Genomic DNA, 70,372 nt, shown 5'->3' on the forward strand with positions numbered 1-70,372 from the left:
GAAAATACACAAGTTATAAACAGATATATAGATTTGCAAAATCAGCAAATTAGTGGCGAATGATATGTTATTATTACGAGATATTAGTGGTGGTTGCATGATTAAATTACTGCACCGACATATATCTGGCTGTTACTAGGTAGATTATAACCCTGCTAACTAGCTACTGTCGTTGTATTCTAGTTGTCAAAATGATACAGCCATTTCTAGCTAGTGCTACTAATGTGCGTACCAGTTTAGCTACGTGCTAACGCTAGCTATAGCTATCCACAGTTAGCATATGTCGATAAATAACCAGACTACCCAAGGTCACTAACAAGATAGTTGGACTTTAATATCTGTTTTTGCTGCTGCGTGGCTTAAGAGGGCTGCAAGACAGCTCGCGACCCATGACAGGAACCAAATATAGCGCACAGCACCAACACGGAGTCGTAAAGGGAAGTTATATACAGGAGAGCCGCAGTGCACTAGCGTTAGCTTAGCTTGCAGCGCTAGCTAAGCGTCATCTGGACCGAAATGCACGAGGCGGTTTGAAGTAATACGAAGCCTGCACGTGACATTTTATTCCGTATTTAAGTGGTAAATTATGGACGTGACACAAATATATGCAAGGCGTCAATCAGTCGAACATGCCTTACCTGGAAATCACGCTCTTCGTTAAACCTAGAAAATCTGTCGGCCATTTTCTGAACAGAGCAGCAGCTTCTCTATCGCTCCGTCTGCGTCCGACTGAGGAGCTGAGCTGCTGCTGCTGATGAGGAGGATGATGAAGAGGAGGAGGATGAGGATGATGATGATGATAATGATGTGCACTTCCAAAACCGATGCGGTCACTTTGAATTGTCCTTTTCCCCAAACAATTTCCACCAAGATGTCACAATTTTACATATGGGAATTATGTAATATTTAATACTGTAACGTCTGTAATTAATGTATATGTCTAAAGATAATTTTTACTTCAGTATATTCCACTTGTTTACAATCTTGGTCTGCTGACAGAGCTGGATTTTTTTTTTTTTTTTTATAGAAATAAATAATTGGCAAGAATGGATAAAGGAAGCATACGTCCCGGAGCTCCAGACCCATAGCACTTATTTGATTAATTTCATATTTGTTTAGAAAATTGCACCAGTAAAGCACAATAGCAACTACTGCAGCTCCTGCATTATTATGCAATCTATTTTAATTGTCTGCCCCCCTGAAGTGTTTAAAAATCTAGTTTTAAGATCTAATTATTATTCTACTTTATATTGTGCTCACGTGTTGTACATTTCAAAATAAAGATATGCTTATTCAAATTACGACACACTAACTGCCAGACCTTAAGTAGCCTGTTACTCTAAACCTTCTGGCGTTTCATTTATTTATTTAATATTATTTGTTATCGGGCCCATGTCCAGTTAACGTCATTGTTGTTTTTGATGAGTGGTGTAAACTGGTTGGTCTCTGGTCCCCTTACGAAGCTTCCATGTGTTGTCTTCTGTGTGACAGGAAGACATCCAGGGATTTTACTTGCTATCGATAAGTGGAAGTTCCACATCATCAATATCTGCTTTGCCCACATTCACAAGTGATGCAGACTCAGCACATTCCTGGATGAAGCCGCTTAAAAGACTCACAGTAAATCTATATTGATGTAAGAAACATTGATGTATTTTAGTGTTAATTCCACTGTCCGGTTAATACTTGTGGACTAATTATTGCCTTTATTAAAAGGTTCACTAGTGTGAATGGGGTTCCCATTTACATTTTATTTTCCTATACTTTAACATGTTGGTCATATTCTTCTTCAAATCACAGGATAACAACATCAGTGCTAACGTCAACAATTACCGTGTATGTGAAAAAGCCTTATGAATTTATTCCCATTACAGTATGATTATTACCATTAACATCAGCTACAATCAGACAATGATACCGCAATATGCCTTTTGTCAGTAGTTTATGACTCCATCTTGTGGTGAATATGTGTCAGTACAGATAATCATATTTAGAGGAAGTAAAATATATGTGTTGAATTCAAAGTTAGATCTATAAAGCCATGTAAAACGTTTTTTTGACACTTTAACTTTATTGAAAGCAAATACTCGTTATCATCGTAGGAACAAACAGCAAGTAACACTAGAAAAAGAGAAGCATTGGACAGAAAAAACATTTAAAAAGTAGTAAGACACACATTATAATCACCCATTTAGCAGGGGATTAAAATGGGTAATTTGTATAATTTATTACAGCACTGGGGCTTTAAAAGTGTTTAAAAGTCACTTCACTTTTCACACCTCCTCTGGCGAGGAGCTTACCGGAAGTTTAGCTTCAAATTAAAAGCATAACTGTCATTTACAAACAAATTCAAACATGTTACTATTACTCAAGAATATTAAAGTAAACAATAAAAAATACAAATACTAATAATAGGGACAAATTGTTTGGATTTGGAGACCTTTATTGTAAAATTGAGGGAATATAAGACTTAGTTTGAAAAGATAACCGGAAGTCATAATTCTCGTTAAACACTGATCTGATCGCCATCGGCCGACGCCTACTAATTGGAGGATCGGTAAGTGTAAAGTCTACTGTACTTTTATCGTTAAATGAAATAGTTTCACCGGTTTTATGAGCCTCGGTCTTTTGTAATCTTCTATAAGACGACGACTTGTCGTTTGTAAAGTCTCGACTTCTTCACGAATGAACAAACGTTGACGCTAGTTTTATGTGAAATGGCGGTGAACCTAAAAGGAAGTTAGAGAGAAACGCTCGCAGAACAACACAGCTAACTGGAGGATATAGGATATAGTTTTTACGATCATATTTGGTTTGTGACAATAGCTAAACGGAAGAAAGGTCGGCACAGTAAACGCTAGCTGCTGTTACTGTACGTTTAACTCTAATGTTAACGTGTCACAACACTTTTTCATAATGGTTGAATCCAGATGTCTGCGATTAAAACTGCTGTAACGCGTCTCCAGCTTCTACTTTTTCCAGTGCTACTGACTGCTATGTCTAAAACAGGACTTCCAGAAAAATCATAATAATCTGAAAATAAACGTAGCATGTTACAACTAGTGCGTGCACAGTTATACACATGTAATAAGTAAGAAAACAAAATAAATGTGTTATAACTAATTGTACCTAGAAGTTACCATAAGAATAGCTATTACACTCATTTAATGTTGCCTATTATTTCATATATATATATATCATACCATTGTCTGCCTAGTTGACATATTAAACATTACGTCATTATGGGCTCATATCTAGCCGATTGAGTTGTTTTACATGTATCACCCTTGACACACTGCACTAATACATGCCAGTCCCTTCCTGGTCCTGGTCTAGTGTCTGACTCCTGGTCTAGTTTCAGACTCCTGGTCTCGTGTCTGACTAGTGTCAGACTCCTGGACTAGTGTCAGACTCCTGGACTAGTTTAAGACTTCTGGACTAGTGTCAGACTCCTGGTCTAGTGTTAGACTCCTGGACTAGGTTCAGACTCCTGGACTAGTGTCAGACTCCTGGACTAGGTTCAGACTCCTGGACTAGTGTCAGACTTCTGGACTAGGATCAGACTTCTTGACTAGGTTCAGACCCCTGGACTAATGTCAGACTTCTGGACTAGGTTCAGACTCCTGGACTAGTATTAGACTCCTGGACTAAGTTCAGACTCCTGGACTAGTGTCAGACTCCTGGACTAGGTTCAGACTCCTGGACTAGTGTCAGACTTCTGGACTAGGATCAGACTTCTTGACTAGGTTCAGACTCCTGGACTAATGTCAGACTTCTGGACTAGGTTCAGACTCCTGGACTAGTATTAGACTCCTGGACTAAGTTCAGACTCCTGGACTAGTGTCAGACTCCTGGACTAGTGTCAGACTCCTGGACTAAGTTCAGACTCCTGGACTAATGTCAGACTCCTGGACTAGGTTCAGACTCCTGGACTAATGTCAGACTCCTGGTCTAGTGTTAGACTCCTGGACTAGGTTCAGACCCCTGGTCTAGTGTTAGACTCCTGGACTAGGTTCAGACTCCTGGACTAGTGTTAGACTCCTGGACTAGGTTCAGACTCCTGGACTAAGTTCAGACTTCTGGACTAGTGTTAGACTCCTGGACTAGGTTCAGACTCCTGGACTAGGTTCAGACTCCTGGACTAAGTTCAGACTCCTGGACTAGTGTCAGACTCCTGGACTAGGTTCAGACTCCTGGACTAAGTTCAGACTCCTGGACTAGGTTCAGACTCCTGGACTAATGTCAGACTCCTGGTCTAGTGTTAGACTCCTGGACTAAGTTCAGACTCCTGGACCAGAAAACATAGTGTGAAATGTACATGATCGTTTCTCAAAGTTCAAGTTGACGCCTTCGGATTCCTTGTTTTGTCAGATCAACAGTTCAAAACCAGAAGAAGTTCCCTTCGCACTGCTATAAAACAGAGCGGATCACATTGCAGCCTACGTCTTCTTCTCTAAATCAGGATTGTCACATAACGTCCAAAACATGATGAGTCGAAGAAAAGGTTAGGAAGAGAGGACTCAGGTTACTGTAACGACACCTACGTCTTCATTGTAGTTCATAATTTGAAGAAACAAGAAAAAGGGGAAGTAAGAAGAGACATAGGTGTGTCTGATTAGTGGAGTCACTGCATGCTTATGTTCTCTTAAATGCTGTGGGAGCGTGTTCTCCAGGTCTGGGACCTTTTTCCATGAGAAGCCTCCTATGTTTCCCTTCAGGAATGCTCGGCCGTGTGTTTTCTGAGGCCGGCTCCAGGTTGAGACCCTGTTCCCCGTCCTTACTAAAGGCTCAGGAATGTCATTAATCTGCGTGGGTGTGCAGCAGCAGTCGGCTCGATATAGCCGCTGACTGGATGTGCAGTTTAGCTCAGGATTTCTCTGCACAGCTAGATTAATATTGACCGTAATATGTGTTAAGATTCATGATTGTGTACTTACCGTACACGTGTACAATCTCATGTGATCCAATGATTATTAACTCCTGTATCTGTAACGTTTAGACCATTCAGGTCCTGTTAAACATTCATTGGTTCAAGTTTTTCAATTGTCACTTTTCTTTGTTTTATACACTTTTTGAATTGAATATTTTCGGACAAAACAAGCAATTTGTAGACATTACTGTATTAGTAAACAAGACATCTGTATGCTTTTTACTACTAATTGGGAAAAAATTGGAAGATTAATCACTAATGGACTAATTTTCCAATTTGTTCCCGATTAATTGTTTGGTCTTGACTTTAGAATGCCAGCAAATGGCAAAAAAAATAACATATCTTATCTTAAAAAGGTAAAATATGTTTTATTGTCTCCATAGGGACATAGGGATTTAGCTCATGCAGTGGTGCTGCATACAGCTGCAATCAACAAGGCAGTACAGTAGAACACCAAAGACTAAAAAAGATATGTTATATCTTATAGTGCACATGCCGTGAGATAAAATAAATAAATACAGAAGAATTATAAATGTTAGGAAAGAAATCATAAAGGTCATAAAAAGCATACAGATGTGTTGTTTAGTCAGTCCAAGATGTTCAGTTTACTGTTGTAGGAGACTGAAAAAAACAACAATATTCACATCTGAGGAGCGTAGAGTCATGATTTTCATGATGAGTTTGCTTTTAAAAGGACGTGAATGATTAATCGATTATCAAAATATTTTGAGATTAGTTTAGTCGATCGACTCAAAGCATCCATTGTTGTATCTGCGTCATCTGGGTTTTATCGGCCGTCTCTTCTGATGAAGTTTTGGAACTTGAGACCTTTCCTCTCTCCTCTGTTCGGCCATGTTGAGTCTCTGCTGATGAAGTTTAGAACTTGAGACCTTTCCTCTCTCCTCTGTTCGGCCATGTTGAGTCTCTGCTGATGAAGTTTTGGAACTTGAGACCTTTCCTCTCTCCTCTGTTCGGCCATGTTGAGTCTCTTCTGATGAAGTTTTAGAACTTGAGACCTTTCCTCTCTCCTCTGTTCGGCCATGTTGAGTCTCTGCTCATACGACTTGCGTTCAGCTCCGTGTTCTTGGCTTCGTGGCGTCGCCTCTCTCAAGTGGTTTTCTTAATTTCCTGTGTGCTGTGGCGGTTGTTATATGACTAAGTTGTTGTTGTGCTTGTGTGAGAGAAGCGAGAGATTGTTTCAGATAGACGGCAGCAGAGCAGTGACAGCTCACACGCTTTCTCCTAAATCACTAAAGAGTCCCACAAGATCCTCAAAATATCAGAAATCAAGATGTTTGCTCTGTTGTTTTGTGTTAGTTTTTATGACACGTTGTATATAGTAGAGTGTGTGTGGGGGGGGGGGGGTGACCGGACATGTGACACACTCATATATATATATATATATATATATATATATATATATATATATATATATATATATATATATATTAGCCACAGGGCCAGCATGCTCATTAGGGTATCAGAGCACATGAAAGGTCACACAACTCTCTCACTGCTTTTAGACCCAATTAGAAAACATCTTCTTTGTCCTTATTCTGCTTCTTATTGATTCTTCGTAGAGTAAAAGCTGAGTTCATCGTGACAGGCGCAGAAACATAGTGCTGTCCATAGTCCATCATCAGAAGCATAACCGAACACGTTATCCTTTAATCTAGTCAGAGGGAAGAGCGAGCCCTGTTGGAGTGAGGGAGGGAGGGAGAGAGAGGGAGGGAGGGAGGGAGGTGGAGGAGGATTTGGGGAAGTGGAGATACATTTCCCATAAGTCCTTGTCAGTAAGCTCCTCCCCCCCCCCCCCCCCCCCCCCCCCCCTCCCCAGCATTGAGCAGAGCAGGAGAGACGTGAAGGACGAGGGGCGGACAATCACAGCAGCTAGTTTTACTGATGTAGAGGACCGGTTTATTATACACAGGAAAGAGAGAGAGAGAACAGCTCGGACTGGCTTCTGTCGGTACGTCTACACGCCCCTCTGCCTCACACACACACACACACACACACACACACACACACACACACACACACACAGAGAGTTGTTTTTGTGGTTGTGTTTATCTCAGTGGGTTTTTTTTTTTTTTCTCTACTTCCTTTCCACGTAAAGTCCTCTGGGTGTGGCGTTACACCGGGCTTTTTGAGCACCGGCAGCACCTTAAGAAGGAAGTGACAGTTGAACTGCTTCATCACCGTAATATATCTTGCAGTGCATGAAGTCGACACACACCAGGTAACGGCACCGCCGAACGGCTTTCGTGTTTGAAATGTGACCACGGGTTTTGATGTCAGATCCTCTTTGCGTGTCGTGAGTATTGTCGAGAGCGAGGATGTGCAGAATTTACCGGGCAGATGCTTTTTTTTTTTTCCGGCAGCTCTGCCATTTGGTTTAGTCGAGATCCTGGGTCTATTCCGGTAGAACGTCTGTGAAGAATATCTACAGCGGCGTGTTTATGAGCAGAAAGAGTCATGGGTGACAAGGAGACGTGTGATGAAACTGTAGCCCCAGTTTGTGCCTTTCAAACTGCATTTAATGCACCATATAACCAGCGCCGAGTGTGTCTGAGTGCTGATTTTACACTCCTACATGTTTTCCACGACTGCAACCTCCTGCAGTCAGTCGTTTCAAAATCTGCTTTGGTGAATTTAGCCTCGGCCGTGTGCGTCTAACGTGCCGCAGTCGACTTCCTCTAGAGTGAACTGGAGCGCTCGCATTCAGAGACACGGTTGCAACTGTCAAAACAAGTCCGGGGTTTGAGTTTCCTGTCTTCGTCTGCCCACCGCAAGGTTTCAGTTTGAGCGATCGCCGCCATCCAGAACGCACTCGACACAGTCAAACCTGCCTGTTAATATGTACTCAACGCCGTATGAAGCCTGCTATTGCTTCATCGCAGTGTGTTCCCTGTTGACTAGAGTAAACATCTTATCTTAAAGTGTTTGAGCTCCTTTGGAATAACTAAATGAACTTTTCAGGCCCCTTAAAACTGAACAAACGATCAAATGAAACACAAGTAAATAAAATAAAAAGTCAGAACTTCTAACGTGGAACTAAGACTTCTCTTTGGTTGTCACTGTGCCGCTTTTCCTCTTTTTGAGCACCGTCACTCACACATTATCAGAGAGTAAAAAGTCCTCTGTTGCATTATGGGGAAGTAGTTTTTTCGGAAGCACAAACTTCACCATATATAAAGGTCACTCAGATGATGGGCAGCGGACCATGTGATCTATGGACACGCTGCAGCAGCGTAGTGTTGGATAACATGGAACTGACTGTTGTTTGCCATCCATTGCTCCGGTAGAATATTAAATATTATGAACCAGAGCTGCCGTGATGAGTCGATAAGATGATTGATAGAAAATGAAGCAAAATATGCCGAAACTTTGCTGGGTCCAGCTTCCTGAATGTAAAGATGAATTTGATGGTTTTCTTCGTGACGGTGAACTGAATATCTTTGTGTTTTGGACCGGTGGCCATTGAGGGTTTGAGGAAAGAGCTGGTTCTGGCATATAAGATCAGTTATGATTACAAATCTGACTTATTTGACATGAATAATTAATGCCAGAGCACCTGACTGATCAGTTTGCTGTGATCTTCTCTCTCTCCCTCTCTTCAGATCCAGCAGATGAAATGGCGGTGAGGCAAAGGATCTTCAACTCGACAGCGCCGTTCTCCGGGTCGTCCCAGGCCGAGCTGAAGGGGTCTTACCCGTCCTGCTCGGCGGCGGAGCAGGAGGCGGAGGAGGCGGAGGAGGAGGAGGAGGAGGAGGAGGAGGGCAAGGGCAAGGACAGCAAGGTGGGCTACATCGCCTGCTTCAGTCCGTTGATCAATAAACTCCTCACACATGGGACCGCAGAGCAAGTGGGAGAAATGCCCCTGAAGACCTCAACCTTCATTGCCCAAGCTGAATGTAAGTATGCCTTTTTTTGATTTTTTTTTGTTTAGTTTTCATAATAAATGAAAGAACTATGTGGACAGAGAGTTTAACCCTCTTGTGCTCTCCTCAGGTGAAACCCAGGACTCCCAAGAGTTCAGTCCCTCCTGCTCCGAGCGCTCCTTTCTTCCGTCCCCGAACTGCTTCACCAGCAGGTTTGACGTTATTCCGTCTGCATTTCGCACACCGTGTGTCGGTTCTTTAATGCCGTTTTTTTTTTTTTTACACCGTTGCCGCTCTTCAGTCTCCCCGCAGAGCACAACAATGTGGCGTGCCCCACCATTGCCTGCGCCCAGGAGCCGAGCAGCCCGCCGGCACAGCTCAGCCCGAGGAAGAAGACCAGGAAGAGGCAGAGGCGCAAGGGCAAGAAAAAAGTGGAGAAGAAGAAGGAGAGGCAGCGACACAGACACCGAATGCGCTCCGGAGTCCCCGAGCAGGAGAGTGGAAGTTCTCTGGTCCGGGTCCTGGTAAGAACTCTCGCCGAGTCTCACATAATAAGGACATATTGAAACTTGTACTCTCAAAACTACCGTGAGAGCTTGCAGTATTTTTTTCTGTGAATCATCTTCAGGGGAAAATTGCCACATTCTTTGGCCGTCGGAGGATCGATCTGCAAACATATGTTATTACAGTGAATCAGCGAATTCCGACAAAAGCTGCGCCTTGAGCGTCAGAGCCCTTGAGCAAACTCATCATGTGTCTGTTTTTTTCTCCGCTTGCTTTGTAGGACGAGTCGTCTCTCGGAGGGAGAAGCGACCTCAGCGCGTCCTGCTGCAGCAGCATTGAAAGCTCAGAGGAGCAGGACAGAGGGCCGTCCATCTACGGCCGACAGGTCTACAACACAGGCTCCAGCTGCTCGCCCCTCAACTGGGGGCACCCGGTCCGCGGAGCCCTCTCCGGCCTCCGCTCCTACAGGCAGGACAGCGACTCCTCGGACTCCCTCGGCAGTCTGCAGGGCGACTGCTCGCTGGCTCTCGCCGGCCTCAGGGGCAGCGTCAGTCAGGGGGACCCGTGCTACGTGGGGCCCTTTTTCAAAGATGTGGAGCGGGACGTCAGGGAAGAGGAAGGGGAGCGCTCGGCGGCCGACTCCGTCAGCAGCACTGAGGGAATCATCTTCTACAACGAGGTACGTTCTGCTTTTACGTCCCGTCTGCTTAAAAAAAAATGTTCCTCAGCCGGAACTAACGTGTTTCTCTCTTATTCTGTCAGAAAATCCAGCCTGTGGACTCTGAATACAAGGAAGGGAGGGAGTACGTCCTGACACAGTTCATCAAGGAGGGCTCCTACGGTGAAGTACACGGCGCTCAAGATGTCAACACAGGCTTCAAATTTGCCGTCAAAAAGGTGAACACAGAGCCTCTTTGTTCATTGTTTTGTCTCCGCTGCCTCGTTTTTTTTTTTTCTGTGTTTTGTTTAAAGTGCGCTCACGCTCTTGTTGCGTCCGTTCCTCACAGATCGCCCTGAAGAGGTTCAGCAGCGAGGAGGTGGGTGCGTGGAGCGCCCTCAGATCTCCTCGCGTGGTGGAACTCTTCGGAGTGGTCCGAGAGGGGCCGAACGTCGTCCTCATCATGGACCACAAATCTGGTAAACGAGCCTCTTTTCTGCCTTTCCTACGCACTTAATGATTAAGTGGTTTCTGTGCGATGCCATGAATTTAAGTGCGAACACATGAGAATGATGAAGATTAGAGACAAACAGATGCTCGTCGAGATGTGGAAGTGGGCGGTTCCGTGAGGCCAGAAATGACTGGTGGGAGATGCCTGCTGGATAAACACGGCGACATACGTCACGCTTTTCCTTCGTCAGCAAATTCCAGGCAACAATAAAAAAAAGGAACAGTTGAATCGGGCAATGTGTAGGAGTAAATATTAACAAGATATCTCTTATCTGTTATTCCAGGCTCGCTGGGCCAGCTGATAGCGGAGCGCGGCCGGCTGCCAGAGGACCTGAGTCTCCACTACCACTCGCAGGTCCTGACAGCTCTGGAGTTCCTACGGAGGAAAAAAGTGGTGCATTTAGACATTAAAGGTACGTTACAATGTAATAAATAATAGGAATAATATCATAAAAAGCCATCCCTCTAACAGACGGGCGTAAAAAGACGTATAATGTAGCACTTTTATCATCATCTTTAGGCTGCGTTCACAACAAACCAGGTGAAAAACAAAAGTCCTCCCATTCATTTGAATGCGGGTAGTTTAACCTGCGGCGGTGGCGACGCAAGGGCTGCTGGGAAATAAAACCAGAGGCCTTCAGGCGAAAAGTTGAAAATGAAGTAACATTTGGAGAGAAGCCAGCCGACGTCACGCTATAAGTCCAAAACTGCACAGCCCAGTCATGAGGGTAGGGCTTGGCCATATTGCCGAAAATCCTCAAACATAGAGGTCATTTAACGCATTTCATATTAAATATTTTTGTTCTGCGTTTCTGAAATGCAACAAAAGCGAAGCGAGAAGCAGATGTTGGTTCTTTAAAGAACACAGTAAACAGTAGAGCTGAATGTGTCAGCCTTTCGTTGTTGGGGTAACTAGTGGAAAACAAAAATCACATTTCTAATTAGTTCTCATCAGAGGATTTCATGTCTTTGTGTTGCAGCTGTTGTGTGGAACACAAGTGTCATAGATACAGTAGATCTTGATCCTCAGCACCTGTGTTGTGAAACCAGACTGCCACAGTGAAGACGACGGGCTGGGAATTTCCCACAGTGTGACTCACCGCTGATCTTTAGAGGCGGCGCATGTGCACAGAATCAGGAGAGCGAGAAAGAAAAGGGAGAACGAAACAGAGCGGGGGGATGGGACGAGGAGCAGGAAGTAGTTAGAGAGACGAGAGAACAAAAGAGCGGCGGCAGAAAAGAAAGCAGAAGATGAAAACAGTGGAAAGAAGCAGAAAAGAAGAAGAAAAAAAGAAGGAAAGAGAAAAACTAAAATGAGAACTGAGTTAGAGGAAGAGAAAGAAAACAGACTGAAACAGGAAGACAAACATGATAGTGCTGTTGCAGCTCAGGCGCCACCTGCTGTCTGTTTGCCTCCAGTTCACTCCCTATGAAAGTGTCTCCTGCAGCAGCTGTCCCTCGATGACGTCACAGCTCCCCTCTTCTCGTTGCTCCTTTATCTGTAGACTGCTTTGTGTCTGTGCAGCTGCCCTGTTTCTAATTATGTCTTCCCATAAACTACACAGCACAAGTCATGGAAATCAGTGGTAACGCGGCGGATTATTGACTCTTGCTTGTTTGTGTGTCCCCCCCCCCCCCTCCCGCAGCTGACAATGTTTTGTTGTCGGAGGACGGCAGAGACACCTTCCTGTGCGACTTTGGACACGCGGAGAGACTGGACAACCAGGGACAGAGCCTCAGCGGGTCCACCGGTAAACACCGCGTCACTCTAGCGCTTCACTTAGGAACGTGGAATGCATCCACTCGTGTGTCTTATTGTTTCCCCCCCCCCCCCCCGGTGTAATTCGACACAGATATGAAGGGCACAGAGACCCACATGGCCCCTGAGATCGTGAAAGCGGAACCCCGCGGAGCCAAAGCAGATGTGTGGAGCAGCTGCTGTATGTTACTGCACATGCTCAACGCGTGTCAACCGTGGACCAGATACTACACCTGCAGACTTTACCTGAAGGTACGCCTCACAGCGACACGCACAGACACACCACACCCGGCTGTTTGGTCTCTTGGCGGGCCATGTCCTCGCCGGCCTTTGACCCGAGTCCGTGTTTGCGATGGTAACAGATTGCTAACGAGCCGCCGCCGCTGAGGGAGATCCCACCCAGCTGCAGCGCTCTCACGGCGGAGGTTATCAAGGCGGGACTTCAGAAGGATCCGGCCAAGAGGGCGTCGGCGTCTGAGCTCAAAGGAAAAGCTGCCAGAGCTCTGAAAGAAGGTAACCACACACACACACACACACATATCCATAAACACACTCAAATCTATGTAAATAGCACATTATGGTGAATTTGGTTAACCCCCCTTTTTGAATGCATCATCTTCGGTTTGTGAAGGCTTGTTGTGATTGTGTGATTGCAGTGGGAGGACTCACCAGTCCAGTGAGGGGACCCTACACGGAGCCCCTTTACATTTCCAGCAAACCTCCCGACTCCCTGCAACGCATCGGCAGCAGCGTGAACGACGAGGATGAGCATCAGGTTTCCGTTCAGGAAGTGATCACAACAGGGAGCCGGGCGGGGGAGCTGGAGGATGACGACGACGACGACGACGAAGAAGAGGCCGACCGCAACTGGTCAAAGCGAGGCTCGCTTTTCTGTCCGCAAACGCTGATCCCTGAGCCCAGCTACAAGAGGGGCCACAAGGTCACCACTGTGCCTGAACTGGAGCTGCGTAAACTGGAGCGAGGTGAGGTTTCTCCCCCCCCCCCTCACAGCTCTGCTTTCTTTGTTCTGTTTGATCTCCGCTCATCGTTTTCGTCTCCGCTCGCTCCTCAGATTTCTACCTGAGCAGTCTGTCCCAGCTCCACTCGGCTGAGATGCAGGAGCAGCTCTTGTCGTGTCTCAGCAGCGACCCTATCTCCACCTGGGAGCCGTGGGACAAAAAGGTGAGTCCACATTCACAGCTGTTAGTTTGGGGCAAAAGTTGGCGCTTTAATTGCCATCATCTTCTTGCAACACGTAGATCCCCAAATAGTGGAATTTGTTCAAAATTGTTTTCCTGTTATACATCCTAGTTTTAAAGCTACGTACCGGTGAGATCATTGACAACTTGAACACTTATTTTTTTAACTTATCATTTTATCTGAGCTGTGCTCTGTTGTCACAGAATAAGACATTTCCAAATCTTTATGAAATGTATTAATTTGACCTGTCCAAATACTCAAGATATTGCAAAATTGGTTCCATTTTAAACAAACAGCTTCTTTGGTGTTCCTCCATTTTGGCTGAAGTATTATCTGAAATATTAACTGTTTGGCTTCCTCTTTTTTTAGGACTCTGGCCGCTGGTCTATGAGTCCAGGAGACGACTTCAGCTCCGGTGTCTTCTCCTACAACAGTCAGCCGGACCTGCAGGTCTCCAGTATGGACTTGCAGCTACCACCGCCCTGCTGTTTTGAAGGTGAGATAAAACATTAACAATCTCTCTCTTTTATAAAAACGATTTAGTGCCAAACTGTTAACACGTGCAGCTCCCTGCTCTGTGATCAGGGGTGGACGTCTGCATCAGAGACTTCAACAGGAGGAGCATCCGCATCAGGGAGACCCGCCGGGTGAAGGTGGGCCACATCGCCACTGGAATCAGTGATCAGGTGAGGAACAGCAGCCCCACACACACACACACACACACACGCTCACGTGTCTTCTTCTGAGGTGTTTAAAAGCATCTGTCCACATCTGTTTAATGCTTACGTGTGCTCCTTCAGATCACCGAGAGGGTTTTCACCCTGGAAACCCAGCAGGGCCAGCAGGTAGCTCACGATGAGGAGGTGCAGGAGTCCGGGCTGGAGCTCAGCTGCGTTCCTGCTCCGGACTTCAGCTCCGCCTGGAGGTGGAGGATCAGAGACGGGGTGCTGGAGACCAGATAAGAGACCACGGCTCCCTCCGTCCATCGGCCGCAGTGGCTCCGTAACCGTCCCGCACATGGCCTTCTGGAGAATTGTTACAAACATTTGCCTTACATTTGTCTCAATGTGGGAGGACTGTGCTTTGATATCGGACCAAAAAATAAATCCACCAGTACGTCCTCGGTGTTAAGCACACGTGTCCCGTGTTTTGATGAAGCCTTTCTTATTGCATGTGTGCATTGAGTCAATAAACAGCATTGGAAACTATGCAGTGTGTTTTATTTAATTAACTCTCAGTGACTGTGATCATTCCTGCTGTTTTCTAACTACTTCATCTTTATCTTCCAATAACCTTGTATGACGTTAAACTTAATTGCAAGTCTGTAGATGTCAGCTACCGGTCACATTTGATGTATTACATCACTATTTGAACTATGTGATGACCTTCTGACCTTTCCTCTTTACCCGCTGTGAGAACAGAAATCCCCCTGAACCACAATTTAGAAGATGAAAGTTGCCGTCTTTTACCGAAAGTGACTTTGAAAGTGCGGCAATGACTGGACTTCCGTGACATTTGACGCGGACATTCTTGAGCCCTTGAGATTGAGTCTCAGGAGTTTTTGGCGACCCCTTGACCTTTTAGGGTTAGGGTCAAGCACTGTCCTCAAGCACAAGCAGTATCAGAATCTAACCACTACATTTACTAAGCATAGCAATACTCTTATCATGAAGCCTGTCCACTTTAGAGTCTTAAAAAACTCCCAACAGGCTATAATATCTTTGCTAACTGCTGATTGTCATTTAATTTGTTCAGCAGAAAATTCCCAAATTTACATATTTTATCAAATCATTCAATACCTCCCTCAATACATATTTTATATGTAATGCTCCAGTACTGTTAATGCAGTTAAACTACTCTAAGAATATACTGCTATGCTAGCAGCTGTGTAGCTGCACTCAGGCACAGCACTTTTTCAAGCTAAATGCTAACATTAGCATGCCGACATGTTGATTAGTTTATGATCAGGTTCATTTTTCATAGCGATGCCACCGATTCCTCCACTAACTACACACAGGTCAGCGTTAAAAGATTTATTTGTCATATTACAACAGACAAGAGCACAGCAGAAAGATTTCCCGGGGGACTGGAAACTCATTTCAGCTTTACAAATGTGATAGAAAAAAAGTGAAAATTTGAGAATTATCAAAGTGATTTCATAGTAAAAAAAAAAAAAAAAAAAAACACCAAGGCACTGACAAACAAGAACAATGTATAAAAAGCCAGCTGTAGATAAGATTGCAGTTTGAATACCGCCAGTAGACGTACAGTACTGTGAAACTGTGAGGTAAGCGTCTGTGAGCGACCCGGTGCCGTCTGTGTCTGCAGCTCATCGTCCATAAACAACAGGAAACACCATGAGATGGAGCTTCACTCACCACAGACAACAACAGGCAGGGCTTGACTTCTTGTTTTTAAAGTGGGAGCCGCATTACGGTCACAATGCTGGTCGAAACGCCCAATAAGGAGCGTAATGATTAAATGTTGCACGGCTGAGATCATGAGACGGATGATGCATGTCGAATGTAAACATAACTTTGTACATAAATCCCTGTTGTGGCGCTTAAGTCGTCCACTGAAGATAAGGTTGAGCCGTGCATTCAAGAGGGGAGAAATGATTCGGGGATGTTTTGAGCCCAAAATATTATCGTAGATGAGATCCGTCTACATCGTCTTCCTGCGTCCGTGAGACCGCCCTCCAACACGGGCAGCAGATGGTTACAGATTTACACCAGTTAACACTCACAAATACATATGAAAGTGGACTCTGTAGCACCTGGTGAGGTGGATGGAGAGAGAGGAGATCAGAAAAGCAATCCGAGTGGAACAAAAATAAACTAAAAATTAACTTCAGTCCATATAATCTTTCAGGGCAGATAACAGAAATGCTATGTATGTTGTTTTTGTGTCTATACCGAGTAAAAAATAAATTACTTAAAATGCATTCCCTGTTAAAGTCATACAACTCTCCCCCTCAACACCCCCCTCCACACACACACATACACACACACACTCTGTGCATGTAATCATTCTCTGCCATCTTCCTCAGTGGCGTAGGGATTATGGGTGTGACAATGCGTTCAGTCTCCCAGTCCTTGGAAATGAAAGGGAGGCAGAAACGAAGGGTGGCTCTTCGTGTCCAAATACAAGCTCTTCCTGTACAACTTGTTCACTCTGCCGTTAGCTTCTTTCTGCTCACGCTCAGATGTTCTTTCACGTTCTCGTTCCGGTCCCCATGAACCTCAGGCGTACTTCTTTCCCCCCATCTCTCACATGTCTGCTCATCACAGACTCCTCACATCTTGCGAATGACTAAAACAGTGGTGAGAACACCGGCCAAGAAAACTCCCAACGTCTGCCATGTGGGCGTGCCCAAGTGGGACCGAATACCCTCCTGAAAAACAACAACAACAGACACAAGTATTAGCATGTTCCATGCAAGGAATCAGGAGCAGAAGCTTATTTACTTAAAAATTGTGATTTTGAGCTGCATTTGGTAGCTTGCTTCTTACCCAGCCACCTTGCTCCCTGATCCAGTTGATCACATTTTCCCGGAGGTAGTCCATGGTCCAGCTGATTATTGTTCTGATGATATCAGGAACTTGGGTCACGAGAGCCTGAGAAGGTGTGAAAGGGAGATGCTTCAGACTTTCAGACAGTCATAACTCTAACTTTGTTTTCAATTATGAGGTGAGCTATAACAGAGCTGCTGAACTCACTTTGATGACGAGTCGACAGGCAAAGTAGAACAGGGCAACCACCCGTCCCCAGTTGAACTTTCCATCTGAAAAGATCTCAATGGCGACTTTCAGAAACATGTCTTTTGTGGGACTGAGCGAAGAGTTGTTTATCATTCTGGGGAAAACAACATTTAGTGATTACAGAACGGCCAAACCGGTAAAACACGCTCATTAATGACTCTTCAGGCATGACACAAAGGCAGGCAGCTCACCTTTGGAGCTCCACATTTCCATCCAACTCATCTCCAATCTGCTGCAGACACATGGCCAGCTTCTTGTGGTTGGGGTCACTCAGCTCCACTCCGCCCAGCTGTGTCCTGGTCAGTGCAGTGTTGCTGTCTCCATGCCGCTGAACTCGCTCGTAGATGAAGCTACGCAGGGAGACACAAACAGATGGTAATAAAGTATGATCTGACTTCGTTCAATAATGAGAAGCCCAACCGTATAAGTATATGAATACTCACTCTTTTAACAAAACAGCTCCTAGTTCCAGTATCTGGTCTTTGCCATTGCCTGAAAGACAAAGGTCGGTGTTAAATCACCCAAATACTGATACCGTTAGACAACCAGTTATCTCAAATCAGGAAACACACGAGTGAAGAATTTAAAAACGCCTGCTGCTGGTATAACTAGTTTTACCGTCACTTCAATCTGAATGATGCCACACTTTACAGTGACGTCACCTACATTAGTCACACTTTAAATAACCAGATACAAAAAAACAAACTTATTTTGTTGATAATTAGTGGCTAACTTTATATTTATATTTACCCCTGTGCTTTACTCTTCATTTCCGCTGTGTCTGTGTGTAAAAGAACCGTTTGAGGGACATCTGCAGTAGCGTTTATACATTAGTTGATATCTAAGTTAATTGGTGCTAACATTAAGTCAATACAAAGTTAGTTAATGTTGTGGCTTCGACATATTTGACGTCTAAAGAGCCCGAGACTTTGACGTTGTCGGAGTGAAAAGCCATAACGGTAGTCTTTTGATACGTGTTTCGGTTTTACTCACACGTATTTGCTAACTCACTCTTGTACAGCTATCAGCTAACCAAGCTAGCCACCTAAAGCTATATACAAACGCCGAGTAACGGCTAACGTTTAGGTTAGCTCTTGTGCTAACCTCAGTTCAGCTAATGTTGCTGCTAGCAAAGCAAACGAGCCACAGGCGCAAAACAAGAGCTAATTATTCAAGTGTGAGATTATGTATGTCTACCACGCTGTTGGTGACACTGTCACAGTCAATTTAATTAAAAAACATTGCCGATGCTAGCTGGTACCTTGATCGCCTCCTCCCGGGTGCGATGCCATCTTGTTGTCTGTTTAGATCGCTCGCGAGGCGCTTCCTAATAATCACGTGACAAAATTGTTTTTGTGGTAACTGGTTTTCAGACGCGCTAACTGATGTGATATGATGACGTCATATAAGTGGAGGTGAGATTTTTATAGATATATTTGATAAATAATGAACAATTTAAATGCGACTTTCACACAATTTACCGCGTCTATCAGTTTGTAAAGTGACGTTAAACGACACAAAACAAACGTGTTTTGCATATTTAGAACCTCGCCCTTTTTTGAAACGTCATTTCCTGTTTCTCGCCGGTCTTCAGTCCGTCGCGCGCATCCACAGGCCTCTTTACGACTCGGCAGGCAAAGATGGCGGATGCACAAGTACGTTCGGGAAAACGGCGTGGTGAATTTAAATTGATATTTTTACCATTTAAATGAACTTATTTAGCGGTATATATTACGTATGTGTCTTTACATGGTCTTAATACACAGTCACGAGCCGTTTAAAGCCACAGAGAGAGTTTTATATCTGCCATTTTGTTGTTAACGTTCTGCATACCCTCGTGTAGCGTTAAACTAGCCGGAATGCTATCTAGGTTAGCTTAGCCTGCTACCACTCAACGATAACTCTTAGCAGAACATTGTTTTGTATATAATGTAAACGGTAACAATTCTCTTTAAAACATACCCCGTCTAATACTGTATCAACATGTCGTTTCAGCTAAGGGGAGGAGGTTTAGTCCCTTATTAGAGGAAGTCTATGTTGAAGTAGTCATCTTTGCTAGGCCGGGCGGAGTTATGTGGATGTGTCCTAACAGCGCGTGAAAGTGCGGATGGCCAAGTTAACGTGCTTCCTGCTTCACGTGGTCTCACCTCGATGATCTCCTTGTTTCACAGACCGAGAGGGCTTATCAGAAACAGCCCACCATCTTCCAGAACAAGAAGCGTGTTCTGGTCGCAGATGGTGGCAAGGAGGTCAAGGAAAAGCTCCCCCGCTACCACAAAAGTGTGGGGCTGGGCTTCAAAACCCCAAGAGAGGTAATTTGAATTGTTCAGAAAAGTATCCAAACTAATATAGAATAATTGGGCTTGTATGTTCTTTGTTAGCTGCAAATGATGTCTTTCTCACGATGGTCTTCCAAGCCTTCAGGGTTTTGACGATAATGCCTCAGGGCAATGCTGATGCAGTCACAAGAGTTAAAAAATATCACCTGGTTTTATAGCAAAGCAATATGCATGGGGTGACTAACTATATATTTTTTGTTTTCACCAGGCTATTGACGGCACTTACATTGACAAGAAATGCCCCTTTACTGGAGATGTCTCCATCCGTGGCCGTATCCTCTCTGGTAAGTTTTAACACTTTACAGTATATTTAAACACTAGCCCATTGACACTGGCTTGGGATGCTGCAACAGATAACCTGCTATCATTTAAACACCACACTCTGCTACAATATAATAAGAAACACTACAAACTAATTAACCTGAAGGAAACCAAACTACGGTGCATCATTTACAGAAATATAAGGTGGAAAAGGAACACGATGCGGGTTACTTTGACTTTTGACTACATTTAGTGTGCAGGGGACTTGAAATTGGTTTAATTCCAGCATTGTTTGTTACTATGTCCACCATGGTACTGTGAGTATTGATGTCTCAATTGTAACTGTTGAGCACAAGGTTAGCAATGTTCCTGACTGCAAATCAACATATCCTTGTACAGGTGAAGCAACCCAAGCCAGAGCCAGTGTCTTTAACATGGTAACTTACTACAAACTTCACATCGAATTTCCCCTTTTTTTCTTTTCTTGTCACTGTCGTGCAAATGATGTTTTCTCACGATGGTCTTCCAAGCCCTCCGGGTTCTGACGATAGCGCCTAATGGCAACACTGATGCACGAATGACAATCCTATTGAAGATGAACTGATTTCAGCGTTTCTATGTCCATAGAAAGCTCTTAAACACTGTAATGTTTAAATTCCCTTTGTGTGTTTGGTCTACAGGTGTGGTTACCAAAATGAAGATGCAGAGGACCATCGTCATCAGACGCGACTACCTGCATTACATCCGCAAGTACAACCGCTTTGAGAAGAGGCACAAGAACATCTCTGTCCATCTGTCGCCTTGCTTCAGGTACTACGCTGCTCGCATGCCTTTAATTCAGGGCTCTACTGTCAAAGCAAACGGTTGTAAATGTTGTTTTCCAGACTTGTAAATGGATATGTAAAAGGTTTTGAAAAATAGTGCGGTTATTTATTTGCCCCTGGCCAAATTTTATCACAAGTCTGTTGTTCAGATGTTAGTTAATGTGGTTTTATCAGCCCAATAAAAGTAGATCATAACTTGCTGCAAATGATGTTTTCTCACGATGGTCTTCCAAGCTCAAGAAGCTGTGACGATAATGCCTTTTGGCAAACACTGATGCAGCTTCGCTAAACGCCTCCTGCTCCAACACGGCTGAGTCTGTATCGGCTTGGTCTTGGACAGATGTTCCCCAACCACCTGTTGACGTATTGTTTTTGTGTGTTTCTGCAGAGACGTCACAGTTGGAGACATTGTCACTGTCGGAGAGTGCCGACCGCTCAGCAAGACCGTGAGGTTCAACGTCCTCAAGGTGACAAAGGCTGCTGGAGCCAAGAAGCAGTTCCAGAAGTTTTAGGTGTGACTGTGAACAGGAAGGCTGCCGTTTGCTAACTTGTCCCACTGTCAAATAAAGAAAACCTTGTTTAAGTTGCCTCTTCTGTGTTTTGTCTTATCGTCCCTTAAAATCATTTAACACCAAATAATACATGAACATCACCAGCTCTGCTCCACCTTTTAGTTTTTATTTTATTTTTTTTCACTAAGTGAACTCAGTTTTTCCCCTGTGCATAATAATCAGTTAGTGAGACAAGGAGTTGTATATGGCTGACTCATTGGAATAGAGAAAAATAATCCTGATTAAATCTATAGATTAAGAGCATAAAATTAAGTCTTTGATAAAAAAACTACAATTTAATCTTTTTATATATTTGTATAATATAGGATTATGTTAGACAGTGACACCAATCATAGTGGGCAGTAAATTCAAATCTTATTTTGTAAATATTGAAATTTGCAGAAGTTGTAACCGGATCTACATTTGCTCAGAGGTAGTGATCGGGTAGCGATGCGGTTTCTTAGGGCCAAACTCTTAAATTATTTTATTCAGACTTCAAACACTATGAAGCCTGACAATGGAAGCTATGGTATTTTTATTTGTTCATGAACTTCCTACTCTTAACGTAATTGTATTAAATATAAGCATTACCAAGACGACAGTAAAACCCAGAATTTGTGAGTCAATTCAAAGACCCTCTGACCTTTTGTTCTTCCACCCAGATACAGCTTGATCAGTATTTCCTTAATGAACACTACCAATTTAAGGAATTCTGAATGCTTGGATGTGAATATTTTGCTTATGTTGGGCAAGGCAAGTTTATTTGTCGAGCACATTTCAACAAGGCAATTCAAAGTGCTTCACATAAAACCATTAAAAGCATCAAAACAATAGGCAAAAAAGGAAAAACGATTAAGAAACATGAAAAACGATTAAGAAACATAAAAAACTCATTAAAACACTAAAAAGCTGTGTAAGAATGTAAAGACAAGATTTGCTATACATAAGCTCAGAGTTGATACAACATTGTGTTTAATGGTGGAGGCTGCATGGTGGCTCCTCAGCGCCTCCTACTGTTTCACAAAATCTTTTTTTTTTTTTTTTTTTTTTTTTGCATAAATGAAAGTTGTCCAGCAGATGGTGACAGATAACTGTTGTTAAAGTTGAATCCAACACATAAATGATGCATATGTAGAGGAGCCACTTTGTATATTTGTTAAACCTTGAGAACTAGAAGTAAACTAGTTGAACAAGTATTTGTGATACGGTCTACATTACTACAGGTAGTCCTGTTTACACGTGTGTGTGTGTGTGTGTGTGTGTGTGTGTGTGTGTGTGTGTGTGTGTGTAAATGATCTCATTCTATGAATGGATTTACTTCTTGGCAGTTCTGGCTTTGTTATAAATCTAAAATGAAAAACGTCTAACCAACTAACTGATTAACTCACCAATCAGGAACGTGATCGCCTGATTGAATGTCCAGCATTAACCTGTTAGTTTGGATACTTTGAAGGAATTTATTCTCCCAAAACCTCTTTTCCTGTCTGGTTTTCCTTTAAGTAATGAAGGTGAAGTAAAGACGCACCAATATGATGGTAGTAAACCCAACATGTGGGTCTAAAGAAGAGCACAAGGCAGGATTTAACAGTATTATTACAACTATAAATACGCTAGAAACACAGCAGTTATTCATCAGCTGAGTTATTACTGCTGTGAACACAACTCTCATGTCGGAGTTTAATATTTGAAGGCATTTAAATGTCCTCCGTCCTTGATGAAAGTCTGCTGGACTCGCTGGTCAGAGCAGGAGGAGGGATTATAAAGAGAGGATCAACGGGATGGATCACCGTCCCCATCAGAAGACATGACCTCCTTCCTTTGTACACTTACAGCCCTGATGATGCTCAGCAGAGTCTCACATCCAAATAAACACATGCAAATGTCCTGTCTGCATCAGCTGAGTCATTAGCATGTGTCCTTATTTCAGATGACAGCTTCTCTCTATGGGAATCGATGCCCCCCCCCCCCCCCACATCCACCCTCCACTCATTCTGAGCCTCTTGTCTGCTAAGTGCTACAACAGAGGCGTCAGCATTAACATAATGATGCTGTACGTGTTGCTCCAGTGAATGTGGACCATATGGTGATGACGTGAAGAGGAGAAAGTGGTGAATGTGAGCTCAGCCGCGTAAGTGGATCCCATCGTTTAATGATCGGCAGGCTAAGCGGCCGTCGTCGTGAGACTTTGCTTTCGAACAACCGAGCATTTCCCTCAATTACAGTTTTCGCTTTTGTATCTTTGTTGTTGTGCTCACAGAGATCCCAGCTCTCCACCCCATGCTACAATATTTACATAAACAGCAGTGTCTGGGCTTCTAACCACAGATTGTCCTCTCTTGTACGGGGGGGGGGGCTTTCCCAGCTCCTTCCCTCCGCAGACACTACAAGAGGGTGGGAGGCCCCTCTGACGGGCAGACACCCCAGGGAGCAAGGCAGCCCAGCAGGCCACCCAGCCCACATGAGTGCATGCATGCTCCCACATGAGTGTTTGTTTGAGGGCAGAGGTCTGATCCCTCAAAAAGTCCAAGCGACCATAATCAACCCCAAGCTGACAGTGTTGGACTGTGATGAATATGTGCTGTTAGAAAGGCTTGTTGGTATAGCTGGTTATCAGCTAATCTCTTTTTTGTTGTTTCTACTCTTTAAAAAATCAAGATAAGAGCATTGGAGCAAATTTGCGGCTTTTAAAAATGTAACCTGGGATATAAGCTTCGAACAAAATTCAACTTTTCATAATTCATTGTGGCACAAAAGTGATGTAAGCGTTTGATTGTCTGTGATTTCAGAGTGAAAACACCGGTGTTGCCAGGCAATAAAACAAATACTGTCAATGTGCGCTAGTAAATGTTAAACTGTTGTGACACAGTGGCGTCTTGCGAGCCACAGAGTTGCATCATTTCTTTATGATTCAACTCTGATAAACATAGTTGGTAGTTGTAGTTTAACCAACATTGTTACACAAACCACTTCATCAGATCTGTGACCGAGCAAATATGCACACACATCTTTAATCTGCTACTCAAAACTAAATTATTCAAAGGTTGTCTTTGATTAAAGCCGTTTTGTGATTGTTGATGACCAGCTTAGCTAACTAAGCTAGCTTATGATAGCTGCCTGTGGCTAATGTGTCGCTAATGCGTCAATCTAAAGTAGCATAACTGTTTATTAAGCTACTGTTGGTCCAACTGTTATGTATGTTGCTCTCTTCCTACCTTTATCTTCGTGGACTCAATGTGTCGTAGATGAATCACTGCGTTTCCTTCCTAGTTGAACTTGGAGCTAGTTTGACCGCTAGGTTACGTTTTAGCTATGCTAGTAGCGTGAAATATCTCAAGATCTTTTTTTATTTAATGTTTCGTATTTCATTTATTTATTTTTAATAATAATTGTATTTTTTGAGTTTTCATCTCGACATCACCTGGATGTCAACTGGTAACAGCAGTGAGCATGTTAGCATTCTGACATTAGCATGTAGCTCAAAGCACAGACTCACAGTGACGGTCATATGGTCATTTTCTTGGCTAAATGTTCTCCAACTCTTCTTTATGAAATCTCCTCCTTGTCTAATATTAAATTAGATAATGAGGAGACTAAAGTTGTTCACTACGATTATCATAGTTTCACTGTTTTATTGGAAGTGTGTTTAGCTCTCAGGACAGCAGTGCACCCACACTGGTGCTGAAGGCGGACCATGAAATAAATGTGTTCGGCTCTGTGAAATCTGAACAGTTTGCATCACTGTGAGCTTTTTGGGATTATTTTAATGATTCTATTTATAACCCTTTGATTATCACCTCTGACTCCTGCAATAAAAATTACCGCCCGGAAAGATTTTTTTGGGCTTTAACTGCATGTTATCATAGATTATAACCCAGATTATTCAAACAGCACACGTCCTCCCTCACGTCTTGAAAGACGAGCCCCGTGCAGTTCTCCAGGTGGTGATGTGAGCTTCAGTGATGGAGAAGCCAGTCTCTCCCCGTCTCCATGTTCTCTGCTTTATTACTCTCAGTTTTCCATTTGGAGGCATCGCCAAAAGGTGACGGTGAACAGCGTAGATTGAGATTTAGAGCTCCATCCGTCACAGGCCGACGACCCGCCCAGCCCAGCGAGGTCAGAGATCCAAAATATACAAAATAAATCTATTCTGTAAAGAGGGAGTGAAAAACACCCAAACCATCTTTTTTTTTTTAGTTTTTAGCACTTGTGTGTCATGCATCAGAACTCTGTCTGTGGCAGCAGACAAACAGTCTTTTGAACCGTCTCACTCCACATGCCTCCAGTTTGCCAACATGTTTACCCAGTGTCACGGAGCATACTTGGAGTCGTGCTTACTTGTGTATCTAATGGCAGGGATGTTAGCTCAGAGGGTCAGCCCAATGAGGGTAATGGCCACTATCAAAACAGAGGCCTTCTGGTGGCCCAGCAGGAGGTTTTGGGCAGCAGGGGGGGGGGGGGGGGGGGGGGGGGGGTCGTATAGTCCCATGGTGGACCCTTGTTCTGGGCCGTTTGGAGGATGTCAGCAGCCCTTCAAACTGTTTTTCCAGCAGAAGCGGCAGCAGCAGAGCTGATGGGCCGAACAGATGGAGGCCATGTTATGTGTGGAGGAGCCTGAGCTGTAGCAGATAAAGCCCCTCATCCTCCACTCTGTTTGTCTGCGCCGAACAACAGGCCGCATTTTAGCCAGAAGTAGTTCATTGCGCACATTTTAAAGCTGAAGTAAAAGCGCGGCATGCATTCAGGAGTAAAAGTATGAAACTATTAACATCAAAATGCACAAAAAGTAGAACTCATTATGCAAAGTGGTCCATTTCAGAATAATCCAGCGTTGGATTACGAGGATTAAATCTTTAAGCATCAATGAAATGTTGCATCTGTTAAAGGTGGGACTCATTTTGAATTACTGTATATACTGCTGGGTAGCTTAATCTATGATACTCCCTTAACTTATGTTATGGTATTATGATGTAGAACAATAATCCATTCAAGGTCACAAGAGGTGGATCAGCTCAAATGTGAATGAGTTCTAGTCTCATGCTTTCATTACCACAGATTTTCATCTGGCTAGTTTGCATTATAATAAGCAACCATCAAACCCATCATTGGGGGGGTGGGGGGGGGGGGGGCGGCACAACAGGACCACTGTGGGCTCCATTCAGGGTCAGCGCGGGGTCACCCTCCACATCTGGACATGTCATCAGCCCGACAGAGCTGCACAAAGACCGCCAATGTTCCTGCGCCGGAGACGACGGACCGGTGTCTTGACAACACCGTATTCAAAAATAAACACGCGTCGTCACATTCAGTCACTAACAAACGGCCGCGCGTGAGCTGCACACCGTAGCGACGCATTATGAATGAGGCTTTGGTAAGGCCGAGCGTCCGGGGTTCGGGGGGGTCAGGATCTGGTGAAAGTAGATCTGGAGAATAATGAGCGTGTGAAGATCTATTACTCTCAGGTTAAGAGGTGGTGGTCACAGTTATCGGTGTCTGATATCTGCAGCAGTGAGCCTCTTAACTGATTGTAAGTGATTTAACAGATGTGGCTCCTGCTCTTCACTCTCACACCTTTTTGAGCTGCGTACTTTATGAAAACATTGTTGTTGTTTTTTTAAACAGCTGATTTTGATTTCCCGTGTGAATCAAAGCAATCTGAACCCAGCAGATATCCAAGACCAGCGGCGATCGATCGCCGCTCACCTGGTGTCGGTGGTGAGCGACACGTCCCGTTTTTTTTTTTTTGACACGACAGCTCCTAATTCAATATTCTCGCGTTCAGCCGCCTTCACGCCCGTCTGTCTGGCATGCGTGAGTGCGGTGGGCATCTCCGATTTTACACCGTGTTGTCAGATCAAAGCGGGGGTCTGGCGCTGGGCGGGGGTCACGGGGACGGGTGTGTTGCACGCAGCGGCGCTCTCGGGTCATGTGCGGAACCCATCCGGCATGGCTTGTCATCGGAGCATCCCCGGGGTGTGCTCTCGCTGACTGATGGCCTCACACAGGCTGGATCTGGACTGCATATCTAACGAGCGTTACTTTCTTTCTTTACGGTGACTTTTGGTCAGCAGATGGAATACGTTTGCGCACGCAGACGCGCTCCGTTACGGCTATACATTTTACATTTTAAAGCACGGAATTACTACACAAATACCAGGAGTTTCCGTCCTTTCTTCCGTCCTTTCTTTGCATTCTTCGAGCTTGTGTTTGAGACTGTAATAAAGGAACTTGTAAAAGTGTAACACTTCTCTCTATAAAAGGTAACAGGAGGAACTCAAAGCAACGCCCCACAGCAACAGTTTGCGCTGATATCGAGCAGCTCCTCTCCAAGCAGGAGGAATTCCACCCTGGCAGATGGCGGGGCCGAGGCCCCCCGAGGCCCCAGGCAATGCTACACCCTGGGACCCGGATACCTAATCGCGCCCCGTTGAGCCTCTCACCTGCTGCTCCGCCGCTCACAATGTTATCTCATCTCCCTGACCTATTGTGGCTCCCATCGGTGGTAATGACAGTTGAGAGACCCACGCAGCGCCGCCGCAGAGGCTCGCTCTCCCTGGAGAGAGGCCCGGATCATGGGAAACCTCGGAGTAATCGATCCCTCCATCTCGCCTCCTCTGCTGGATCTCATTTCTTGTCATGACCTGCAGACAGCTACTGTGTTGTCTGCGTTTAAGGCACAGATTGCTTTTGATTTCAGGGAGGCTATTCTTAGATTTGCATGCTCGGCTATTCTTTTTTTATGAGCTAGTTTGGTCACTCGAACTCTCCGTTCTTGTACGCTGCAGATTTGTAAATTAGCCACTTCTCAGACGGCAGAACGAATCTGTGTCTGCTATCAAAAATAACACATTTAATGTTTATTTAAAGTTCTCTGGTGTCGTTTCTCGATGGGAGAAGATTGTCGCTCTTCGACCACGTCTCCCCACGCGAACTGTCAGTCCATAAAGTTGCTGCCTTGGTTTCACCGCAGTTGCAATTTGAAAACCCAGTTCTCGCAAACAAACTTAACCAAACCACAGTGTTGTGGAGAAGAGTGGTTGTTGTCGTCGTCTTTTTTGTTTTTTGTTTTTTGTTGCTCTGCACTGTTTTAATTTTCCCTGAGAAAACACCATCCAGGTCCTGCGTGACCTCGGTTCCCACCAGCTCAGTCACATTTTGTTACCGCGGCCCAGTTCTCACTGAGCTCTGCTGAATTATTAATTAGACTTTCACGGCTTTATTCTGAATATATATATATATATACGAGGCAAATGACTTTAACCTTTCCTTGTACTGAGGGTCAGAGATAATGGACAGCACAATTAGCTTTTTAGGCCCAGTACATTAGGCCCATAGTATGTTGCTGTATAACATTGTTCCTCCCTTAAAGGTACGTTACTTCTACAAATGTTTAAAAATGATGTATTTTGCTGAGCTGTGCACTTACATTATGCCAAATTTTTCCAACAATTTTCAAAGAAATCTGTCATTTTAATCAAATTAATTAATTTGGTTCCCTGTCAATAGCATCACATCCTCTTACGCCTGCGTCAGCATCGTGGTCGTCAGCCAAAAGCTGTCATAAATGAACGTTTTAAACCACATTTTTACTCTACATTTTATTCAATCTTGGTCATAAGTTAGCGGCGGCTCGGCTCGCAGCCCCTCTGCTTTATTCAGAGTTTTTTTTAATACAGGTTTTAATCACCTGGTCTGTTTTTTGGGAGAGAACACCTCAGTGGTAAAAACCTCCTGAACAACGAACACTGAAGGAATCCTAACCGGGAGAAGCTGTTTGCAATGAAGACGCCGCTACTTCACGACGTGGACAACACGACGTGTTTTGATCGAGAGACGAGTAGCGGCAGAGGATTACATATTGATTACATATTGCGCGTTTGAAGGGTTACTCGTTTTGGTAAACCTCTATAAAGTTCACAAGAGACAGATTAAAAAAGGATGATGGAAATGAAAGCAAAGGATAATGCCCATAATGCAGCGTGTGGATAAATGAGATCTACTTGTGTGCTTTAAGAGCGATAAAACACGTATCGCTCACTTGCAGCTTCACAACCCTGACGATCCAATTAAATGAGGATGTATTTTAAACCCTGTTGTGCTTATGTGCAAATATTAAAAGAAAGGAAGTGAAGGGAGTGTTTCATTCTGCTTCGTTACCTGTTTCTATATGAAGAGAGGAGAGGAGAGTATCTTCTGGTCTCGGTCTACTGCAGCTGAAGAGAGAACAGAAGAGATGGAGTTCTTTACATGACAGACGGTGCAAAGAGAAACAGTGTGTTTTTGTTCTCGCATAAGAACTCAAACAGATTCGACCTACTAACCTTCTAACTTTTCCACTTAAAGCTTTTGTTTTCAATGCATGAACTTTGTGATTCAAGAAATCTGGAAGATATTTTCTGCCTCCCCAGCTTGGCAGACCCACACACTCTAAATCAAATGTATATGGTACGTGTCATTTAAAGAAAATCTTTACACAATCATGAGATTATGAATATTTTTTTTAGTTTGGAAAAGGTTTAACTGGAGTCTCAAACAAATTCAGAAAGAGACGGCTGATGTCGGTGAAAACTTTTTCCACTGACAGAAAAAGGGGAAACATTAGAGTTGGATTTTGAAAATGGTGAGAAGCTCACGTTTCACTGTCCAAAATGAAGTTTCCTCTTGATGTCAGTTATCTAAATTGTTGATGTAGATGTACTTTCAGAGCGTAACGGGTGATTTGAAAGTCACAGGTCATTAGAAGAACTTGAGAAGACCATCTAAGTGGTGTCTTTGTGTAAATGGTGTCTTTGTGTGAAAAATGGAAGTGGAGAGAAACGGAGATCACAACCTCCCCGTCCTCAGTGGAAGTTACGGCCCCTTGCTAACATGCCTTTTCTGCCCCCTCTCTGAGAAACATGGTGGGGGGGGGGGTTCACCGCGAGAGGAGCTGAAGAAGTGACACTGCTGATAACCCTGTGCCATTGTGTGCCTGTCTGCCAGGACATCTCTGTTTCACTGCTGTGTGTAAAACATGGAGGGAGATAACAGCAAATCCCAAACATTCTTCAAAAGAAAAATAACAAATCATACAATTCCCTCTACCCCAAAACAAACAGTAAATGGCCTTATCTTAAGATAGATTGCATCTGTGAAGACCACCGCAATTCAAAGAGAGGGAATGCAGATTGTTTGTAATGTTAAGCCTCTGGGGACAACATGGCATTTTGTAACCTTTATGAAAATAAACTCATGTTAAAATAAATGTGGATAAGACTGATATGTGTTTATAGACTTAATACAGCCTAAATGCACACAAGTTACGGAAAATCCTGAAGGCCTATTAACTGCATCATACACTGGCAAGTGGCAGATTCAAGCTAGATCCGCTTTAGCTAACGTTAGCCCCCTAATTAAGCTAACGTTGGCTCAGTTGGTTCAACCCCAGTAGTCCTCTTTAAATTCCTCCCAAATGCCAGAATGTTGCTCAGTAAGTCATATTGTACGCCACAACATAAGAATAAGCAGACCTAACTGTTAACTAAAAAAAGGTTTGTTGTTACCCCCTTATTCCCGAACTCCACATCTTGTTCCCATGTGCCCGTCTGTCGGTATGCAGGTTATTGTACTAGTGCACAGTCAGTACAAAAAACAACGCTGTAAAATGGGAAGAATTACGGTGTACGTTTACTAAAACACTGGGTTATGTTTCTACTGTCGGTACTGGGCATGTTAGCCGGACATGCTAACGTTGGCGGCTCTCATTAGAGCAGACAGAGAGACTGCTAGCCATTCCTTGCACTTCTCATGTTATGTTTTGAGTTTATAAAGGCTTAATAAAGACACCACCATCCAAACCCTTTACAGGTGATACATTAAATACACAGAAGCATTAGCATAGCGGCAAACAGCTGCTAGCCATGTAAAGATATAGAGTAACGTCTACGTGAGCAGAGAATGTAGTTGCTCTCCCTCGGTGTGTCGCTGTCCGAGGTTCACCTTGCTTTGTTGACACAGGCGGGCCGGCCGAGTGTGTTTTTAGTGCATGTGAGCGCGTCCGTCTGGCTCATGGCCGCCGCGCTGCACTGCGTTGGCATGGCAGCCGATAACGCCGTCCCGGCCAACGGCATCGTCATGGAAGTTTAGCACCCCCCCCCCCAGGTAAACACTGTTATCTCTGCAACACCTTTGCCTGTTGAGACAATAGATATGCTTCCAATCTCGTATTATGCACCTTTAAGAACAGAGTGTTGCTCTTATCTCTCTTATTATGCATGTGGAGAATTTCAAAACTTGAGAAGCTACGACAGGACAATCTCTGTTCAGCAGAGTTGCTGTTTTTTATTTATGTCTTTATTAGAGTTTTATATCATTGTGATATAAATGTGTTTTTTTTTCTGCTAGAGACTGATTTCAGTGACAGTCCTTTTGTTACGTTTGCTGACCAAATGCCCAAACTCAAGAGAATCAGCGTATCGTTGCAGTAATGACAGCAAACAGCCTCAACACTGGTCTATCTGACAACACTGAAGACACAGAGGAGGCTTCCCTTCCATCAAAACACATCTCTGTGGTTTATCCAAGAGCTACATCCTGCGCTCCCATCAATAATAACAGAATCAATTTGTTTGCTTTGCACTTATCATGTGGAAAAAAAAAAAGAAAAAGTGACTCATTTAATGACACACACATGGAAAGAAAAAGAAAATTAAAGCCGCTCCGCATCCTAGCGAGTTGGCCCCAACATAAACAGAGATCTGTGGAGCGGGAATAAACTTCCTTTGCTTGCACTGGTGCACACACTTCCTGAGGGGATTGAGCGATGCATCGCATTGAACCCCGTTCTCCATGAAGGCTGGAAGTGTTTGACTCTGCTGGCAAATTCAAGCCACATGCTGATCCATGTCCTCCCATTACTGTATGTACAAAACAAAATGGATGTTTTATCTACGGCTCTGGGGCCCACTAGACTGAAATATCTCAACAACTATTTGATGGATTGCTACAGATATTCAAGGTCCCTAGAGGATACATACTATTGATTTATGATCCTCTGACTCTTCTTGTAGCACAGATCAAATTGTTTTCTTTTTTAGGAAGGATTGGCAAAACATTTTGCGCAGACATTCATGGTTTCCAGATGATATATTCAAATGATTTTTGTTGATCTGCTGGCGCTACCATAAGGTTGACATGTTTTTTTATCATACAAATGTTGGAAGGACTTGTTACACACATTCATGGTCCCAAGAGAATGATTTGTAACTTTCATCTCCTGACTTTTCATTTTGTGCCGTTATTGGTTCAGCATTTCAGTTTGTCTAATACTTTGGCTTACGAACAAATACCTGCACAACTAATGACATCGCCGTCTTCTATAAGCGTCTTTGAATCCTTTCCTCGGTGCTGTTTGCTTAAATTAAAGCAGCCAATGAAACACAGCCATGGCTCGGTTTCCCACAATGATGATTTTCCTTCTCTTGCACATGACCTCAGCGCTGAGATGTTTGCTGAGAAACATGTCTGTTACTTTATTGTTATGGCGAAAGCGGATTAACTAGCTGTTTCTACTAATTCAGCGTGTTCTACAGCTTATTTTTGATTTCCTGCTCCATCACTGCAGATTATTATCGCCGGTGGCAGCAGCCCAACCGCAACAAACCCTCGACGACGAGGGTCCACAACCTCAGCACCCTGAGAAACACTATATCCAGTCTGAGAAGGCACAGCACCGAATAACTGGAGACATGATTGGCGAACAGTAGATATGTGTGAGTTTTAGCGGCCTGGGGGGAGTCCCACCCAGAGAGGCTGGAGAGGAAGCTTTGCAGATGGAGGTCAGAGTTGGGCTGCTCACATCCTACTCACTATTTGTCCTGGTATTCCAATCTCCGCCAACACACAGACAGGATTGATGATACTATCCAGGGAATGATCTCAAAAAGGTCTTCTTTCTTATTTTTAAAGCTCTGCAGGAGATTTTTTTTTACAATCAACACAACTTCATGAGGGTAAAAGCATGAAGTGACACGTAGCAAACCACAGGGTTTTAAAAAGAGCTGTGAAATTGTGGTTATTGGGGTAAACATGAGGTCTTATACAAGTCAAATAAAGCTGTCCAACTAGAAATAGTTGTTTGTCACCTTCAAAGAACTCCAGATGCAACATTACAGCATGACTTGGAATGTGTTAACGTCCTCAAAGCTTCTGAAGACCCTCCAACTGATGTTCATCGTTCCCATACATGACGTCCTCCTGTGATTTCTTTGCAGGACTTGTTTTATGTTATTTCCAGGCCACAGCTGAATTTGGCTTGCAGAAGATAAAGTTGGCCAATGTCATGTTTTTCATGGCTTGAATCGGCCATCCTCAGAGTACTTGGGGAAAAAAATGTGTGTATGTAATGATTGAGAGGTCACTGACTAATGCCTCGTTTTCACATTGATCTGTGCACGTATGCGATTAAACCAAAAGTCCATTCATTCCTATGGGAACCTCCGTGATCTAACATGATATTTTAAGACATGCAGCTACAAAAGGTAAAAATCAGTCTCTTCCTGGTGACGTGACTGTGTTCACGTTGGTCGTGGGGAGACAATTCAGGCCAACGTATAAGGTCAACACCGATGGAGCAGCGGCGATGACCTGGGAAACCAGGATCTCTTCCGTCAATACTGCAGAGACAAAGAGATGTCAGAGGATGACGACTCTTTCCTGCTAATCAGAGGGAGGAAAAGACTCCTCCCTTCACCTCTGCTCGGACCAGTGATGGGGTTTCCATGTTTGTGTTGGCTCACGGAGGTATGACGCTACCTGTATCCTTTCTGGCAGAAGACAGGGATACTTTAGGCGTCCAGTCAAGTTTGTTTATCATCCCCTAAATTTTGAGTGAATTTCCTTTCTGTCTGTGATGTTCAATTTGTTTAGGCATGGTACTAAGATAATTGTCGGTGTACAATGAGTGCGGTTATAATTTAGTTTCCTGCCACATTGTTTTGCCCACATTCTTACGTAATTTAATCCATAAACAAAGTTCAACACAAGCAACCTCAAGAAAACACGTCACATCGTCGTGTTTTACCTGCTAGCATGGCTCCACCACTTCGATCAAGACGGAAATACCTCAACAACTACAGGATGCATTGCAGTGGCTGTGCGGACATTCATGGAGCCCTCAGAATTAAGACGACATGTCTTGACAACCACTGGATGGATTGCCAGGAAATTTGGTACGGACATTCATGTCCCCTTCAGACTTCGGTGATTCCTTCATCCCATAATTTATGACTTAATACCTGCAAAACTAGTGACACTCCCATCAGCCACAGTGGCACTTTATGTTTAGTGCTAATTAGCAAACGTTAGCATGCCACCATGTTGAATGAAGATGGTGAGCATTATATCTTCTCAATATTAGCATCGTCAGCATAAGAATGCTGATTTTAAACATATTTGTAAAAACTCTGAGCCAGCCAGAAAGACAAGTGAGAGTCATGAGAATGCAAAAATAAAAAGATAAGAGGTTGAGAACATGCTCACACTCTTTTGAATCCCTTGATGGATTCCCTGATATGATATGAGACTCTTTGTGACCTCTTTCCTTTATCTTCTTCAACAATAGCTCTACAGAGAGACGACCAGAGACTTTGAGGAGTTCTTTTGAAACATTACGGCCAACCATTGGCTGAAGATGCATATCTAAGTATGATTTGACCTGTGCTTCCTTCATGCCGGCTGAAGTTCACGATTTTCTTTCTTTCATTTGACCCGATCGGCTTGGCCGTGGGCTGTGACCCCGGTAATGTTATACAAATGTCATGTGACACAGCACTGACAGGCGGGCCTTTGGCCTGCGACCACTATCGCCGAGAGAGACCTTTGTAGAAACACTGAGAAATGAACAATGGTGTTTTACGGACAAGGTCAGGAAGAAAAAAAAACATCAAGACTGTTGGGGTAAGTTTTCTGCCCCTGCATATTTTACTGCAGAAAGTTTGTAATCTCTGATGCAAGCTATATTTGTCACTCGAGTTAGCTCTTCCTTTATGCAACGCTTGAGAGGAACAAAGATCTTTGTGTTGAACTTCTGTGTGGTTTAATATAAAACGCATCACATGCCCTTTATGGCCATTCATTCTGTAAGCTTTGATGTTCACGGTCAGATGTTAAAAAATTTAGATTCTGAGAAGCTCTGGGGATGTTGCCACTAGGATGACGTATAATCCTGTCCATTAAGGGTTTCAGATACAGTACGCCTATATTGAATAAAAAGCACACCCTCCTAACATTTTGTTGCAATAAGGATGTGAGCAGCTCACCAGAATCAGCGGGATCTCCTTCAGCCAATTGAAGCGAATGGTTTATTGCCCATTTAGTGCATACTGAAATAACGTCTGATCAAAGACTTTAGGAGAGAGTCGCATTCCTCTGCCAGCGTCACCTCAAAGGAAATGACTCACAGTCCAGCTACAGTAAACAGTGAGGGCAACAAGCTGTGCTTTTTATCTTGTCTTATTCCTGCTGCACCCTGACGCTTTGAAGCTCCGCAGCTGACACCGTCCTCAGACATTAAAGTTTCTTATTATAGTCACTGTTTATTGGTTAAGATTTAACATCTTGTTTGTGCGGTCTGCTGAAGAGTAGACCAGAAAAAACAACAATGTGAGCAAAGAATGACGGGAATGATGCCCAAATATTGTTCCTAAAAATAGTGTACATAAATTTACTCAAGTGTTGCAATCAAGTTCATGTTTGCCGTAAATCTGTAAAGATGAACGAATAAAAACAGCAGTTTAATGGTGTTGTGCTTTAGTGATGGAAGTATACAGATACTTAGTAAAAGTACAACTATGTAGAAATACTTAGCTAACGATAGATACGTTAGCTAACGATAGCTACGTTAGCTAACGATAGCTACGTTAGCTAACGATAGCTACGTTAGCTAACGATAGCTACGTTAGCTAACGATAGATACGTTAGCTAACAATAGATACGTTAGCTAACAATAGCTATGTTAGCTAACGTAGTGTACACTTGCTAACGTAAGATAGATGAGTCGACTACCCATACAGCTAGCTACTTAGCTAACGTTATTTAGCCCAGCGCTGTTATCCGTGGTCAAAACAATCAAACTAAAAAGTGTTGAATGGTGTTGTAATCTTTGAATGTAACTGTACGCGTTAACTTGAGCCACATGTTGTATTAACACATCATAGTAAGCTTAGTTGATATTGAAATGTATCAATAAATTAGGTCTCTACTGAATTCAAGTGTGTCAAAATGGGATGCTAAAATGAAAAAGTATGCTGTGTGGCAGAAAAAAAATGCTGTATTACTGTTGTGTATAATTCTGTGATGTTTTAGTGATTTACAATTACTCTCTGACGTACATCTGTTTCACGTGTTTCCCTGGAAGTTAGAGCTACTTGGGTAATATGACGACCGTAGACAGGCGGAGTGCCGGTAGACCACCATGGGACGTTATACGGTGTTCAATAGTAAGGGACAAATTATTATTTTATAATAATTTGAATTGTCCCATGAATTACACATATGCCATTTGTCAATTTAAATATAATTTCACATGTCAAGAAAGTTGCATGTTATTGTAATAATCAGAAAGTATAAGACTGTGAAAATCTGTTATTAGAAAGACTGCACACACAAAAGTTGTGTAGGGGACGTCTCACGCAAACCAGGATGTGACTTTCTTAACTTGCAAAATTACCTAACATTATATGTCTAATTCATGGTACAACTAAAACAGGTCTCCTGCCATTGACTACAGTATATATATATATATATATATATATATATATATATATATATATATATATATATATATATATATATATATATAATTTTTTTTATTTTTTATTAATAAGGTCCCATGGGGGACACCGGAGAGGGAGGGACTTCACCTCTCTATTGACAGGTGACCAAATGAAACACATCACTCAAAAAAATACGAAACATACAGTAGGTCTGGTCATTTTTAGAATCATAATGCAAAAAATGTTACGTAATTTTTACCTACAAACCTTTTTTGTAAGATTATCATATATGTTTTTTTTATGTAAAACATGTTAGGAGAGGTATAAAGTACCATGAAATGGAATTACTCCAGTAAAGTAGCTCAAAATTGTATGTTACTAGTATTTACTAGTAAATGTATTAAGTTGATTTTAATACCTCATTTTGAATTTAGGTAAATTCATGAAACTGAACTACTGCTTGTTTGTTTGTTTACCTTGGAACCATCTAATATTCAAATGAAACTAAATCTGATCCGGACTCTGATTCTTAAGCAGATCCTGGACTCGCTGTGCTATCAGAAGCAGAATAAAGGCTTGTTTTGTTAGTGATCCCAGAGCCTAAAGTCCTATTTTATGTGCCTCAAGAACAGACGGCTTAGTGATGCAGCAAGCTGCCATGGAAACCGGAGTTGTCTGTTGTGCTGTTTGTGTCAGAGATCCGCCCTTCTGCCCTGACCCTTTCCCTCGGTGGCGGCACACTTTCCCCCGGGGGATTTCACATACAACATCTGCCCCGTCTCCCCCCTTCTCCCCCTGACCCACCCACTACAAAAGCCAGAGAGCTTCTGGACGGGCTTTTCTCAATAAAGGCCATCCTCAGACACCTGCTGAGAGGGTCAGAGGTCATGATCCAGGCACACCATCGTGACCTGGCATGACATTCTCATACAACACAGCAAAGGAGAAAACATTCTTACACCTATTGAGAAAAGAAGCTGCTAAAAAAAATGACCTAAAAGTCCACTGAGAACAGGACTGACGTGGTATTTGTCCACAACATTACACCAGCTTCTCACAACACTTTCCCTCATCATGTTCCCAGGTTGTAGCGTCTGGCTGCTCCGTCATGTGACCGCTGAGTGTGGAGACAGAAGGAGAGGGAGTTCCCTGTGGTGTCTACTCGGGCTCTCTGCGCTGCCTGCTGCCTCGCCGGGCCCTAAAGGAATCACCCGGCTCTCATCAATCTGCCTCCACATTCCACAATAGCTGACAAAGGGACTCCGCTCTCTCCGTGGCAGATGGCTTCGCCTCGGGCTGTCCACGCCAAGCTCCCATTGTTTAGGCTCCGGGGTTTGATGCAGGGACCTTTGCTCCTCCCTCCGGTGTCACAGAAGGATGCTGGGGTGCTAGAGTCAAACCTCTAAGTGTTTGGATGGAATCAACTAAACATCTGCTTTTTTAAAAACATATATATTTGTTATATAGCTGCACTGCATGTTGCTGGATTTATAAGAACTTAATGTAAACAAATTAAAAATCCATTTGGGTAAATGATTGAAGCATCTGTGCTCCCGACAAAAAGCTGTGATCTGCCTGGATTATCCTGATTCCCACAGGAATACAGGAGGAGAGCGTGGCCCCCGCAGAAAACTGCAACAAGGTCTCACCGTTTGCGATCATACTGGAAGTCTTTGGTTGTCGGCAACTGAGAAACGTCGAGCCAAAATACAGACATTTCTTAGGAAAAACATAAAAAAACATATTTGAGGTAAATTCTTTTGGTTTTTCAATCCGATTCCCACGGCCAGAATCCTGATCTTGGATGGATCGTAGTTTTGTATCAATCATAATGAAGCAGTAAGACTTATTAGTATGAGATCTGCCTACCTATAGCACAAACAACCCAAACCTTTGGGTTTTAAGGTGCAGTTTGGTTAAATGTCTTGTAACATCTTTACGGCCTTTTCTTTGTAGCTGTTCTCTTTCTGAAAGTGGAGGGAAGTGATGTCTCCTTTATGAAGAAGCGATTGATCCTTGAACGTGCTCACTGAAAGCATGCAGGAGCCTTGACCGACTCCATTCAGCAATTAACATAAAGCTGCCTATCCATTAGAGAGCATGCAGCCCCCGGTTTTTCTTTTTCTTTTTTTTATTGTGTGCGAGGGAGCCGGCTATGTTTAACACATCTGTTGTCTCCTATGTCTGAGCAACCCACAGACAGGTCTGTTCACAGTGATCCTTTCATTCACGTCTCAAAAGACCCATAGGGGCTCCTGATAGATGGCCTTCATTCCAATGAAAACGGCAAGCCGGATAATGGGAAGAATGGGGAACCAGCACTCCAGCGCACCCCCGTCTCCAAGCCCCTAAACATCCTTTTAAAGGGCTCCTTTTTAAACAGTCTGATGCTGAGCCTAATCACGTTGAAAGGACAAACCGTGTTGAGCAAGTTTTATTTCCCGCTTCTTGAGCTGGTGCTTTTTCCTTTTAACGTCTCAAACAAATTAGGAAAGCTTCGTATGCAAATAAAAAAACAACAACCACTTGTTAACTTCCTGTCTTAAACAAAAAATTGGTAAAATAAAATAAAAAAGGGGCAATGTGTAGCTTTTTTTTTTTAGGGGATCTACCGAGAGAAATTTGATCACTTGAAACTAAGAATTGTTGTGTTCTCGTTAGCTTAGAATGAGCCCTTCATATCTTCACAGGGAGCGGGTCTTCTTCACGGAGTCCACCATGTTTCTACAGTAGCCCAGAACGGACAAACCACACACTGGCTCTAGTGAGAGCTTTTCACCTTTTTTTTTTTTACGTTTGAAGGCCACCGTAGTCCTCTGACACGCTAACTGTGTTTATCGTGAGCCTCAGAGAGTAAAAACCACGGAACCGCCAGCGGATGTCTCACATCCATTGCTCCTAAAGTAGAACATTGTTGCCGCGGTTTTGCTCTCAGCAGCTCACGTTAACGCAGTCTCCAGTGAGCGGAGCGGGTATTCAGCTGGTTGCAATTTGCAACCACACCGCTAAATGCTAGCAAATCCTACAAACTGTCTCATTAATCTGTGTTTCCATATTCAGAGTTAAGCGCATCAGGAGAAACATGTATTCATTTAGTCTGTTTCCATTAGTGTTCATCCGATTTTTCTTTTGTCGATACACCAACTTTTCTGACGCAGCCAAAAGTATAAACGGGTTTTTTTTTAGTTTTTTTCTTTGGTGATTTTTGTGCAAATTAAAAATGTGCATTAAAACAGGTGCATGTAAAAATACTTGTAGATATAGTTGGTTTCCACAGGATCACAAAGGGCGAGGGGTTGATTCTGAGAACATGTCCCCATTCTGTAGTTTTTTTAATCCCATCAGCAAAACACAAAGCTCAACTGTAACGTCTACAACCGATATCCCGTGTTGGAAACAGAGAACACTGGCCACATTCCTAAAACAGAGGCCTGGGTAGTGTAACTGAGGATTAACAACATGAGGTCAGAGTCGATGGGAGTGGAGGGTTCGGAGGGTCAGAGGATGTTTACCGCGGCGCTTCAGCATCAGTGATCAGGACAGCTCTGGGATGGAAAGACAATAGACGAAACAATGTCCTATTTAAAGATGGGTCACTGGTATTTATAAACCAGCGAAGAGGCCAGAGGACGTGGGGTGGAACTTGAAGACGACATTTAACGCTTTCTCGTTTTCAGGAATTGTTCGCTTTATTGTTGTGCGTTCACTGCTACACCCAGTCTCTAAATATATTGGATTAAAGATATCACAAATTGCATTTCCAGGTGATTTTATGGCGCTTATCTCTCTCGCTAACGAGCGCTCTAATGCTCTTATCAGAGTAAATCCAGGGATCCGGCGGACTCATCCATTTATCACACTAAGCTCTTATTTTGACATCTCTGAGGGGCCCAATAGAGCTCGTTACACCAGTTCAAAACAGAGATAAATTCAACCTGTCAAAACAGTTACAGCAGACATTAGCGAGCGGCCCTGGCAGCTGATGATATCTTCACCGGCTCTTATCTCCAGGACGATCCCGAGGCGCGGGGCTCGTTCATTTTCGCGGCGGTGTGCGGTCCCCACAGTGTCCCGTGTGCTGTTCCCACAGACAGAGATGTCCTCTTCATTGTCTCTCTACTTGTGAGATCCTTCTTTCCAAATCAAAACAGACACTTGTGGACCGAACACAATGGGCGGCATTGTTTCTCCCTGAAAGGGGAGCATGTGCTTTGCTAATGCCGCGCTCGCAGCAGCCAAACCTTCCGGGACAACTTCGACATTCAGCCTTTGATTAGGCAGCGACGTTCTGCATGGGTGACTTCCTCCAAGGTGCCTGGAGGTTGTGGGAAAGGGCCAGTGGAGTAAGTGTGGCCTCAATCGGGGGGCCGGTCCTGCCTTCGCTGAATGGCCTACGCAGACTTTAATGATACTGGGCCGAGTCCAGCCGAGCCAGAGGGGGGGGGAGGGGGAGGGGGGCTCAAAGGGGATCACGTGACCAAGACTGTTGGAACCTGAAGGGAGAGACGTAACTCTGCTTGTGTGTGTTTAAATAGACATGTAACCTCACTGCCAAGCCCACCCAACAAACACAGTCACATATGCATAAGCACGCACACACACACACACACACACACACACACACACACACACACATTCACACAGTTGGGTGGCATGCATGTTGGCCTCCTCGTTAAGCTCTGACTTATCTGAACAAAGACAAATTGATGTCATGTTGAAGACAAAAAAAGCTTCTCTACAATGTAAACCAGGGTTGTGTGAATAAATGTGGACATTTTGAACATTTTAAGACAACACTACAGCCTCTGCAGAACATTTTCACCGTTTTTTCGTAGAGTAGAAACTTAAAAACTGTAAGGAGACTTTAAAGTACTGCTTTAGTTAAGTTTGGGGGAAACATCAAACGCAAGATGAATCTCATCTTGGCTTTCTGCCTACAATCACTAAAGCACAAATTCCTGACAGCGGCGACATCAACGTAGAGATTCCGCACTAAGGCCTGCTGGCTGCAAACAGACTAACACAAGCTAACAGCGCAGCGTCTGGGTCCAGGATCAGGGCCAGGGGGCTGATCCGGGGGTCAGTGCTGTTTGTGCCCAGCCTGATCTCAGCATATCTGCGGTGGCGTGAGGGCTCCGCCACAGACGGCCTCCTATTAAACGGTGTGATTAGCGCGGCGCCCGTATGGAGGCCGGCGAGGGGGCGGCGGGGCGGCTGCCGTCTGAAGGAGATTAATACGGCGGCGCAGGCCCGGGACGAGCACCTGCCGTCCCTTTATTCAAAGAATGGGCTCGAGATCTAACAGCGTCTGTGTTTGAAGTCCTCCAGGACGGGAAAAACGACATGAAATAACTCGATAGATTCTTGGCTGAGGTACAACAGCGACGTTCTATCTGAGAATAAATCCAGAGAATAAAACCTCACACCCTTCGTGTGATTTATTTCCTGATATCTGTGACTCGATCGCTTCTATCCCAGTCATGCCGTGCAGCATTTGGGTCCCGAACCTAACCTGCTCCGGTCATGGATGTGTCCCATGGGAAATCAAAAAAAAAGGCTCGTAAGCAGCACTAATGCTACAGTTTCCCACGGATACTACAGGAGCTGGACGCGGCCGATGCACCGAGAGGTCAGCGACGAATCATGTTTCTGACACTAGCGTGCGGAACTACTTAACGTTTCAGAAGCCCCGTGGAGAGCGGGGCTGCCAGATTTCTTTTCAATGAGCACATGATTTACATTTACAGTTTGGGAATTTTGGCAGAAGGGAAAAAATGCCGACATGCTTAAATCCCTGTTCTTTTCACGAGCTCCTGACAGCAGAACAAGGCCTCCGCTAATCCATTTAATATGAGAGGATCAGCCCAGTTGGACCCACCGCAAGAGATAAACCGCCGCTCTGTGGGACGGAGGCTGCTCTCGGTCCCCCGCGGCTGGAGCCGGGCCAAGCCTGGTGCCGGGAACTAATCCTGGATCCCATAAAAAGAAGGGATTCCCTCAGCTGACCAGGTTGGACAGTCTGGGAGGAAAGGTGCGTGTTTGGCGGAGTCTGTAATGCAGCAGGATTTCCTGACAGGTGTTCTGTTCAATACACACCATGTGTTCGGCCCCTGCATTGGCCCATTTAGCCATTATCCTTTAATACCGAGTCCTGCTGCTGTCATTTAACACCGCATATTAATAGCAATTTACGGATCATGAAAATAAATAACAGCTGGCGAAGCTGGGAAAATGATGAGAGATCACAGAAAAGTGACAGGAAAGAGAAGATGGGTTTTAACTTGTGTGTTAAAGCGCTGAATGTTCACCTATTTACCACATCGTCTCTCCCTGTTTTCACACAGCAGTGAAGTCATTTAACTGCCCCGCGGTCACATCTGCTTTTCATTGTCACGGCTCCTCAATGTTGCAGTATATCAGCTCCGTAAACAATAAGACCACGACCGAACGTTGCCGCTCCGCGTTACCAAAACACGAATTTAAAATCCACACGAGTCTTAAAAACAACAAGTAAAAAAAAAAGGTTGAAATCTCACAGTATCAAGAAGAGCATATTGTGACAATCGAGGGGGGGGGGGGACCAGGCACCTCAGAAATGTCCGGGCCTTTCCTGATGGGGAATGTTTTTGCGGTACTTTCCTTTGGGCCCGCTGGGAGAGACCGCAAAGCCCCCGAGGCCCCGGGAAGCAAGGAGGTCGCGGAGGGTTGGTCGTTTCTAAACGGATTAAGTAACAGGACGCTCTGATGAGGGAGACCCAAGGGAGTCCACTCACCTTCTTTTTTTTTTTTACCTGTGGAAGAAATGTAGCATGAATGGAGGAAAGCCTCAGTACACCGACGCTCCATGTGTCCTATGACACCGAGATAGTATTCATTGTTTTAGAGATGATAACTAAAGTTGCATTATCACTGTTCTGTTCAAACATGAGCAAAGTCTTTTCTTATTTCATGACTGTGCAGCTCAATGATTCACTTCTGTAAATATTTGACTCTTGAAGGAAGCACCAGGGCATCTGGATTTGAACCAGAGACGTCGTGATCTGCAGTCAAATGCTCCACCACCACCCAGGATAACTTCCTGTGATAACAGGAAGTTGAATACCGACAACTACTCTGCTCAAGCAAGTTAGACCCGTCGCAGGAACTAGTTTCCTCCAGAGAAGAAGTGAAAAAGTGAAATAACACAATCTCTCTCTCTCTCTCTCTCTCTCTCTCTCATCAGTATCAGATCCCACAGCCCTATTCTTCCACCATAATACACTCGCAGATCACATCTCTGCACCTCTTCATGCTCCACAACACAAAGCCTTCCCCGCAACACTGGGGAGAAAAAAAAGACAACAAATAGAAGAAGAAGAAAAAACATGCCAGTCTCTCATAATTTGGGGCCTATTTACTCTCTAAATGCATCTGAGCTCGGGAGACGAGACCATGAGTCATCCAAATTGAAAGTGTCGACCAGCGTACGTTCCCAGAACAACAAGAGGAGGCACAAAGAGAGAGAGAGAGAGAGAGAGAGAGAGAGAGAGAGAGAGAGAGAGAGAGAGAGAGAGAGAGAGAGTGTGCTGGGAAGCATTAGGCTGACGGAGTGGAAGTAGGGCAGGAGCAGGGGGTGACGAGCAGGTCTGAACAGTTATGCAAATAGCTTGTGTTCGCCTGGTTATGGAGAGAAGAGTGAAAAGGGAACAATTATAATCGGGGGGGGGGGGGGCACTTTAAAATAGGACATCAACCACCAGCCGTGAGTTTCCTGTTTTCTTTGGATCTAAAGAGTCGTGTCTGAAATCAAGAGTAAACTTTATCGCTGCTGACACTGCCTCATGTAGCGGTACAGCTACATCCTGTGATTACAGAGAAACCGAGTCAGATCACGCACACCACCCCTGCATCTGTATTTAAATGAGAAATAGGCCCGATGAGAGAACTCCACGACAAACAATTAAAAGTACCTCAATGCCCCTTTTCTTTTGTCTGCTGAGACCTCCCATTGTACAGCTCAGTGCGGCAGCTACACTGTGTACTGCTGGAGAAACAAATGGCCTTTACTTCAACACAAGGAACCTTTTCACAGGCTTGTTTCTAACATACATGCAACCACCAACCTCTTCAAATTCACATTATGATATGGAAATAAGTCAACGTTGTCAGCAGCTTTTAGAGGTCCCATGAGTTCAGTGAGCTCTTAGTGGGAATAGAAACCTGAAGGTCTCCAGTGAATATCTAGTTTCCAACAACACGTGGTTCTGGACGGGGTAGAGGAGTTTGAGCTGTTGGGAAGCAGAGACGACTGGAACCTGATTTATTGTATTTCCGAGTGACTCGCAGATTGATTACATATTAGAGATGGTTTACGTGTCTTTATATTATTACTGAACAGAATAGATTACGTTGAACATGTCCAGGCTTGTCAGCATGTAACCTGACCCTCTCCTCAGCTCTGGTTGATCATTTACAGCTCAACTAAACAACTTTGCCACAGTAAATAAAAACTATATATACGTATATTTCTGTGACCGTATGAGAGTGTCGCTGCAGTTTTTATTGATATATGTTATTTATTCATATATATGTATATATAACTGTTTGTATAGCTTTACAAAGTACGGGTTTCACACATGAACTGATGATGTGTTGTTATAAACTTTCTCCACAATGCTAACACACAGATGCATGATGGGATAATAAACCTATACTCATACTTAATTAAATGACACTTTCAATGCAGGACTTTTACCGAAAATGAAGTATTTTTCCATTTGCAGTATTATGCGTCTTATATTTTATCTGAAGACTTCCTCCACTGCAGCGTGATACAACATTGAGCCAGTATTGATACTTCAGAGAGAAAGAAGAACACGTATGCAGCCGTTTGCATCGTCACTATCTCACGCACTATGGAGATTCATCTCAACGTAAGTCTAATTGCACAGGTTCACTGCGTTGAGCTGGAGGAAGTGCAGGTCAGTAAGGAGGGGAGGTATTTATTTGTCCGTCGGGCAGCTGAAGCGTTCTCAGCCTTCGGTCCTCGGAGAGTTTCCTCTAATGTTGCACTAGGAGGGAAACCGACACCGAGATCTGAGGGGGGACGCTCGGTCCCCTGGCTCTCGCTTCTGGTGTGAGCTGTAATCCAATCAGAGCCGGGGTGTGCATGCTGGGAAAATAAACAGAACCGCAGACTGATCCCGGTTCACGGTGCAGTCTCATTCAATTTGTCCTTTAATACAGCTCCTGCTTTCTTTACGACGAAAAGAGACGACCAGGACTTTACTGAACATGCGTTAAAGACACACAGCGAGTCTCTGTTAGCTCTGAAATTAATAAAACATATATGTTTACATTAACTTAATGACTCAAAATCTCCCCGTTTGATGTTTTACACAACAGTTATAACTTTTAACGCTGCTGTGATCCTTTATGAAGGAAGGAGATATGGATATATTTATGAAATGATCCAACAGTCTAGCATGCAGGAGATCTAAGACTCATTAAAATATGAAAGGCTGCAATTGAGCAGATTTGAATCCGTAATAAACAAAAGCTTCAGAAAAGCAGAACAAACGGCGGTCCATCCAGCATGAGGAATGTTAAACTGACAGAAATATAAGATCAATGGAAACACGAGTTGAAAAGAACGATGTGGCTTCCAGCTAATGTCTTCCATGTTGGATCCTCAGAGTATCGAGTTATAACCGACATCTCGCAGAGCTGAGTGCGCACATGTGTTCTCTGCTTTTATGGCGTGTATCAGCGAATAATAATAAAAAGAAGATATTTAGTGCTGAAACGATGCTTCCTGGACAGTTTGCGGGCTGTTGTGACACTGTGGTCCCAGTGCATGCTGGGGGATCGTTTACCTGCTGCAGGCTATGTGCGTCATACGTCATCGTCTTTGTAAAAGCAGGAACTATAAATAGCTTCACAGACCGCTCAGATCCCCCAGCGTGTTGATACGATCTGGGGGGGAGAGAAATCAAGCGCACTGGGGTGTTTATTCGTGGGTTTGTGGGCTCTCTGGTGAGGAAGTGGGCTTGTCTGAAGACGCTGGATTTAATCCAGCAGTAACGTTAGATGGAGGGCCGTCAAAGATGAGGTGTGGGCTGATTTTCAAATGGGGACAAGAAAGCTGGGGGGGGGGGTTTTCTGCTGGTGTCCGTGGAGGAAGCAAAAGGCTGAAATAAACTGAACAGAGAAGGAGGTTGGAGCCATTTTTTTAACAGCTGACATTGTCTCCACAAGTCCAAAAAGGACCCAAAAAGAGTTTCTGAGGTGCGACGAATGCCCTGCAAGAAAGAGGCGGTTGATGGAAGAAGAATGAAGGCCTCCGAGACAACCCCCTCTGCCTGGTTTCTTATACTGGCCTTTAGAAGCCTTTCTGTGCTCAAATTTAAAAGGGACACAAAAGGCCTTGTCAGCAGCAACAAAGCACAGAGGTAACGTATGTCCTGGATGTCCCAGAACTAAAAGAATGAAACACCTGCAGTGGAAAATACATTTATTTCTCTCGCAAAAGATTTGCTTAATATTCAGGTGCAGGTAAAGACAGAGGAGTTAAGCGGGATGAGTTAAAATAGACATGAGAGCTGTGACAGTGTCGTCTTTTTTGGAGTTAATCCCAACATCTAGATTGAGACCAAACTCATCTGTGTTTTCGGCAGCTTTTTTTTTTTCGATCTTGTGCCAAAATTTAAAGACCTCTGTTTAACCAGACATTTGTTGCCCGGCGTCGGGGAGGTTATTGAGGCTCCACCAGCTGCACGTTTGGACTCTAAATGGACTCTCTCATGTCTTTTGCTCAGCCTCCCGGCAGCAGACGGCACTCGGTTGTGAGAGCCAGAATTTGAATAACAAGTGTTTTCAGGAATGGCCAACTGTTTAGAGTCCTCACAAGGTCAGTGACGAACAATAGAGCCCGTTTCTCTGGTGAACACCCGGCGCAATTCAGATAGCTTCACCTTGAAAAGAAGGAAAAAAAAAGATTAGATTTAGATCTGGAGGATAAACTTTCTCTTCCTCCAGGTGCATTTTGAAACACACCTTTCCTCGTGACCACCAGCAGCTCTGTGTTCTCTGGGTCAATCTTTTACTCCTATTATCTCTGAAAAAGGCAAACTGAACTCTGCATACCCCCCCACCCCCCCACCCCGTAACCACGCCCCGTTGCTGGCATGCTGCATTCAAGGCCCTCCCAGGAGGCGTGGCCAGCATGGAAGCTGATATAGTCTCCCCTGTAACAAACTACTTACTTGCGATTCCGCTATGCACACGGACGGATGTGTTCATCCTTTTGTTTCACTGAGAGAATAAAACACCTTATGGACTTTGCATTGGGGATTTGTTGCGCCGCTTCATAGTTTTTTTTTTGTAGTCTTTTTTTTTTTTTTTAAAGTTGAATCATGTCGATGAACAGCAATAAGAAGACAGCCATCTCTGTAGCGAGCACAGCGTGCCTCTGCCTGCTGCTGCTAGTCCTGGCCGCCGTGCAGCATCACCGCGGTCAGGTGGACGACGGGGCCACGGGAGGGGACGCCGGCACGCGCTCCCTGCTCCAGGACGCCGCGCGGGACGACGAGCGCGACGCGCAAACTAAGAAGGGGTTCTCCGCGTACTTCACCAAACTCACGCGGGGACGGAGGGAGGCGGAGCAGCCCGCGCGCTCCTCCGCGTCCGCCGCTGAGCCTCCTCCAGCCGAGGACATCAGCGCCGACGACGTCTTCATCGCCGTGAAGACCACCAAGAAGTTCCACCAGTCCAGACTGAATCTGCTGCTGGACACGTGGATCTCAAGAAGCATGCAACAGGTAAAAAAAAAAAAAAAAGTGCAGAAAATGTGGGATGCATGTGTGCAGCTGGAAGTGTATGTGTGCAGATATGATGGTGGGCTTGTTGCCTGGGCTGCAGAGCTGAACAATAAGTGACGCAGGTGATGCCCCGTTTGATGGCTGCTTACAGTGCTGCATTGTCCCACATGACACACTGAAATAGCCACACAAGTCCTGTTAACCGCGCCGAGTCTCCTCGGCTCTGTCACTTTTTATTCTCCTCTGAGTGATGTCCCTGAGAACCAGAGGGAGCAGTTTCAGGACTCCCACTTCTCCCTCTCTCACCCCCCTCTCTCTCCCTCTATTATCCCCCCTCTCTTTGGGTGTCCCTGTGAATGCCCCCGGTTGCAATGGATGCTTCACAGCACCGACTCCAGCGCTGTCCCCCTTCCAGCACTAACAAAGCGTCTTTCTGAAGGGGAAAGAAAAGCTTTCCCAGCCCCTTGTCTCCCCTCTCTCCATGGGAACGTGGGAGCCGAGTCTGGGTCAAGCTCACTGGAGGGATGGGGAAAACTGGGGGGCTTCGTTTTTGAGGGGATGCCTGGGACAAAGGGGTGCCTCTATAGGAGAGTTTATGCGGCACGCTGAGTGTGAAGATGTGGCCTTGAGAAGCCAGAGGGTGCACAAAGACACGCACGGCTATGATGTGGAGGAAACAGTTGCTATTCAAAGTGATTTTATCCTGCTCCCAGATGTGCTTCTTCAAAAGTCTTTTTGATTTGCCTCGGCCGCTGTCACACACACACACACACACACACACACACACACACACACAGGTTCACCTCACTGGTAAAGTTTGGGGTTTTCTTCTCTTGTGTCTGATAACAGGCCCAATCACCTGCACGGCTCACCTTAATGCCCAAAACCTTGCACCGCAACATCTGCTCGGATGCGAGTTGCCTGTGCTAATTGGTTGTAATCACTGCACTGGACGATGTTAGTTAACCCATCCGACAGAGTTAACAGCAGGGCTTGCGGGGCGGGCAGCTGGTGGGTGGCTGCGTGGACAAAAAAGAAAAAGGACAGAGAGCGGGGCCCACAATGCAAGAGGGAGTTCCTAGAGGAAGGGTGCCAGGTGGTCAGGAGAGACGGAAACAAAGGACGGCCCTAATGCCAGCCATATGATGCTCCGAGTTCCCACCGTGTGCATATGGCCGTCCTCGGTCGATTCTCACGCTCAGCTGATGGACATCTGTGGAAGTTTGGATCACTTTTGCAGCAGCGCACACGAGGGACAAAAGTCTCATTCACGCAGACGTCACTTTAAAAGACTCCTTGTTGTGTTCCTCTTCCGCTCGGCGGGGACGCGTCTTCTTCTCGCGTGCAGATGGAGCCGCTATCTGCCGCTGTTTACACGAGAACAGAGAGGGAAGATTATCTCTGATGGATCTGCTGACACAATAGCGCCTGTGGCCGCCTTAATCTTTGAGCCCATTCAGGGCGATAATAGCATTTTGTGTCTTTTATATAAAAGGTTTACCCTCTGAGGCTATTGACTGCCAGACCCACTTTATCTGTGAATTGGCGCTTTTGAAGCCTCTTTCTCATCATGACATAACTTTTTTCTGGTACAGAACCCCTTCCTGTTTTCTATAAATCACCCTTGAGCAATATAACTTTGCACTGAGAGCAGGGCCATAAAACAAGAAGAAGAAAATGGATCCCAGACGTCTCCGGACAGTAGATCGGATCGATTTGTAAAACTCGCACGTACAGTCGCCGCTTCAGATGCATTTAGCAGCTGGCACCGGCGTCTTCACGGTGTGCCATGCATTCCTCTCTGAAGAGTATGATAATTAGCCTGCCCTCCCTAACAATGGGCGCTTTTTAAAAAATGGCTTTGCTGTGAAGTGGGAGGGTGTCACTGAAGAGGACAGATGGTTTTAAAAAAAATAAATATATATGACTAATAAGTGCACGCCATTTACTCCATCCTGTACAGCGGTGGTACAAATGATTTGTCCTGATGAAATGGGCTACAAAGGCTTTGAATCAGAAGGGTGGGGTGGGGGTGGAAGTGGTTGGGGGGGGGGGGGGGGGGGGGTCCTGATGCCCTTCCTTCCCGTGGAGCTGGAGACAGCCAGCCAGGCACCACGTTCAGCTCAGACAGGACCGTGCCAGGTCTTCCTGTGGTCAGGAGTGCAGCTCTCATCTCCCTCCTCTCCTCTTATCTCTGCTTCACACACGGCCATCTGTTTTGTTTTGTGGTATGAATTAGTATTCAGGGAAAGTAAGTGTTCTTTTTAAGTTTCAGTTCAGAAACAAAGAGGGAGAAAGAAGAAAAAAAAAAAGAAAGAAAGAAAAGAAAAGCCTTCCCAGGGAGGTTTCTCTTTAGTTAACTCCTGCAGCTGTATGCAAATGCTGGCAAACATATTTAGAATTTACCCAGTGGAGACTTTACCCAGCATGAAAACTCACAGCATTGTTCTATTCAAGGGGCTCTGGCCGTGTACGTGGGCCTAAGGGGGAGGGGGGGAGGGAGGGGGGGTGAATGGCCACACACGGTTTTCAATTTACTAATCAGCAGCGAGATTCCTCCCCTCTCTCCCCCCCAGCCTCCCTCCCTGTCAGTGCCCTGGCAGCTCTGGCAGCTGCCTCAGTGATTAGGCCGTCTATTCAACGGGCTTTAAAGCAAACAGCGCCAGCCTCTGATCCCTTCTCCACTCAAACCACCACTCTTCCTTAAACAAATACCGGCTCACGGCTTCAGCATCGCGCAACATCTGCTTCCACGAACTGATCCGGGCGGCCGGGGGGGGGGGGGGGGTAGAAAGATGAGTCATTTCATCCGAGTGTTTCTGGACGCAGAGCGCAAGAAATCGCAGTTGCTCGGCGGCAGAGAAGTTTGCAGGAATGCGAGTCGTGGTTGACACAGAAGTTGACACCGGCGTGTAGGGACACGTGGCGCAGATAAGGTAGCGTGACGTTGGGCAGGTGCTGCCTCACCTGAGGCGAAGGGCAAACACACACCGCTGGCGCTTTACGGAGCTCGGGGGCCTCTTTTCATCATCGGTCTCCATTCAGCGGCTTGCACCTGCTCAGTGCGAGGCGTCATAAAGAGGAGTCTAATCCTTTTGTTGTGAACTCCTTTTATGAGTAACTGCTACATTTAACAAGCGGCCGCAGTCTCGTGGCTCGATGCGCCGCTCCGTCAGTCATACAGCGGCGAGCACACAAGAGGATCGTGTTGGTAGTTTATCTGCTGTTTGCTTCTGTTTTAGCCGCATTCAACACGTTGAAGCCCGGCAGCAGGTCCGGCAGAGTGAATGGGGGGGGGGGGGCATGGGATACATGAATGGGGTGTGTGTGGGGGCGGACAGTCTGCCTCCTGCTTTGTTCTATGTCTGGGATGCTTCGGGGCGGCAGCACAGTTGCCATGGAGAGAGTGAAACGCGGGACAAAAGGCCTTTATCAGAGCCGGGGGTTGTTTAACTCAATGTGTTTTCTCCACTGCATAAAAGGCATGTTGATTGATGCTAATCACGGCGCACTGGATGGATGTGAGGAAGGAGGGCTTTGGACACACTGTTGAATGTGATCGTGTGACCGGCCGCTTCACATGATCATCCGAAGCGCTTGTCATATTTTATTTATTTTTTGTGTGGATTTAACGACCGCCGATCTGAATTCTCCCTTTTGTTTGTTTACAGACGCACATCTTCACAGACGGAGAGGATGCAGAGCTGAAAAAGAAAATCGGTAAGCGTCGTGTTGGGAACTGAGATGCTCTTTGTTTTATTAGAAAGGGCACGCTGAATTAATGAGAAATCTTAGTTTTACAAGGGTTGTTTTTTTTCTTTTCTGTGAAAAGATGGTATTCAAATACATAAAGCCTCCATTCATGGCGTCATCTTTCATTAATATCCCTCTTGTTTCTTGCATTGCTGCCACAGGGAGTCACGCAATCAACACAAACTGCTCTGCAGCTCACAGCCGACAAGCTCTCTCGTGCAAGATGGCGGTGGAATACGATAAGTTCATAGAGTCGGGGAAAAAGTAAGTCCTTGATTTTTATTCGAATTGTGATTTTCTTTATTTTCTTTATTTATTGGCGTGAATATCTCAGGATCTAACGGTTCTTCTGTTTCTTAGGTGGTTCTGTCACGTAGATGACGACAACTATGTGAACGTTCGGACTCTGGTGAAGCACCTGTCCCAGTACCCCCACACCCAGGACATGTACATCGGTAAGCCCAGTCTGGACCGGCCCATCGAGGCCACGGAGAGGCTGGGCGACAACAAGATGGTACGCAGGAGATTCTGATATTTGTCGAGTTGTACTTCTAAACATCATGCAGGCTTGTATTCGTCGGATGATTCTGCATGTTGACCAACTTCTCTGCGTCCTTACAGAAACCGGTCAACTTCTGGTTCGCTACCGGAGGAGCAGGCTTCTGTGTGAGCCGAGGTCTGGCGCTGAAGATGAGCCCGTGGGCCAGGTGAGATACCGATGCACTGAGACACACAGACAGACACACACACACACACACACACACACACACACACACACACACACACACACACACACACACACACACACCGCGTTATCTACAGAGCGCTCAGTCTTGAGGGTGAAAAACGGCAACTGACCAAGTGATGTATTTTTCTGTCCCTCCAGCGGCGGCCACTTCATGAACACGGCGGAGAAGATCCGGCTGCCCGACGACTGCACCATCGGCTACATCATCGAGTCGGTTCTGGGGGTTCCTCTGACCCGCAGCAACCTGTTCCACTCCCACCTGGAGAACCTGCAACAAGTGTCCAGATCGGAGATACACAAGCAGGTGAGGGGCTTATTAAACACACAGTCCATGTCCTGTATTGTTGGTGTTGTTTTTTCTTCCATGTTCTAAGTCTCCCCTGTAATTGCTGTTCCAGATCACTCTCAGTTATGGGATGTTCGAAAACAAGAGTAATATCATCAATTTCAAAGGGGCTTTTCCTGTGGAGGAGGATCCATCGAGGTGAGAGATTGTTCTGGATTTAGTGACGGATTTATATCACTTTCAACACTTTTCAACAAGTCTGACAAACGTTCTTCTCGCTGTCTTCCAGGTTCAAGTCGGTGCACTGTCTCCTGTACCCGGACACCCCGTGGTGTCCCCCTCAGGTTGCCTTCTAGGGCGACCGCTCCTTTCTCATCCTCGTCCCCGTCGCGCCTCGGTATCTGAAAGGCTCGCGGGGACCAGCGTTTGTTGTTAGACCGCGCGGCTGCTGTGTTGTCGCCGCAGCCGTGTGCGGTCTTTAATAGTTTTTACTGGGCTGCTGTGCGGCCCGCCTCGGGACTATTCCTTCCTGTCCGGAGCCAGGACCTCGCCCCATCATGTTCTGGTGGAAGGACCCCAGCTCTCGGGCAGGAAGTAGCTTTCAGCGTTAAGCTTTTGCCGGCAATCAGTCGAGCTTTGCGATGTATATGTTGCTTGTAAATGTATCTGCAATTCTCATAGAATGTATTGACATATATTCAAGCCTTTTTTGCCAGCTTCACATTAACATTGTTTTTCGCTTTTTAAACAAAATGCAAAGCCGTACAGGTCTTTCCTTGTAGGCTTTCGTTGGCTTTTATCACATATAATTGGCATTTGTGTTTTAGATGTTTTTACGCCGATGACTCCGGACAAATGCTCTAATATGAAGATTTTGTCGTGCTTTTAAGTTAACAGTGTTATTTCCTCCCATGACCTGAGCTGGCGGACTCCCTAATGCATCCTTTGATGACCTAATCTGAGGTATATCAGGACTAAGCACTTTTCCCTTTGCGATAGTTTATCGGTCAACCGACCTAATATACGTCCTTTTTAATGACATGCCTCAGATTTATGTCCAAACTATAACAAAGAAGAAGAAAAATAACCCGTCAAAATCTCTTCTCCATTCGTGTTTGTACTAACACTTTGTTAACGATGGAGGATGAATGGAGTGGAAGAGATTTTGATTCGGGGGTTACAATCAGCTTTTGAAAAATGTTTTTTTTATTGTTGTTGTTTGAAAAATTGCACAGCTGAGTTTCAAATGAGCTCAAATTGCTCCTGAAAAGTTGCTCACCTCAAAAAAAAAAAAAAAAAAAAAGGTTCAACAGTGAAGAATTAGTGAAGATCACATTGGCATCTCAATAACAACCACGTGTGTGTAATGTGAGCCACAGTCTACAATAGTTTGCACAAAAGGCTGCTGAGCTCCTCTGTTGTTCCCAACATGAATGTTCTTTACTTACACATAATATTTATGGGCTGGTTGCCGCTGAGGTGAGAGCTTTACAGGAGCAACATGAGTGTTTCCACATGGAGGGGTTCCTTCCCTCCGTGTCGCCTCTCACCCATATTGGGTGGCCTTGTACATTTTGACTGCAGTATTGTGTACTGTGCCCTTTTGTTTTTAAATGAGTAGTATAATGTGTAGGATGTAATTTCCCCTTTGTGGTTGACACATGACGTGATGTTTCTTGTACTGCTTTGAGCTGCGTTAAGTGACTGTGGTGTTCATTCTCCAGTATCTGGAGGGTTCCAGCGGTTCATTCCCAATACTGGCTTCTCAGGGATTATGAGCTGATCCTGGTATTAGCTACCATGGGACCCACGGTGGGACCTACAACTTTGAATAAAAGTGCATAACCACTGAGAAAACATTACATATTTGGTCGTGTTTTTATTTGACTTTTGTCTTCCGAGTTCCAGACGAGACATTTAATGTTGAAAATAATGGATCTTCTGTTGGTGTTATTGATTTATTAATGCAGTGGTGGAAGGTAACGGTAGCCTACATTCAGTCAAGCACTGACTGCGATATAAATAGTCATTATTATTATTAGTGTTCTTAAGTATTTGTACTTGAGTTTTTCCCTTTCATGCTTCTTTATATGTGTCTACTCCACTACCTCATTTGACAGTTACAGACACTAGTTACCTTTCAGACAATTTCACACAAACATATGATAACTTTATAAAACGAGGCATTATTAAACTCTTTTGAGTGACGTCACCTTTAAACCTCTCAGATAGTTTCATTTAAATAACAGGTTCAAAGAAGGAATAATTTGAATTTTACACAAAACAAATCTAACGAGCGATTAGTCCAAAAATGCTAATTTGTGAAGCAGGACTTAAAAATGAAACCTCCCCCATACTTCATATTCTAACCTAACCGCTGGTTGGGAGCCACTGGACTAAAATATATAACTGTATATAAATGATTATTTCACTTTCTATCATTCTGGTTGCCACTCAGAACTTGAGTATTTAGATTTTTGACTATTTTATGCTTCTACTCTGAGGGAAGTATTCTACTATTTACTCCACTACAGTTATTGGAGAGCATAGTTACTAATTTATTCACTGATTAAGAGTTGAAATATCTGTATTAAACATAGAAAATATGATTTTTCTTTATCATACAGTAAAGTAAAGCAGCCAACAATCAATAAAAATGGGTCAAATTTGCTTCACGGCAGACAATAACAATAAAACACTGCTTACATGTTAATGCATCAATCCTACTATATAATAACTTGATAAAATTCTTCTCTGACTTTTACTTCTAATGGACTATTTTTCCATATTATATTATCAAATCTGAATGAATTTTGGTCTAAAAAACTGCCTCACAAGACGTTACACTCTGTCGAGAATACAATTCTGACTAAAAGACAGATTACTTGTATTTTTACTAACTATCAGCACAAAAGTGCAGTTTAAAACGCCATCATCCTGCATGTGCACATGCTGGCTGAACTCTGGCGCACACAGAGCAGAGGATCCATCACCAAAGCCTCGCATGGGAGACAAATTACTCGGAGCAAACATCCTCGCCACAAACCCATAACCACGGCTTTGCTTTCCAGAGACGTGAAGTGGGAAAAACTGCAGTCTTTCATGTGTCTAAAATCTCATATTCAAACAGACATCTGCACCCTTCGCTCTCTCTCTCTTCTCTCTGTCGACTTGTATAACGTTTACAATAAATCTGTGCCGAAGTTTCCAATCATACATTATATGACAAAGAACAATCAACACAGTCTTGAGCTATAATCACCATGTATTCAGTGGCAAACGCTTGATCAGCTTCACAGGACAGGAAGAGAGAGCGAGAGAGAGATGCCTCCTCTGGCACTGCACCCATGGGAAAGAAGGGCATGTGGCTTAAGTATAAAACTCTCGTCTTATTAAACTGGCAAGCTGTGGATGTGCAAACAGTAATCACATCTGCAGCACACTGATCTTTTCCTACAAAAGATAAAGGTTTTTACATACATAACAAATCATTAAAGTGTTGGTCTAACGCACCCCTAATCTTTTTAAACTCTCACTTAGATGTAATATTTTTTAAATAATAAAAGAAGAGATGTGCACACATAGTTAAGAGTGTTTTTGTTCACTGGTAAAAACATTAAAAAAGGCAAGTTTGTTTGTGTACTATAACAAGGAGAGGAAATAAAGTAGATGGTCTGAGATTTAAATTAGCCTAAAACTGTTTCCTCCCGCTCATTTCTAATCCCTCTGCGTCAGTAATCCTTCAAACACACTAATCTGTCACATCTACAGTCAATGAGTTATTACATGTCATTACTGTACTTTGGTGCTTTTCCACTGTTTATCTTTCCTAAACGTTTGCTGCTGCAATTATGACTGTTTCCATACCAGAAGACGCAGAATAATATATACAGTCGGAGTCGGACTGAGCTTTGAAGTGTAGCTACGCTATTAGCATTTAAATTTACACTCCGAGCCGAGGCCAAGATTTCAGCTTCACACAGGGAGACAGTTTGGACGGAGAGGAGGAACCACACGAGACACTAAATGTTTTGTAGTGACAGTGTTTCTATAACTGGTTGTAGAGTGAATCAATTGCTAGTATTAATACTTAGTTAAATACAAGTACACAAGCTTGTTTAATTCATACAAACGTATTGCCAAATGACCAACGAAAAACAGCCAATTGATGTTTTCACATTTACACTACACACAGTTTTAACAAGCAAGACACAGCGTGTTAATTAGTGACCTTTACATGCAGTTTTCTTACCTTTGGACAGAGCCAGGCTAGGTGATTCCCCGTTTCATGATGGTAGGCTAAGCTAACCAGTTGCTAGCTGTAACGTTAGCTTAACATTTAGCTAGCTAACTGACAGATCTTATCTCGCTACCATGTCGAACTATTCCCTGAAGTACATTTTTTAATGGAGTATGTTAACATTGAGGTATTCTAACTTAAGTAAGGGGTTTCAGTAGTTCTTCCACGGTAAACTGCATTGTTTAAATATATTTAGATATTTAACGCGGCGTCCGTGTTAGTTTTTAAACGGCCGTTGTGAGGCTCAAAGTCGGGTCGTTCCGGTTGCCGCCGCGATCTTGGCAGTTACGACGACACCCAACTGTCACTCAAAAAGGCCACGCCCACAATTATGCCTAACTTTAAGCCTTTCATTTTATTTAAACAGGTGAGTTATATAAAAATGCAACCCCCTTACACTTGTCATGAATGGGAATATTGGCTGTAGAGACCAAAACCGTTTTTTATACCAGTTTCTTAACACGTTTATTTCAGCTGTAGAGTTGGACATTTTAACATGGGGGTCTATGGGAATGGACTCCCTTTTGGAACCAGCCTCAAGTGGACATTTGAGGAACTGCAGCTGTAGGCACTTCCGCGTTGTCTTCACTTTTCAGCACAGGAGGCTGCCGCATGGTAAAAAAGGTACTATAATGGTACAAATCTGTCATTCAATGGAATGATTTCAGTAGTTTCAGCTGTTTTGCATATGAGACAGGTGAGAGAGTAGAAGAACACAAACATCCAACTGCAGACATGGCTGACCACCTAACTGTCAGCGAGCATGAAATATGACTGGAGGCTGTTGCTGATTATCTTCCAGCGATAAAGGATCCAGTATCCAAAAAGTCGATCATGTTCTGTATACAAAACATGAAGAGTCCCGCATGACTTGTGTCTGTCTCAGTTTGAGTCACACTTGAGGAGAACTCTGCCCGCTTACAGTTTATCGCCTCAGGGAGAAACCAGGTCTGTCACCCATGTCAGCCTAAAAGCCGTTAGGAGTTTGAGTCTTGTTGTGACTGGTTCTAACCCATGAGCAACAGTTTAACTTTAAATCTGACAACAGGTTGTAATATCTCACTGACATTACAACTAAATTTATCTGTGCAAATACCAAAAAGTGGTGTCAGAGCAGTGGCATTGGGCCACCCCTGGAATCTGATTGGCCACCAGTAATGCCTGCTCTACCAGAGTCAGGTGGTATTAGTTGGTTTGTTAATATCATGGACGGATTACTGAACAGGCTCACCAGACACCAGGCCAATGGACCAGAGTCTCTATCTGAGGTGACTGGTAACGTATGTGACTGGAAAGTCAATCAAACAACTGCAAAGTCATGCAAAACAAGAGGCAAAATGAATAAAAAGGGATGCAAAATGGCTAAAAGAGATGCATTAAATAATTGAACTGACCCAAAACATGCACCAAACGACTATAAATAAACATTGAAGGATTACAAATAAATGCAAAATGACTAAAAAGCAACATAAAACCACCACTAAATAACTAAAAAGAGACACAAAACATCTAGAAAGACCAAAAAAATATTTTTGCATATCTTTCCATTTGTCTACAATGAGTCTTTTTTCACAGCAGCACTCATTTTGACGTGTCATGGTAGGAAATGCACAGATGTTACTAATAACACTAACGATGGCTCTGTTTGAGTCAGCGTGCACAACACCAGCAACCAGCTAAATGCACCAATCATCACTCCAAAATGTGGCCTATTGATATTTATTAATATTTTCTACACGTTTAAATACAGACACACCTTTAAGACCGTGGCTATCGGGGCTTCACAGTGACATCATTTCAGCCCTGCTTCAAGGTGGACTGACAGGAAACACTTAAGTCTGTTAACGGTTCGTCTCCTGCTGATTACAACACAAACACCTGGGTGTGCTTTCTTGCACCTCCCATCAGTGCGACATGTGAAATTTCACAACTCTGCAAAGTCGCTCACTCTTTGTGTTTGTTTTGACTCGATACAAAAAAAAAGAAAGGAAACAACGACTCTTAACTGTAAAATGGAAACCCCCCCCCCCCCCCCGAGTGGGAGGTGAGGAGTTGGAGAGGATGTGGTGGAGTGTGGATGGCTGCCACAGAGGGACATTCCTCACAGTGCAGGGGATTACACAGACGCTGGCCACTCGCACATTGTCTTCGTGACTGCCCTCTGCTATATCAGTCGGTCTCCAATTAACAGGCAGCATTGTCTGCAGGATTAGGAGCGGCGGGACGTGGCCCACAGAGAGATCTCACAGCAACTGGCTCAGTGCTTAATCCTGCTCTACATGTGCTCTAAAAGTGGGAGTTTACCATAATCCAGGTATCGCGTATCGCTGCTGGAGAGGGACTTGAACTTCCTCGTGAGCAGCACTTGAGTGAAGGACTTGAGGAATTTGGCATTACAGGAAACCATTGATGTTCACATTAAGTGTTTTAAACCAAATTCATTTCATCCTGCAAAGGTCTGCACAAACTGTATTCAAATTAAGACTTTTAACAGAACACCATGAAGGCCAAATATGAAACAATATATACTGTTTATGCATGTTAAAGGTAATGATTCTAACTAATGCTAGGTTATTTAAAACAACTTTTATTTTGAATGTCGACACCTTTATTGTATACGTAGGTTCAGACGTATTAGTTTCACTGATATGAACTCAGTCATTGTGTCATATTCCTCATCCTGCTGGTTTTGTTTCTTTAAAGGAAAAGGTCAAACTGTTACATAAAAATAACACATTGATATTTACTGATATCTCTACATTAATTACAGCTTATATTGTCTATAAAATGTGTTCTATGATGGTATCATTTGCATCAAAGTAAAATAACTGAGTCATGGTGCTTTGCAGAAATGCAAATAAGGATGCAAATGAGGTTGTGAGAGCCGCGTTGTATTGTGTGCAGTGTTTTGTATTTTATTTGCATTGTGTTATGCCTTTTTAAAATGCCTCTAAGAGGCGAAGAAGGTTTAACGACAGACGTTGCGAAACTTCAGTTAGAGATAACACATCAGTGTTATTATAAGAATATGGAAAATACTTTGACTGCACCTGAATCCAAAAGCTCTGTCCTTTGTAAAAAAATGAGTTGTAACCGTGGTTAGCTTAGATAGTGTGGTTCATCTGGTGATCCACTGGGATCAGAGACAGAAGAACAGGAAGGAGAGAGAGGGAAGAGCTTTGAGAAAGTCCTGAAGCGTCAAGGTGAGGACGGCTCCATGAATCCTTCACGTACGTGCTTCCATCCGACTGGAGGAGGTGAGGTGTGAATAACTTGAGCGGCGACTCCCAGGACACAGCTGCCTCCCTCTGAGCCCGGCCACAAAGGAGACAAACCAGGCACGCCGCCCCCCCCCCCTCGACTCCCTCTCCCTCACATAAGCATGGCAGCAACAAAGCAGCAGGATTCCCTCCGCAAGCAGGACACGAACGTCCTGTGTTTGCATTCAGTGTTCCGGAGCCTCATCCGTCCTGCGTTGACACGGTGATCATGTGGAGAAAGTGAACATTATGAGCAGTGAAAGGCAGGAGAGCTTCTGACTTCATTACATGCATGTGTCTGTAGTCACTCGTGCTTATTAGTATATATGATTATTATTATTGTTGAGGATTAAACCAGTGGTTCACACACACACACACACACACACACACACACACACACAGTATCTAGTTGGGGCCCCTTGTTACATTTCATGTGTGTCTAAATATTTAAGGCCCAAAGAGGTAAAAAATATCCCATATTTTCCCCCCAGAAAAGTCCCAAAAAAATAAATGAAACTTTCTTTTCATTCCTTCCTCTCCCATTAATCGCACGACCCCTGAGAGTTGTCATGTGACCCTTTGGAGGGGGCCCGACCCGTAGGTTGGGAACCACTGGATTGAACTAGCTAACAGAATATACAGTAGTTAAAACCTTGAGGGTTTAGAAAACACACCCCGTCATGTAACTAAAAGATAACAGCAGCTTAACTTTGCTGCTACACGACATTAATACAATCTACTAGAAGTCAGAAAGGAGGGAAATGCATCTGAATATTTATGGGATGCCGCTTTGGAAAATGTATTTGTATTGACATGCAAACCCACAGGTTTATGCTCCGATACATGATTAGTTTTCCGTGTTTCCGGCGGCTTAAGCGGGAGCTTTTTTTTTTTTTTTTAAATGGAAGTCTTTCCTCGTGCAGCTTTAAATCTCTGGAGTGTCTCCTGGCCGTCCTGCAGCTGCCTGGCATCGAGGAGAAGGAGAGCCGTGGTCCGACCACCTGGCAGAGAGCCCAGCCAGACTCAGGAAGTGTCTGGGGGGGGGGGGGCTCGGACCACCACCCTCCTCCCCCCTCCCCCCTCCCTCTCCATTCAGCTCCTCACCTCAAAGCATTAGTAATGCATTCCTCCAGTCCAGCAACAAGCCGGGTAATTCAATTTCCTCGACAGTGAGACCGTGTGAATTGTGAATTGTTCATTTGCATCTCTGGGTGTCTGTGTAAACCCCCCCCCCCCCGCCTCCATCACGCTTTGTTTGTTTACTGCTTTGTTTAGCTCGGCCCCCACAATAAACAGCAGGGGACCCAGGAGATGATGTAATCTCGATATTCATCTTTTCAGGCAGAAAATACCTCGAAAGATTAAGAGGAAAGTATTGTAGTCACTGCAGAGAAATGGGTGCGTTTTAATCAGTTTGTAGTATGAATAGTGGAAGTTCAGTGAAAGATTTGTTGAGCAAATAACTAAAGATAGTAAATGCCTGCTCCAAATATGTTAAGAATCAGAAGATAAAATCAGTCTAACAGGAAGTGAGGTCCACTTCCTCCGTCTCTCTGTAACCCAGACTTCAGACACGAGACGTCAGAGTTCAGGGCGACAGCAGCTGGCTGGCGGGACGAAGGAAGTGGAATTAAGCAGACTGCTGAGGCTGACACTGACCTCCCGCCTGCTGTCGGCCCAGAGAGGTCAGGAACACAGGACGGCCTTTTCTGCTCCTCTCAGACTGATCTGCATGCAGCTTGTGGTCCGTCGCTGCACTGCAGAAAGCAAATACCAGCATACAGATAGTCAGTAGGAGAGATACCATCATACATGTAGTCAGTAGGAGAGATACCATCATACATGTAGTCTGTAGGAGAGATACCGGCATACATGTAGTCTGTAGGAGAGATACCATCATACATGTAGTCAGTAGGAGAGATACCGTCATACATGTAGTCTGTAGGAGAGATACCATCATACATGTAGTCTGTAGGAGAGATACCATCATACATGTAGTCTGTAGGAGAGATACCGGCATACATGTAGTCTGTAGGAGAGATACCGGCATACATGTAGTCTGTAGGAGAGATACCGGCATACATGGAGTCAGTAGGAGAGATACCATCATACATGTAGTCTGTAGGAGAGATACCGGCATACATGGAGTCAGTAGGAGAGATACCATCATACATGTAGTCTGTAGGAGAGATACCATCATACATGTAGTCTGTAGGAGAGATACCGGCATACATGTAGTCTGTAGGAGAGATACCATCATACATGTAGTCTGTAGGAGAGATACCATCATACATGTAGTCTGTAGGAGAGATACCATCATACATGTAGTCTGTAGGAGAGATACCATCATACATGTAGTCAGTAGGAGAGATACCATCATACATGTAGTCTGTAGGAGAGATACCATCATACATGTAGTCAGTAGGAGAGATACCATCATACATGTAGTCAGTAGGAGAGATACCATCATACATGTAGTCTGTAGGAGAGATACCGGCATACATGTAGTCTGTAGGAGAGATACCATCATACATGTAGTCAGTAGGAGAGATACCGTCATACATGTAGTCTGTAGGAGAGATACCATCATACATGTAGTCTGTAGGAGAGATACCATCATACATGTAGTCTGTAGGAGAGATACCGGCATACATGTAGTCTGTAGGAGAGATACCGGCATACATGTAGTCTGTAGGAGAGATACCGGCATACATGGAGTCAGTAGGAGAGATACCATCATACATGTAGTCTGTAGGAGAGATACCATCATACATGTAGTCTGTAGGAGAGATACCGGCATACATGTAGTCTGTAGGAGAGATACCATCATACATGTAGTCTGTAGGAGAGATACCATCATACATGTAGTCTGTAGGAGAGATACCATCATACATGTAGTCTGTAGGAGAGATACCATCATACATGTAGTCTGTAGGAGAGATACCATCATACATGTAGTCTGTAGGAGAGATACCATCATACATGTAGTCAGTAGGAGAGATACCATCATACATGTAGTCAGTAGGAGAGATACCATCATACATGTAGTCTGTAGGAGAGATACCATCATACATGTAGTCTGTAGGAGAGATACCATCATACATGTAGTCAGTAGGAGAGATACCATCATACATGTAGTCTGTAGGAGAGATACCATCATACATGTAGTCAGTAGGAGAGATACCATCATACATGTAGTCAGTAGGAGAGATACCATCATACATGTAGTCTGTAGGAGAGATACCATCATACATGTAGTCAGTAGGAGAGATACCATCATACATGTAGTCTGTAGGAGAGATACCATCATACATGTAGTCTGTAGGAGAGATACCATCATACATGTAGTCAGTAGGAGAGATACCATCATACATGTAGTCTGTAGGAGAGATACCGGCATACATGTAGTCTGTAGGAGAGATACCATCATACATGTAGTCTGTAGGAGAGATACCATCATACATGTAGTCTGTAGGAGAGATACCGGCATACATGTAGTCTGTAGGAGAGATACCATCATACATGTAGTCTGTAGGAGAGATACCATCATACATGTAGTCTGTAGGAGAGATACCATCATACATGTAGTCAGTAAGAGAGATACCATCATACATGTAGTCAGTAGGAGAGATACCATCATACATGTAGTCTGTAGGAGAGATACCATCATACATGTAGTCAGTAGGAGAGATACCATCATACATGTAGTCTGTAGGAGAGATACCATCATACATGTAGTCTGTAGGAGAGATACCATCATACATGTAGTCTGTAGGAGAGATACCATCATACATGTAGTCTGTAGGAGAGATACCATCATACATGTAGTCTGTAGGAAAGATACCATCATACATGTAGTCAGTAGGAGAGATACCATCATACATGTAGTCAGTAGGAGAGATACCGGCATACATGTAGTCTGTAGGAGAGATACCATCATACATGTAGTCTGTAGGAGAGATACCGGCATACATGTAGTCTGTAGGAGAGATACTGGCATACATGTAGTCAGTAGGACAGATACCATCATACATGTAGTCTGTAGGAGAGATACCATCATACATGTAGTCTGTAGGAGAGATACCATCATACATGTAGTCAGTAGGAGAGATACCATCATACATGTAGTCAGTAGGAGAGATACCATCATACATGTAGTCTGTAGGAGAGATACCATCATACATGTAGTCAGTAGGAGAGATACCATCATACATGTAGTCTGTAGGAGAGATACCATCATACATGTAGTCTGTAGGAGAGATACCATCATACATGTAGTCTGTAGGAGAGATACCATCATACATGTAGTCTGTAGGAGAGATACCATCATACATGTAGTCTGTAGGAAAGATACCATCATACATGTAGTCAGTAGGAGAGATACCATCATACATGTAGTCAGTAGGAGAGATACCGGCATACATGTAGTCTGTAGGAGAGATACCATCATACATGTAGTCTGTAGGAGAGATACTGGCATACATGTAGTCTGTAGGAGAGATACCATCATACATGTAGTCTGTAGGAGAGATACCGGCATACATGTAGTCAGTAGGAGAGATACCATCATACATGTAGTCTGTAGGAGAGATACCATCATACATGTAGTCTGTAGGAGAGATACCATCATACATGTAGTCTGTAGGAGAGATACCATCATACATGTAGTCTGTAGGAGAGATACCATCATACATGTAGTCTGTAGGAGAGATACCAGCATACATGTAGTCTGTAGGAGAGATACCATCATACATGTAGTCTGTAGGAGAGATACCATCATACATGTAGTCTGTAGGAGAGATACCATCATACATGTAGTCTGTAGGAGAGATACCATCATACATGTTTTCTGTAGGAGAGATACCATCATACATGTAGTCAGTAGGAGAGATACCATCATACATGTAGTCTGTAGGAGAGATACCATCATACATGTAGTCTGTAGGAGAGATACCATCATACATGTTTTCTGTAGGAGAGATACTAGCACTATTGGCACCGCAAATATATTTACTTTATTCTGTATATTTGTTGATATTGTTCGTATTTAGCCTCGTTGAATCACTTCTTGCCGTCGCTTTAACCAAATTTCGTACTACACTCGTGGTGTTCTGATGATGTCAACAGTAATTGGATCTGTGTGGTTATCCTGGATCACCAGTGATCAGTGAAGCCAGGAAACGGCAAGAGAGACAGAATAAGTTCAATTTGCTTCGTCGTAGCAGATCCCAGATCATCTTCAGTGTCTCAGAGGGTCGGAGCCACTTCGATCAGGTCTCTCTTGTTAAATAGAAAATGTAATTTAAGAGACTTCCTGATTAACTTCAGGTTAAAAACACACAAAATGCAATAATAAAATCCTCCGGGCAGCATAACTGTATGATTCTAGTACAAAAAAAATGTGTTGGTATGGGTGAAACATCTTTCATGTGTATAACTGTATTGAATCCCTGGCTATTAATATTTAATATTTTGTATTATTTCCCTCTTAAAGAGATGCATCTTGTGTGTTTTATTGTGGTGAATGTGGCGACATCAGAGCAGTGCTGCCCCCTAGTGTCTGCTTCAGCTTTTACATCCAATAATCCAACGAGCAGGTCTCTACAGTTATGGTTGTTTAATTTTAAAACACAGCATTCAAGCTCAATATAACCACAGGTTTTACATGAACACATTTCAGAGATTGCAAAAATTATGTATAAAATAAAACAAAAAACAAAATTACATCTAGTGATTTTTTTTCCAGAAAAAAAACTCAAAGAAAAATTCAAATCTATTTACTGTATTCACATTAATGAAGCAACACATCGTGCTCGCTAGAGATTCTAAAATAAAAAAAAACTAAAAACAAATCAAATATAAAAAAAAAATGTGGAATAAGTTTTTTAAGAAATTGAAATTGAAATGTCAATCTCAGCCACTTTTTTTTTTTCCCTCCATTTGTAAATGTTTATAATCTGTACAACCGCCTTGCATTACAAACAACAAAGAGAATATGACTACTACCCAAAAACACAAAGACTGCGTCGTGTGTAATAATGTTTAAAGAGCGTAAATGATTTTGAAAAAAAAAAAAATAAAAAATAAAAAAGTCTCATTTGATTACAGGAGCAACCAGGAGAGGTCGACTTTACAAAGTGGCCTCAAGTTAAGACATTTAAAAAGATATTCAGAGAGTAAAAGAGTTGTGCTTCACTTGTTGGCACAGTCTAAAAACCATAAAGAATCACCTCTTGAACTGGTCACAATGCACATCTAGAAGAGAAGCAAGCAGGAGCACAAACATCTCGCTCCGCGTTTGAAGGATCGTCTCGTTTCGACAGGAAGTCAGCAGGTTTCCAGATTAGAGAGAGCGGAGTTATCTCGACCCCCTTCACAGCATCCTCTCTCTCTCTCTCTCTCTCTCTCATCCGCGTAGCTAGAAATGCTAAAACACATTTGTGAGACGCTGCATTGCCAATGCATTAAGACGATCTCTTCGTATGCAAACGGTCGCATAAACCTGCATTAAGATTCTTGTGAGAGGAGCTTCTGACTCTAAGCTGCTGCATTTGGTGGCAAAGATCAAGGATGTGTGTGTGTGTGTGTGTGTGTCTGTGTGTGTGTGTGGGGACAATTCCCCGTTCTGTTCAGAAAGATGAGGCTCAACAGGAACATGGAGAGAATAACAAGCAGTCTGGTGAAGAGGCATGTTGCAGAAGTCTCTGCTTCACCGTCGTCTACAAAGGGCTGTAAAAACTAAAAGACGTTCTTCCAGTAGTATAAAAACGTCTCGTCTTTGTTGAACTCACTTTTTCTATTTTTTTTTTTTTTTTGGGGGGGGATGAACGTCGTCATCCTGCTGAGACTCTTTTTTTTTTTGCCAAACAGCTGCATTTCCATCACGCAGCTCTTCTTTGTCCTCTCAGAGCATGTCACGATACAGTTCACAGCTTCACAAGTTACAGTCTTTTGCTGTAGAATAGTGGCTCATCAATGTATATGTGAAAAAAAAAAAAAAAAAAAAAGCCACAGGAAATAAGAATTGAAAAAAAAAAAAAAAAATCATACCTGCAAGACGTGCAATAATGCAGGAAAACTGGTCCCAGACGTCAGATTAAACACCAAAAAAAACAAGCCCATGTGTAATTTACAGTACGGTAACTTTAACTGGAGAGAGATGCAAATCTATACTCGATGATTCAAACACATCAACAGATCTGCACTTTAAAATTCCTCGAGCAGAGAGACTGTGCACCGTGAACTTAATCTAGTCTACGTGAGAAACGACGTCCACACGACAGTGGGTTCCTCCCACTGTGTGAGGCTTTAACCTCCCCCGCGTCCCGGAGACAGCGCAGTGCAGTACAGAACAAAATCAACAACCAGTAGTAGTCGGCGTTAGTCTACGAGCGCTTCCAGAGTCCACCGCAGCGCCTTGGTAGACGTGTCGCGGTGCGTTCACGTGTAAAAAGAAATAACAAGTCGGAGTGTAAAAGTCGGTTCGGGCTCCGTCGCATCAGAGCTGCAGATGAACTCATCGGGTCCCGTAAAGAGAAAACATCAGCCAAGGATTGTAATGACGGTATGAGCACTACGAGATTCATCAAGTTCTGCTTCAACTGAACAGCAAAAAAAAAAAAAGAAAGAAAATGCACATTTTGGTTTTTCCTGTTTGTAGTCAAGTGAGACGGCGGAGGAGGAGGAGGAGGAGCGACTGAAAGGTGAGAGGAACAAGAAGCGGCTGACTGGAGGTGAGGCTCCAGAGACGTCAGCGCTGCAGACGGGATGAGTCCAGCGGGGTCTGGTGAGCTGGAGGAGGGTCGGTGGGTTCTGGTCGGCTGGTGGCCAGGTACTTGGCCCGCATGCTGGAGGTGTACTGGGTTTAAAAAAAAAAGAAAAAAAAAAAGAAGAAGAAGAGAAAATGACAAGCGGAACCAAACACGACGAACGCTTTCACTCTTCTTTTTTCATTATTATATGACTGATAATAAAACGGATCAGTTCCAAACTGATTCAGAGCCTCAGTGCTTTGCTGAGCGAGAAGAAACCCTTCAGGTAAATAAAACATGAAACCCTCAACAGAGCAGAGACACAGAGTACCTCTCACACTAGTGCCTCCACACTGCTGGACTCTAAAGGGACGTGAAGTGACTCGTATACAGAGGACACCACAGAGGACCACCACATCAGACTACAAGGAGATGTGTAAATAAATACAGAACATTAAATTCTAGTTTCAATAATTTCACTTTTTTGACCTTTCGTGCACATTCAGAAACATTTAGGATGCACCCATGCTTTTTAGATTTAAGATACAGGCGATACAAGCACGGAAAAAAAAGGCTGCATTTCAAACTCAAGTGGAAACGCTACGCTGGTTGCTTTTCAGTCGTTAATATGTTTGTCTAGTGTTGGACAGCCTGTTGAGGATAAGACAACAAGACTCACCCTCGCGTGTTAAAGACAAATATGTAGAGCTGTAATTAAAGATCGTTTTCATCGTCATTCATTTCTGTTCTGCTGATAATAATAATAATACATCAGGTGGTCTTGTTTTGTCCAATTTCAGACGAGCGTTTTGAGACTCAATAACGTCTACGTTTCCACACAGACTGATGAACCCAAACACCCGTCAGCTTGAATGTGTTCAGTTCTAATCAGTAACGGCAGCGGAGCTCGTCAATCAGATCGCTCTGCGCCACACAATGCTGCAGCTGTGGGTAAAATAACGTCAGAAATCATAAAAAGTGGCACCTTAAAATGGTTGCTTTCTATGTTCCACACCCAATAACTGAATCCATAATGATTATAAAGATACAGGTGTGAAATATTTGACTCTTAAACCCCTCCCCCCCCCTCCATGAGTTCAATGTCAAACCCAAGAATCAAGACAGAGCAGATCCAGGTGATCAGTGGACCGTTTAACGCCGACTCATAGTTTACAATGAGCCTCAGGGAGGAGGTGGAGCCTCACATGTTCCTCCCAGTACAGCTGTGGTGCAGGGGGGACGGGGGGGACGGAGGGGACGGGGGAGACATGCAGCCCAGGGCCACAGGAAACAAAACGTCAGGTGGGACACCAGGTGGGACACTTAGCAAGAGTCAGGACATGGGGGGGAGGAGAGCAGGGGGGGGGGGGGGGGGGCCTGGTGGGACCTGCATAGAGGGTGAGCGGAGCTGGGAGTTTGGGAGGTGGCACAGAGGAGGAGCAGGCCAGCAGGTGGAGGAGGAGGCGGGCATGTTTAGTACCTGTTAGCAGATGAGGTTACCAAAACGATCTTGAACTCTCCGAAGGCTTTAACTGCCAGCTGTGACCGC

At 44.1% G+C, this 70,372-nt stretch overlaps 5 protein-coding genes and 3 non-coding genes across 10 annotated transcripts in view; 6 read left to right on the top strand and 2 right to left on the bottom strand.

Moving 5' to 3' along the window:
• The first annotated feature begins 2,529 nt into the window (after positions 1-2,529).
• On the top strand, positions 2,530-14,650 carry map3k14a (mitogen-activated protein kinase kinase kinase 14a). Of its 3 annotated transcripts, XM_068704438.1 has the most exons (17): positions 6,825-6,899; positions 7,047-7,169; positions 8,551-8,844; positions 8,942-9,023; positions 9,113-9,335; positions 9,596-9,994; positions 10,078-10,212; positions 10,323-10,452; positions 10,768-10,896; positions 12,130-12,234; positions 12,337-12,494; positions 12,605-12,755; positions 12,899-13,225; positions 13,315-13,424; positions 13,812-13,938; positions 14,028-14,128; positions 14,243-14,650. In XM_068704438.1, exons 3-17 carry the CDS (start codon positions 8,565-8,567, stop codon positions 14,402-14,404), a joined length of 2,619 nt encoding a protein of 872 aa, XP_068560539.1. In that variant the 5' UTR covers positions 6,825-6,899; positions 7,047-7,169; positions 8,551-8,564; the 3' UTR covers positions 14,405-14,650. The 3 variants fall into 3 exon arrangements, with proteins under 3 accessions (XP_068560540.1, XP_068560542.1, XP_068560539.1); XM_068704439.1 differs by lacking the exons at positions 6,825-6,899; positions 7,047-7,169 and adding an exon at positions 2,530-2,557; XM_068704441.1 differs by lacking the exon at positions 7,047-7,169 and having other exon boundaries at positions 6,807-6,899.
• An 810-nt stretch (positions 14,651-15,460) lies between these two features.
• Positions 15,461-18,579, bottom strand: baxa (BCL2 associated X, apoptosis regulator a). Its single transcript, XM_068704456.1, has 6 exons — positions 18,465-18,579; positions 17,647-17,695; positions 17,395-17,553; positions 17,162-17,297; positions 16,955-17,059; positions 15,461-16,836 (listed from the first exon to the last, which is right to left on the bottom strand). Exons 1-6 carry the CDS (start codon positions 18,493-18,495, stop codon positions 16,738-16,740), a joined length of 579 nt encoding a protein of 192 aa, XP_068560557.1. The 5' UTR covers positions 18,496-18,579; the 3' UTR covers positions 15,461-16,737.
• Positions 18,580-18,791: 212 nt separating this feature from the next.
• On the top strand, positions 18,792-21,210 carry rps11 (ribosomal protein S11). The gene is made up of 5 exons (XM_068704455.1): positions 18,792-18,858; positions 19,375-19,515; positions 19,751-19,826; positions 20,484-20,613; positions 21,016-21,210. The coding sequence occupies exons 1-5, from the start codon at positions 18,844-18,846 to the stop codon at positions 21,137-21,139; spliced, it is 486 nt and encodes a 161-aa protein (XP_068560556.1). The 5' UTR covers positions 18,792-18,843; the 3' UTR covers positions 21,140-21,210.
• On the top strand, positions 19,586-19,669 carry LOC137867973 (small nucleolar RNA SNORD35). Its single transcript, XR_011102194.1, has one exon. It is a non-coding gene; the product is annotated as a small nucleolar RNA SNORD35 (small nucleolar RNA).
• On the top strand, positions 20,300-20,382 carry LOC137867974 (small nucleolar RNA SNORD35). Its single transcript, XR_011102195.1, has one exon. It is a non-coding gene; the product is annotated as a small nucleolar RNA SNORD35 (small nucleolar RNA).
• LOC137867975 (small nucleolar RNA SNORD35) lies at positions 20,828-20,911 on the top strand. Its single transcript, XR_011102196.1, has one exon. It is a non-coding gene; the product is annotated as a small nucleolar RNA SNORD35 (small nucleolar RNA).
• Positions 21,211-48,190: 26,980 nt separating the features above from the next.
• Positions 48,191-55,374, top strand: lfng (LFNG O-fucosylpeptide 3-beta-N-acetylglucosaminyltransferase). Its single transcript, XM_068704454.1, has 8 exons — positions 48,191-48,725; positions 52,397-52,445; positions 52,640-52,742; positions 52,839-52,992; positions 53,100-53,185; positions 53,365-53,530; positions 53,625-53,710; positions 53,802-55,374. The coding sequence occupies exons 1-8, from the start codon at positions 48,321-48,323 to the stop codon at positions 53,866-53,868; spliced, it is 1,116 nt and encodes a 371-aa protein (XP_068560555.1). The 5' UTR covers positions 48,191-48,320; the 3' UTR covers positions 53,869-55,374.
• Positions 55,375-66,674: 11,300 nt separating this feature from the next.
• Positions 66,675-70,372, bottom strand: part of ttyh3a (tweety family member 3a) — a 20,961-nt gene continuing 17,263 nt past the window's right edge. The window contains 1 exon segment of the mRNA XM_068704474.1: positions 66,675-68,930. Coding sequence (XP_068560575.1) covers positions 68,823-68,930 — 108 coding nt within the window. The 3' untranslated portion in view covers positions 66,675-68,822.

The sequence above is a fragment of the Cebidichthys violaceus genome, unplaced genomic scaffold, assembly GCF_023349555.1.
Source record: "Cebidichthys violaceus isolate CVI_PGR_0920_01 unplaced genomic scaffold, fCebVio1.0.p SCAF_92, whole genome shotgun sequence".
Classification (NCBI taxonomy): Eukaryota; Metazoa; Chordata; class Actinopteri; order Perciformes; family Stichaeidae; genus Cebidichthys; species Cebidichthys violaceus.

What these genes read in the sequence shown, in the direction of transcription:
- map3k14a (XM_068704439.1), top strand. Translation starts at nt 8,565, where the DNA reads ATGGCGGTGAGGCAAAGGATCTTCAACTCGACAGCGCCGTTCTCCGGG. An exon ending in GAATCATCTTCTACAACGAG is followed by an intron (nt 9,995 to 10,077) that starts GTACGTTCTGCT and finishes TTATTCTGTCAG; the next exon opens with AAAATCCAGCCTGTGGACTC. An exon ending in CATCATGGACCACAAATCTG is followed by an intron (nt 10,453 to 10,767) that starts GTAAACGAGCCT and finishes CTGTTATTCCAG; the next exon opens with GCTCGCTGGGCCAGCTGATA.
- baxa (XM_068704456.1), bottom strand. Translation starts at nt 18,495, where the DNA reads ATGGCATCGCACCCGGGAGGAGGCGATCAAG. An exon ending in CCCGGGAGGAGGCGATCAAG is followed by an intron (nt 17,696 to 18,464) that starts GTACCAGCTAGC and finishes TTTGTCTTTCAG; the next exon opens with GCAATGGCAAAGACCAGATA. An exon ending in GGAGCTGTTTTGTTAAAAGA is followed by an intron (nt 17,554 to 17,646) that starts GTGAGTATTCAT and finishes CTCCCTGCGTAG; the next exon opens with CTTCATCTACGAGCGAGTTC.
- rps11 (XM_068704455.1), top strand. An exon ending in GCTTCAAAACCCCAAGAGAG is followed by an intron (nt 19,516 to 19,750) that starts GTAATTTGAATT and finishes TGTTTTCACCAG; the next exon opens with GCTATTGACGGCACTTACAT. An exon ending in CCGTGGCCGTATCCTCTCTG is followed by an intron (nt 19,827 to 20,483) that starts GTAAGTTTTAAC and finishes TTTGGTCTACAG; the next exon opens with GTGTGGTTACCAAAATGAAG.
- lfng (XM_068704454.1), top strand. Translation starts at nt 48,321, where the DNA reads ATGTCGATGAACAGCAATAAGAAGACAGCCATCTCTGTAGCGAGCACA. An exon ending in TCTCAAGAAGCATGCAACAG is followed by an intron (nt 48,726 to 52,396) that starts GTAAAAAAAAAA and finishes GTTTGTTTACAG; the next exon opens with ACGCACATCTTCACAGACGG. An exon ending in GGCTGGGCGACAACAAGATG is followed by an intron (nt 52,993 to 53,099) that starts GTACGCAGGAGA and finishes GCGTCCTTACAG; the next exon opens with AAACCGGTCAACTTCTGGTT.